Here is a 59,980-nt window from a genome sequence, read left to right on the forward strand (position 1 = left end):
GACACCACACAAAGCAAGCCAATCACTGCAATGCCCTTCTCTAAGATGGTGGTGGCCGCTGCCCATGTAATCGCGTTGTCCACAGTGTGCGTCCTTGCTCATTGTAAACAAGGTTTGGGATGAACATAGTGGGTATAGTCTAGTAATATCAAAATATAAATATAAAGATTATCACCCACAAATAGGACAAATGTTGAACAACTGCATTAAACATAGCAAACAGAACAAAAAGCAGTCACTGAGTCCAAAAGAAGATAAAAAATATCATTTATTGAACAAATTTATATTAAAAGACAGACTAGCTGCAAAGGTAAGGCTAAACGATGGAAATAGATGCATTCCAAAAAATGCCCAAGGAGGACTAGACCCGTGTGCAGGAGGACACTCATAGAACATGAATCGAGGTGTTGCTAAATATAGCAAACAATATATGTATATAGGTGGAAAACATATTAAATATTAAGACTACAGTGGCCATCCCTCTAATAATTTGTACAACATGGGTAAAACATACAGGTCCCAAAAAGGGAATACCCCCATGGCAAATGATGAAAGGGAAGAATCCACCTAGAGAGAAGTAAAGATGTAAAGTCTCAAAACATACCCTCAGAAGAGTGAGATGCTGCACAGGATCAGTCCGCCTACCCCAGATAATTTTTTATCTTCTTTTGGACTCAGTGACTGCTTTTTGTTCTTTCTGTTTGTCCTTGCTCATTGGCAGAGAAAAGGCGCCTGAAAGCATTATGGGAAACGCGACTTTGGCGCTCGGGTCGGTGACCACATGGCCGACCTCACGCTATGGTCGGGTTTCGATCGGCGAAAGTCGGCGACTTTTGAATTTGACCGACCCTTTTCGCTCAACTCTATTAAGGAGATAAATGTAAGGATTGTGTTTCCACTTTAAACACTAGTTTAGACAGTAGACATGGAAACACCATTTTTTTCAGTTCATGAATCAAGCAAAAAATTGGGTTTGTCTGACAACTTCTAACAAAGTATTTCACCCCAAACAGTCCTGTAATTCCAGATTTTCCCAACTATCATTAAACATTAAGACACACTGAAGTCTTTATTGATATGTAATGTTGTTAGCTCGGCTGTGAATTCTTAAGTGATTGTTTAAATTGCTCTTCTGTGTAAAAGATTTTCCACATTCCGGACATGTAAACGGCTTCTCTCCTGTGTGGATTCTCTGATGCTCTAATAAATGAGACTTATTGCTGAAGAACTTCCCACAATCCGTACAGTGGTAGGGTTTCTCGCCAGTGTGAGTTCGACGGTGTGTAACAACGTGTGATGTACTGGTGAACCTCTTTCCGCACTCTGGACAGGAATATGGCCGTTCTCCAGTGTGAATTCTCTGGTGTTTGATAAGGTTAGACTTGTTTGTGAAACATTTGCCACATAATGAACAAGGGAATGGCTTCTCACCAGTGTGAATGATCTTATGTTTGACAAGGTCAGAGCTGCTGGTAAAACATTTGCCACACTCGATACAGGAGTATGGTTTCTCTCCGGTATGGATTCTTTGGTGGGCCACAAGATTTGAGTTAGTTGTAAAAAACTTTCCACATGTTAAGCAAGCAAATGGCTTCTCCCGAATCTGTATCCTTTGGTGTTTGTTACAAGTGAAGCATTTCTCGCATTCTGAGAAGCTGTGCGTTAATTCTGCATCTTCAAGGAATTGATGATAAGACGTTGAGGCCACTTTCACAGCTTTTTTTTCTTGTCCTGTATACATGACTGTTGTGCCCTTTTCACCTGATCTTTTGCAGATGGAAGCGTACTCTCTAGGAGTATAGACATCTGTGTCCATAACATTTTCTTCATCAAATGATTTATCTTCCTCTTTAATATAGGTGATTATATAGTCTATGTGAGAATTGTCTGTAGGTGTACAGTCATCTGTGAGAATTCCTTCCTTGTCCGATACCAACTCTTCTTTTATACCAGTGGTTATGTACTGTGTCTGATCTGCTGGCACTGAAATGTTCAAGGAGCTTCCATCCTCATTGGACTCCAATTGCAAATTATTCGGGCAAACTCTCTGGGTCTTCCTGTAATTGACCTCGTCTCCCTCTTTCCTTGCACGGTGGCATTTCCCTTTACCTGTAAGAAATGAAAACACACATAAGGTTAATATTAAGTAAAGGTTATCTGGTAAGACTCAGACTTAGTCAATGAACCCATATGCAGGGATATCTACCATTGTCCTTATGTTGTGAATGTGGGTAGTCAAAGTATCCAGCACAAGAAAAGAACCCGTGGCTGTACACCAAAATCTAATTTCTTGCATGTCCTTCAACACTGACTGCACTAACAATGTAATATCTAGAAGTACCACCCCCAACCCAAAAGCACCTCACTCTATCATAAACAGGACAGAGGAGATAATGCAGTCTCACCAAATAATTTGAGGCAAGGGGAATATCCCTGATGTCTATGTCCTTCCAAATGTTCCAGCTGAGTAGTTGGGTCACCAGACACCTCTCCAGTCAGCAGTTGAATAATCTTGTTGGTGAGTTCAAGAATCTTCTTTCCATGTAGGTGCGAGTGAGGCAAAGTGATCGTAAATGGGTTCTTTAAGACCCTGCTGAATCCTTCTGAGATTTGGTCATTTCCTTTCCTCCTCACAATAACATAGTCCTATAGAAAAGGAAATATTATAAGCAGAAGATCGTTAACATCAGAGATAGCTTTGGCCTACAGCCCCTCATACCTACTCAGCCCTCCTCCTCCAAAACCAGCTTCTCCACCATTACAGAAGATCACCTTTCCTCTCTACTCTCAAGATCACATCTCACCACCTGTGCACTCGACCTGATCCTGTCCGAACTTTACCGCAGTCTTCATCCTAACCCTAACTCATCTCTTCAGCCTATCACAAACAACTGGTATTTGCCCTTCATGGTTCAAATAGGCCTCGATCACAGCCATCCTCAAAAAGCCCTCCCTTGACCATGCTCTCTGTCTAGCTATTACCCCATGTCACTTCTCCCCTATGCCTCAAAACTACTGCAGCAACATGTCCATCTTGAACTGTCCTCCCACCTCTCTTCCTGCTCCCTCTGACAGCTTACAATCTGACTTCTGACTGCATCATTCAACCAGAGCTGCACTTACTAAAATCACCAATGACCTACTAACCGCCAAATCAAAGTGACACTACTCAGTCCTCCTCCAGGATCTGTCATCTGCTTTTGACAGTCGACCTTTTCCTCTTACTATAGATTCTCTCATCTCCTGGCATCACAGATTTGGCCCTATCTGGGATCTCTTCATACCTAACAAACTGGACATTTCATGTCTCCTACTCATACATCACCTCCTCATCTCGCCCCCTATCTGTCTGTGTCCCTCAAGGTTCAGTTCTAGGACCCCTGCTATTCTCCATTTACACCTTCAGCCAGGGTCACCTCATAGAGTCCTACAGCATTCAGTATCATCTCTATACTGATGACATACAGATCTACCTCTCTGGACCCGATATCACCTTCTTACTAACCATAATCCCACAATGTCTGTCTTCTATTTCATCCTTCTCTGCTCGATTTCTAAAACTTAACATGGACAAAACAATTCATCATCTTTCCCCCATATCACTCAACCCTCACAACAGACTGATCCATTATCAATGGCTGCTCACTCTCCTTAGTTTCGCAAGCTTGCTGCCTCGGGGTAACGCTGGACTCTAATCTCTCCTTTAAACCACATATCTTAAGGCCCCGTCACACTAAACGATGTCCCAGCGATCCCACCAACGATCCGACATGATGGGATCGCTGGGACATCGTTAGACAGCCCCAGCGATGAGGACCAGCTGTCCGCTGGTTTCTAATGTAAACGTCGGGTACGCTGGTTTCTAATGTTAACGTCGGGTATCCAGGAGCCGCGCGACTCCTGGATACCCGCTGTTTACCTTGGAAACCGGCGTACACACTGTTTTCCAAGGTAAACATCGGGTATCTAGGAGCCGCGGGTTTACATGGATACCCAACGTTTACATTAGCAACCAGCGTCGCTGATCGCTGGTCTCTCGCTGCCACATGCAGCAATGCACGCTGGGCAGCGGGAGACCAGTGATCGAAAAACGGCCCAGGCTGCTCGAGCATGATCAGCGATAACCGGCAGGAGGGCCGGTCGCTGATCCCCGTCACACACAGTGATCTCGCTGTGTCACAAAATCAGCGATCTCGCTAGCGAAATCGCTTAGTGTGACGGGGCCTTAAGACCTTTCCACTTTGTGCCGACTCCAACTCAAAAATATCTCCTGGTTCCTTACTTTCCTTAATCAAGATTCTACAAAAACACTAGTGCATGCCCTCATCTCACGCCTCGACTACTGCAACCTCCTTTCTAACACTCTTGCCTCCCTACAATCTATCCAAAACCCTGCTGGCTGACTAATCCACCTGTCCCCTTGCTATTCCATGGCCTCTACTCTCTGTCAATCCCTTCACTGACTCCCCATTACCCAGAGACTCCAGTTAAAAACAATAACCATGGCATACAAAGGCATCCACAACTTGTCTCCTCCATACATCTGTGACCTAGTCTCCTGGTACTTACCTGCACGCAACCTCCGATCTTCATAAGATTTCCTTCTCTACTCCCCTCTTATCTCCTCTTCCCACAATCGCATACAAAATTTCTCCCATGCAATTCCCCCTACGGTGGAACTCTCTACCCCAACATATCAGACTCTCTCCTACCATGGAAACCTTAAAAAAAACCTTTTCCGATAAGCTTACAATTTGCAGTAGCCCTTGCTCCACCATACCGCTGCACAACCAGCACTACCCTTACCTTCTTTTTCCTCACCCATCCCATGTAGATTGTGAGCCCTCACAGGCAAGGTTCTCTCTCCTTCTGGTACCAGTTGGTGACTTGTATTGTTTAAGATTACTGTACTCATTTTTATTATGAATACCCCTTTTCACATGTAAAGCGCCATGGAATAAATGGTGCTATAATAAATAATAATAAAAATTAAGGTGCCATAATATGACAATATATTCTAATTCATCAGAAGAATACTCACCTCACCAGTGACGGTGTAGATTATTTCCAGCGTCAATCTAAGAATGCTTCCAGAAATCCAGTCCATACCCTCCTCCAGCATCACTGAGCCCACTGGGTCCCTCGTCAATGATTCCCTTTCTTCTGTCTCCACATCAGCGGACATCACGTTGCTGCATCTAAACTATTATTCTGCAAAAAAAAAATTTTATTCAGAAGACTCCAGTCTCCTTTACTAACATGTAGATAAGGATGGGGCTGCATGGAGGCATAAAATGCACAACCAAATACTGTGCAACTTGTCTATGTTTTGCCGTTGAGAGACTATTTTAATCTCTGATTTTGCTGTAAACAAAATAGCCAAGTCGCAGACAAGTTGCATATTGTGTGCGATTTACATATGTGTCACATGCGACTAGCGACCAGTGACAGAAAATCCAATACATTTGGAAACATACAGTATGTGAAACTGTCGCAACACGTCACAATAGGAAATGATTACATTCAATGTTGCAATGTGTCACTGTTACCAAAATATTCTCAGTCATTTGTATTATAATCCCCGGAGGATTTGCCAGCATTCCTAGTCTGTCTGGACCTTCCGAATATCATCCTGGCTAATTGGCCCACTCCAACTCTGAATCCATCTGGACCATAAGTCGACCAAGAAATCCCTCCACTCCTTCTGTATCTTTTACAGGAACAGGTTTTCCGGGAGGTCACCAGGGGTGCAAGAGTAATTTCCAGGCAAAGTCTCGGGGTCCAAGAGACACTACCTGATCTCAAGCCACCTAGGTTCCATGACCTTATCTAAATTTGTTAAGCGCTAAATATTGCTATTAAGGCTACTGCTGGCTCTGAATTATATGATTTTGTTGAGATAGATGCCAGTTGCTGTTGTATTTTTACACATTTCATTCCTATAGGAGCTATTCTCTTTAACATGTCTACCTCCTTTCCCCCCCACATAGGTTGGGAGCCTCTATCTTGTCCACTGGGGACTTGCATACTCCCTAAACACAAGTGCAACTTTTTAGTTTCTTCAACAGAGGCTATCCCCCTGCTTTTGTTTGCTATTTTCATACTATGGTTTACTCTTGCTCTAACCTTTTTCTTACATTTCCTATTGGACCAAGGAGACAAGACAACCTGGATATGCCTATCCTCAATTCCCTCAGTAGAACATCAGACAAAATACATATGGAGGACCTAAATATAGCTACATTCAACAAGAAAAAGCTCAACACCCCAGTAAAACCTGCACCTCCACCATTTTCACTGGCGTAATGTACATATTTGTTTTCAGGAAACAAATTTCAAAACTAACTATTCACCAATAAATCAAACACAAACACTATACAAGCTGGTATTTTGTGCATAATCCTATTTCACGCACTAAAAGAGTGGTGATTGCCATTCATAAATCCCTGGCACTCCAAATTATTGACTGTTTTGTAGACCCAGAAGCCAGGTATATCACTGCCTCTTTATCCATTAGTGGCCAAACCTTTACAATAAGTAACTCATATGTCCCTAATCAAGAACAAGTTAGTTTAATTACCATCCTTATCGACACAGACCTCCTGCTGATGCATGGACTACATTACCATGCGGGAACTCCACCCTAGATCTAACGCTGGACAACTCCTCAGGACGATCCTATTTTTCCAATGCAGTTATTAAATGTATTAGGAAGGAATTACCGCAACTCCAAGTACATGATACAAGGAGACTTCAACACCTCCCCAAAAAAGATTATAGCTTCTCCTGTCAAGATCAGGATTTGTACAGCCGAGTGGATATCTTTATTCAGCACAACGTCTTGCCCTGGCTCACTCATACTAATATCGGCAATATATTTTGGTCTGATCATGCACCGGTATATTGCTCCCTTAAGGTATCTACTCTCACTAAAACGATGTGGTCCTGGAGGCTTAACAAATATCTGCTTTTATACACACTATGTAACACTGATATATAGTCTTCCATAACTAATTTTATCTTAGACCACTCAGCTGATAACACAGCCCCCATTTTTAAATGGGAAGCTCTCAAGTGTGTCCTCAGGGGGGTGTTCATTATACCTGGTTCAAGGATCAAAAAAGACAGAGCCTAAGACATCAAAACAGCTCTTCAGAAAGTTACAAGTTTAGAACTGGCCCACAAAAACAGCTTCTTCTACTGCAAGTCTTAGTGATTTCCTTAAAGCTAGACTAGAAGCCAAACAGTTGCTTGATGCTTCCCATAGGCGTCATCTTCAGGTTGGTTGTAGTAAATTTTTTGAGTTTGTAAACAAACCTGGGAAGATGTTGTCCAAAGTTCTGGGATCTAAGAGAGCTCTGACATGTATTCCCTGTATTAAAAGTTCACATGATAAACTAGAACACACTACCCTGGAAATAGCAAACATGTTCCAAATCTATTACTCTAAGCTATATAAACTACCCCCTCCAACCCCAAAAGCAGGGCCCTCTAGTACCATGCTCTCTCCTTTTAAAGAAACTGACTTCAGAGGCAATTGAGAGTTTGGAAGGTTCTTTCCCTTCGTGTATCTTGGCCACAATCAGAGCGTTAACGGGCAATAAGAGCCTTGGACTAGGCGGCCTTACATCTGCATTTTACAAATCTTTTTCCGAACAATGAATTCCTCTGATGTTACAAGCTTTAATTCTAGCTCAAGACTCAAACCCTTTTACCCAGCAATCCAACACTAGGAAAGATCTGTGCTCCTGTTAGTAGTTATCGTCCAACTTCCCTCCTAAACGTCTAACTGAAACTTTACACTAAACGACTTGCAAACAGATTAAAGCCTCAACTCCCTGGCTAGATCCACCTAGGCCAGGTCGGTTTTGTCCCGGGCAGAGAAGCACGTGATAACACCCTCAGAACACTGGATATTAACTACGCACATACTTATAAAACTCCATTAATGATTCTGTTCTGAGATTTCAAAAAGGCCTTTGACAGAATCTCATGGTCGTTCCTTTCTCTAACTTTTTACCATATTTTTTAGGCCCAATATTTAAAGCTAAAATACTGGCTCTATATCAGCCCCACACCGCCAAATTAAAAATCAATAGTACATTATTGGATCCTTTCTGCATAAATAATGGCACCCGGCAAGGTTGTCCTCTATTCCCCCTGCTGTATATCACGATTATGGAACATCTCACTGAAGGTATACGTTCCCACACAGATATTAGAGGGATCAAGATTGCAGGTCATGAAAATAAATGTTCAGCTTTTGCTGATGACCTATTGGTCTCTCTCACCAATCCACATATATCTTTGACTTCATCGATGTCTGATTTGACGCGTTTTGGTAACTGATCTAACTTCAAAATAAATATGGACTCATTTGAAGCCCTAAATATCTCCCTACCCCAACATTTGGTAAACACTCTGAAAGACAACTTCCCATTTAATTGGCCCCCCGAATAATAATATTAAATATTATGGTACCCATATCGCCTCAGATTTTTCAAAACTGTTTGCTGTTAATTTTCAGTCATTTTTGTCCAAACTAGAATATCTTAATTCCTGGAACTGGGAAGAATTCTTGGGGTTTGGCAGAATAAAACCCCTTAAAATGACAGTGTTACCCAAATTATTATATCTTCTGCAAACCATTCTGGTATATATACCCTCCTCCTTCTGGACCAATATATAACGCAGTTAATTTGAAGAAATTTGTGCAGTCTCATCTGGTCCCGCACATGCTATTTGTTATTTATAAATTGTTAATGGATTCGGATTTGAAAAAACTCCCACTTTTTTTGCAGAGCATGGGAGACTGAACTTCAACAAACATTTACTTGAGGGCAATGGGACAAATGCTTCTATCATAAATCTATAATTGTTACTAAATCCCAAGAAAAAAGCTACAAAATAGTCTCTAGGTGGTATCGGGTCCCGATGCTCTGGGACTCGCAATGGGACAATGTGAATTTGAAATTCCTATTTTGCATCTGTGCTCTCTTAAGAACGCAACTGTAACATGAACTGATCTTAATGATGCTATCAAAGGAATAAAAGAATCCACACCATCTATAAACAAAGAGATGGGAGGGAACACTTTAGCTAATTTAAATATCTTGGTCCAGATGAATTACATCATATGGTATTGAAGGAGATAGCAGTGGAAATTGCAGAACCACAAGCCAGAATATTTGAATATACTGGATACCAAGAGAAGTTCCAAAAGATTGTAGAAGGGTAAATGTTGTCCCTATCTTCAAAAAAGGAAAGAAGTTTTAACCAGGAAGTTACAGGCCAGTTAGCCTTACTTCAATACGAGGAAAGATCTTTGAGCAAATTATTAAACAGCATGTATGTAAGAACTTGGATAAGAATACAGTCATTTACCAGAGCCAGCATGGGTTTGTAGCAAACAAATCATGCCAGACTAATCTAATTTTCTTCTATGATGGAATCACTGACTGGGTGGATCAGGGAAATATGGTAGATATAGCATATTTCGACTTGGCAAAGCACTTGATCAAATATTTTCTACTATCTTTATTGAAAAAATGACCAAGTATTGAATTTTTTTTTTTTTTTTTATATAGCGCTAACATATTCCGCAGCGCTTTACATTTTTGCACACATTTTTGCCTCACTGTCCCCGATGGGGCTCACAATCTAAATTCCCTATTAGTATGTCTTTAGAATGTGGGAGGAAACCGGAGTGCCCGGAGGAAACCCACGCAAACACGGGGAGAACATACAAACTCCTTGCAGATGTTGTCCTTGGTGGGATTCGAACCCAGGACCCACTGAGCCACCGTGCTGCCCCGAATTGAATTGACAAGGCTCAGTAATCATACACAAAGAATTGGATGCACATCAAATTGGAAGAGTGTTTCAAGTGGGGTACCACAAGACTGTCCTGGCCAGGGCTGTGGAGTCGGTAAGCCAAACCTCCGACTCCCTCATACATGGCTCATGTTTAAGATTAAGTGATACATTTACTGTAGTAAAATGGTAACATCAAGCTTGTAATCATTATTATGATACAATAATCATGCCATTTAGATAGAAAATAAAATATATTTATTGGAATACAACTTTAGAATAAAAAAACTTTTGCATATTTACAACTTATTATACACTATGCAGGAAGTGGAAAAAAATAGTTTAACAAAAACCTACTGAATAACATTTGTGCAGTCTATGAATTTGTTCTCAGAAATAATATCGCCTCCATCAGATCCTCCTTTATAGATGACCTCAAATCTGACCTAATTATTTTAAGGCTAGAGAGCAACCTCTCTACACTAACTTGGGTTGGTGGCAAAGCAGTAACCACATGGGCAACATTTCTAACAATATCAGGGTATAAAGGAATTGGCTTGTGCACAATCAGTTTTGATGAATGACTGAACTCTTCTACTTCTTTGAGAGCAAGTGAAAAATGTTGCTTAACCCCTTAGCGACAGAGCCAGTTTGCAGCTTAATGACCAGGCCAATTTTTACAATTCTGACCACTGTCCCTTTATGAGGTTATAACTCTGGAACGCTTTAATGGATCCTGCTGATTCTGAGATTGTTTTTTCGTGACATACTTCATGTTAGTGGTAAAATTTCTTCGATAAGTCTTGTGTTTATTTATGAAAAAAACAGAAATATGGCAAAAAATTTTAAAATTTTGCAATTTTAAAACATTAAATTTTTATGCCCTTAAATCAGAGAGATGTGTCACATAAATTTCTTAATAAATAACATTTCCCACATGTCTACTTTACATCAGCACAATTTTGGATGCAAAATTTTTTTTTGTTAGGAAGTTATAAGGGTTAAAAGTTGACCAGCGATTTCTCATTTTTACAACAAAATTTACAAAGCCATTTTTTTTTAGGGACCACATCATATTTAAAGTCATTTTGAGGGGTGTACATGACAGAAAATACCCAAAAGTGGCACCATTCTAAAAACTAGACCCCTCAAGGTGCTCAAAACCACATTCAAGAAGTTTATTAACCCTTTAAGTGCTTCACAGGAACGAAAGCAATGTGGATGGAAAAAATTAACATTTAACTTTTTTTTGGAAAAAAATTACTTCAGAACCAATTTTTTTTATTTTCACAAGTGTTAAAAGAGAAAATCAACCACAAAATTTGTTGTACAATATCTCCTGAATACGCCGATACCCCATATGTGGGGGTAAACCCATTTTTCAGCACACGGCAGAGCTCGCAACGGATGGAGCACCGTTTGACTTTTTCAACGCAGAATTGGCTGGAATTAAGATTGGATGCCATGTTGCGTTCGGAGAGCCCTTAATGTGCCTAAACAGTGGAAAACTCCAACAAGTGACCCCATTTTGGAAACTAGACCCATTAAGGAACTTATCTAGATGTGTGGTGAGCACTTTGAACCTTCAAGTGCTTCACAGAAGTTTATAACGTAGAGCCGTGAAAATAAGAAATCCATTTTTTTTTCCACAAAAATGATCTTTTCGCCCCCAAATTTTTATTTTTACAAGGGTAACAGGAGAAATCATACCCCCACAGTTATTATGCGATTTGTCCTGAGTACGCTGATACCCCATATGTGGGGAGGAACCACTGTTTGGGTGCATGGGAGAGCTTGGAAGGGAAGGAGTGCCATTTTGGAATGCAGACTTTGATGGAATGGTCTGCGGGCATCATGTTGCGTTTGCAGAGCCCCTGATGGGCCTAAACAGTGGAAACCCCCAACAAGTGACTCCATTTTGGAAACTAGACCCATGAAGGAGCTTATCTAGATGTGTGGTGAGCACTTTGAACCTTCAAGTGCTTCACAGAAGTTTATAACGTAGAGCCGTGAAAATAAGAAATCCATTTTTTTTTCCACAAAAATGATCTTTTCACCCCCAAATTTTTATTTTTACAAGGTTAACAGGAGAAATCATACCCCCACAGTTATTATGCGATTTGTCCTGAGTACGCTGATACCCCATATGTGGGGAGGAACCACTGTTTGGGTGCATGGGAGAGCTTGGAAGGGAAGGAGTGCCATTTTGGAATGCAGACTTTGATGGAATGGTCTGCAGGCATCATGTTGCGTTTGCAGAGCCCCTGATGGGCCTAAACAGTGGAAACCCCCAACAAGTGACTCCATTTTGGAAACTAGACCCATGAAGGAACTTATCTAGATGTGTGGTGAGCACTTTGAACCTTCAAGTGCTTCACAGAAGTTTATAACGTAGAGCCGTGAAAATAAGAAATCCATTTTTTTTTCCACAAAAATGATCTTTTCACCCCCAAATTTTTATTTTTACAAGGGTAACAGGAGAAATCATACCCCCACAGTTATTATGCGATTTGTCCTGAGTACACTGATACCCCATATGTGGGGGGAACAACTGTTTGGGCGCATGGGAGAGCTCGGAAGGGAAGGAGTGCCATTTTGGAATGCAGACTTTGATGGAATGGTCTGCGGGCATCATGTTGCGTTTGCAGAGCCCCTGATGGGCCTAAACAGTGGAAACCCCCCACAAGTGACCCCATTTTGGAAATTAGACCTCCTAAGGAACTTATCTAGATGTGTGGTGAGCACTTTGAACCCCCAAGCGCGTCACAGAAGTTTATAAACGCAGAGCCGTGAAAATAAAAAGTCTTTTTATTTCCACAAAAGTGATTTTTTAGACCCCAATTTTTAGACCCCCAAAGTTGGTAAATAGTGGAAACCCCTCAATTCTTGCTCCAACCCTAACCCCAACACACCCCTAACCCTAATCCCAACCCTAATCCCTAATCCTAACCCTAATCCTAGTTCGCCCTAACCCTAGCCCAACCCTAGCCCTAGCCCAACCCTAACCCTAGCCCTAGCCCTAGCCTAACCCTAACCCTAGCCTAACCCTAACCCTAGCCTAACCCTAGCCTAACCCTAACCTAACCCTAACCCTAACCTAACCCTAACCCTTATGGAAAACTGAAAAAAAAAATATTTTTTTTATTTCATTATGTGTGCCTATATAAGGGGGTGATAAACGGGGGGGTTATGTACTATTTTTATTATTTTGATCACTATGATCGTTTATCATAGTGATCAAAATAATGAATGGAATCTGCCAGCCGGAGCCAGCAGATTCCCGGCGGGCTCACTGCGCATGCGCCCGCCATTTTCAAGATGGCGGCGCCCATCGGATGACGCCGGCGGGCGCGAGACCACCGGGAGGGGACGGAGGACAAGGGAGAGGTACCGGGAGGGGACCGGGGGGATCGGGGACCCTATTTCTCTATCCTCTGATGTGCGATCACATCAGAGGAAAGAGAAATTAAATGTAAAATCGCTGCTTTTTTTTTTTGCGGTCGCCGTTATAGGGTTAATAACGGCGATCGCAAAAGCGGGGGTCGGTAAAAACCGACCGATTCATGTTCTCTGGGGTCTCGGCTACCCCTGGCAGCCGAGACCCCGGAGAAAATCCGACACTGGGGGGCGCTATTCACTTAAATCACAGCGCCGTGAATTAACGGCCCTGTGGTTTAAGTACCCTTAATTACCGCCGTTAAAAGGCGTATCGGCGGTCGTTAAGGGGTTAAATATGGTCAATCTGTTTTCTATGGGAGTGGAATCTTTTTCCCTGAGACAATGCTTTGCCTGCTCCATGTCATCCAAATACTTTTTAAAATCAAACTCCTCATCTGATGAGGATGAAGAAACGGCAGCAGCAGCACTGACAGGACCCGAGTCCTCTTGCTCTTGGCCATCCTGTAGCCCACTCATCCTAACTGCTACCTCAATCAGATCTTCTTTTCCTTTAGTAAGCTGTTGATAATCCAGCAATATACGATGACTCAAGTCCACATAAACAGTTGCCAGAAGATTTTTAATTTTCTAATAGCAGTGTCTCTCTCTATTTCATTGAAACAGCAATGCCATCTGCAATTAAACCTCTTCTTTGGGACAGGCAAAACAACAAGTTCTTCCACTACTTTATAAAAATGCCGGGAGTTAATTCCTCAGCTTGTAACTTTTATTTTTACTTTCTCTGGCAATGAGTCTCTCTGTCTCAATCTTTGCTATCTTGATTTGCTTTTTACAGAATTTAATTTTCTGTATTTATTTAATGCCTCACTACTACTTACTTGCTTTAATTCTCTATAAATGCTTTATTTTTGTCACTTATTGCTCCTCTTACAGCTCTATTTAACCATAGTGTTTTCTCATCCATCAGATTAATTGTACTTATGTTTGAAGCATTATCAGTTACAATAGCAAGAACCTGTTCTTTTTTGAGTTCACAATCTTGCAGAACTTTTTCCACTAAGGTCTGGAGAAACTGGTTGCTGTGATGAGCTTTTAGTATCTTTTACTGCCAGCATCTTAGCAGCAATTTTTTTGTTGTCACAAACATATCGAACGTTGATAGCAAAATAGTTCACTCTGAGACTTGTGCAGGCATCCATTTTAAGAAACACAAAGCATCTCGAGAGTCTTTTTAAGATCTTTCTTTTGGTTAGGGGCTTCTTCAAGCACTAATTTTCTAATACTTTCTCTTTCCAGAGAAACATCAAGTTTGTGGGCCATTTCTCCATTAACAGCTGTAAAAGCTGGTCGTGCAAATAATGATAATGGTACACTGTCCTTCACTACAAGCTTGATGAGCTGTCTTTTAAACACATCTGCTGTCATTGTTGCAGGAACTTTGTCACTTACAAAAGATCTTGTAACTGATGTTTGAGATGCTATTTCCTTCTCCTTTGCCTGGCGGTAAGTGCTGGTCTCTGGTTTCTTGGTGCTGCTGTGATCTTTTTCAATCACAGCTTTGTAAACTTCTGGGTGGCAGCATTGTAAATGTCTTTTTAGATTGGAAGCTCTTGAAGGAGCATTTTTATAACTGCCTGAGTATGCACTGATTTTGGCATCACAGCATTTGTTTTCATATGGGTCACTTATACACAAAATGTTTTTTTATCTTGAGCCACTGTGAAATGCTCAAAAACAGCTAACTTCGTAAGATGCTTCTTTGACATTTTGTAATTATGTAAATTCGCTGTCAAAATAATTTTGTCCACTAAAAAAATAAGGCATATTGAAATTCTTGCAAGAATAGGGAATCATGCACTGTATAATTTAGGAAAGAAATAAAACAATCTTTGCACAAATCAATAGGACATATGATAAGTATAAAGTTTGTAAAATATGTTGTTTACTCTGAACTTTCAATATCAGGCTTGTCTCAGGTACAGCTCACTAAATTCTTCACATCATATTTCTTCACAGTCTATGAAGAGGGGAGGAGGGAGGGAGCATGTTTGTGCTGAATCATATTCCATTACACACACAAAAATACAGTGGGTATGGAAAGTATTCAGACCCCTTAAAATTTTTCACTCATGGTTTCATTGCAGCCATTTGGTAAATTCAAAAAAGTTCATTTTTTTCTCATTAATACTCTGCACCCCATCTTGACTGAAAAAAAAAAAAAAAAAAGTAGAAATGTTTGCAAATTTATTCAAAAAGAAAAACTGAAATATCACATGGTCATAAGTATTCAGACCCTTTGCTCAGACACTCATATTTAAGTCACATGCTGTCCATTTCCTTGTGATCCTCCTTGAGATGGTTCTACTCCATCATTGGAGTCCAGGTGTGTTTAATTAAACTGATAGGACTTTATATGTAAAATCACACACCTGTCTATATAAGACCTCACAGCTCATAGTGCATGTCAGACCAAATGAGAATCATGAGGTCAAAGAACTGGCGAAGGAGCTCAGAGACAGAATTGTGGCAAGGCACACATCTGACCAAGGTTGCAAAAGAATTTTTGCAGTACTTAAGATTCCTAAGAGCACAGTGGCCTCCATAATCCTTAAATGGAAGAAGTCTGGGAGAGAAGAGCCTTGGTGAGAGAGGTAAAGAACCCCAAGATCACTGTGGCTGCGCTCCACAGATGCAGTAGGGAGATGGGAGAAAGTTCCACAAAGTCAACTATCACTGCAGTCCTCCTCCAGTCGGGCCTTTATGGCAGAGTGGCCTGACGGAAGCCTCTCCTCAGTGCCAGACATATGAAAGCCCGCATAGAGTATGCTAAAAAACACATGAAGGACTCCCAGACTATGAGAAATAAGATTCTCTGGTCTGATGAGACGAAGATAGAACTTTTTGGTTATAATTCTAAGCGGTATGGGTGGAGGAAACCAGGCACTGCTCATCACCTGCCCAATACAATCCCAACAGTGAAACATGGTGGTGGCAGCATCATGCTATGGGGGTGTTTTTCAGCTGCAGGGACAGGACGACTGGTTGCAATTGAAGGAAACATGAATGCAGTCAAGTACAGAGATATCCTGGAAGAAAACCTCTTCCAGAGTGCTCTGGACCTCAGACTTGGCCAAAGATTCACCTTCCAACATAACAATGACCCTAAGCACACAGCTAAAATATTAAAGGAGTGGCTTCAGATCAACTCTGTGACCATTCTTGACTGGCCCAGCCAGAGCCCTGATCTAAACCCAATTGAGCATCTCTGGAGAGACCTGAAAGTGACTGTACATCAACGTTCACCATCCAACATGACGGAACTGGAAGGGATCTGCAAGGAAGAATAATAATCTTTATTTATATAGCGCCAACATATTCCGCAGCGCTGTACAGTTTAACAGTTTCAAATACAAGAGTGGTTACTAACAACATTAACAATAATACAATAATTAAAGCAAAATAAAACGACACTGCTCGTGAGAGCTTACAATCTACAATGAGGTGGGGGAGATACGAAGTACAAATGTGTATTTACAATGATGGTCCAGCCATCTTGAGGGAGTGGGGGATAGTGATAGTGAATGGGCTACACATACATAAAATGACTTTGATTAGGGAACGTGATAGGCTTCTCTGAACAAATGTGTTTTGAGGGCGCGCCTAGAACTGTGCAAGTTGTGGCTGGGCCTAATTTCTTGGGGTAGAGCAGTCCAGAAGATTGGTGCAATGTGGGAGAAGTTTTGGAGTCGGGAGTGGGAGGTACGGATTAGTGCAGAGGTTAGTCGAAAGTCGTTTGCAGAGCGCAGCGATCGGCTAGGCCGATAGACAGAAATAAGGGAGGAGATGTAAGGGGGTGCCGCACTGTGGAGAGCTTTGTGGGTGAGAACAAGAAATTTGAATTGGATCCTATAATGAATGGGCAGCCAGTGTAACGACTGGCGAAGAGTGGACGCGTCCGAGTACTGATTAGCCAGATGGACGGCCCTGGCTGCTGCATTAAGAATGGACTGGAGAGGGGATAGTCGAGTGAGGGGGAGGCCAATTAATAGAGCGTTCCAGTAGTCCAGGAAACAGTGAGGGTTTTTGTTGTTTCCATGGTGAGAAAAGGGCGGATTCTAGAGATGTTCGTTAGGTGTAAGCGGCAACAGTGGGCAAGAGATTGTATATGGAAGGTGAAGGAGAGATTGGTGTCAAAAATGACACCCAGGCAGCGGGCCTGCTGCCGGGATGTAATTATGGTGCCACCCACTGAGAAGGAAAGGTCAGATTTAGGGAGGTTAGTAGATTGCGGGAGCAAAAGAAATTCAGTTTTGGAAAGGTTGAGTTTCAGATAGAGAGCAGACATGATGTTGGAGACTGCGGACAGACAGTCACTGGCATTCTGTAGTACAGCGGAGGTAAGGTCAGGGGATGACGTGTATAGTTGTGTGTCATCAGAGAAGAGAAGGGAGCCAAAGACTGAGCCCTAAGGTACCCCAACAGTGAGAGGAAGAGGCGATGAAGTCGAGCCAGTGAACAAAACACTGAAGGAGTGGTCAGAAAGATAGAAATAGACCCAGGAGAGAGCAGTAACCTTAATGCCTAGTGACTGGAGCCTAGAGAGTAGGAGATGGTGGTCAAGTGTCAAAAGCTGCAGAAAGGTCGAGAAGAGAGTGGTCACCGTTACATTTTATTGTCAGAAGGTCATTGGTCACTTTGATGAGTGCAGTTTCTGTCAAATGTAGGGGGCGGAATTCGGACTGTGAAGGGTCTAGGAGGGAGTGAGTGGAGAGGTAACAGGTAAGGCGAGAGTATACCAGGCACTCCAAGAGTTTAGAGATGAAGGGGAGATTGGAGACTGGTCTGTAGCTTGTGCAGGATGGGTTGAGAGCAGGTTTCTTTAATAATGGAGTAATGATAGAGTGTTTGAAGGAGGGGAAAATGCCAGAGGAGAGGGAGAGATTAAAGATTGTAGTTAGGTGAGTTGTGACGACTGGAGAGAGAGACAGGAGGAGATGTGAGGGAATGGGGTCAGTAGTGCATATAGTCGGACGAGAAGAGAGGAGCCTGAAGACTTCTTTTGTGAAGGGATCAAATGTGCAGAGTGAGCCAGGGGAAATGCAAGGGGGGATGGGAGTCACAGCACCTGGTGGCTGGGAGTGGATTTCCTGATGGATATCATCTATTTTCTCTATAAAGTGGGAGGCCAGGTCATCAGCACAAATGTCTGCGATAGGGGCTTGTGCTTAAGGCCTGAGGAGGGATTGAAAGGTGTCAAAAAGTTTCTTGGGGTTGTAGGATAGTGAGATCAGGGTGGTGCAGTAGGTCTGTTTGGCGAGGTGAAAGGCAGAGTTAGGGTGTGTGCACACGTTGCGGATTCTGCTGCAGAATTTTTTGCGCGGATTTGTCTGCGGATTTTATCTGCGGATTTGCCTGCGGTTTGACACCTGTCATGAAGCAGGTGTCAAACCGCTTAGGAATCCGCACAAAGAAGTGACATGCTGCGGATTTAAAACCGCAGCAAATCCATTCGGAAAATTCCACACCGTGGGCGCTGCGGTTTTCAATTTGCATTGACTTATCTGATACTGTACACCGTAGCAGAAACTGCTGCGGATCCGCAGGACCAATTCCGCTGCGGATCCGCAGCAGAATCCGCAACATGTGAACACACCCTTATAGGTTCTTAAAATAAATTTGAAGTGGATGAAGTCTTCTGGTGTGCGAGTTTCCCTCCATAAGCGTTCAGCACTCCTAGAGCATCACTGGAGAAATCGAGTTTGCGATGTGAGCCAGGGCTGTTTTACTCTGTGCTTGGAGGTTCTGAGGGTGAGGGGAGCTACTTGGTCAAGGGTGTTTCTGAGAGTGTAATTATAGTGGTGTACAGCCAGATCAGGACAGGAAAAAGATTTGATTGGGGAAAGTGATGAGTATATGGAGTCTGAAAATGTATGAGGGTTAATGGTTTGAAGATTTCTGAATGTGTGGTAGGTAAGAATGTCCTGGTGTGGGCGAGGATTTGTGAGCGTGAAGGAGACAATGTTGTCAGAGAGGGGAAGCGGTGGGTTATCAAGGTAGGAGATTGAACAGAGCCGGACAAAGATCAGGTCAATGATGTTACCGTCTTTGTGTATTTGAGAGGTTGAGAGCTGTGAGAGGCCGAGAGAAGTGGTTAGTGATAGAAGCTGGGATGAAGATGTGGAAGTGGGGCTGCTGAAGTCTTCCAGTATAAAAGGTTGCAAGAATGGCAGAGGATCCCCAAATCCAAGTGTGAAAAACTTGTTGCATCATTCCTAAGAAGAATCATGGCTGTACTTTCTCTAAAAGGTGCTTCTACTCAATACTGAGCAAAGGGTATGAATACTTATGGTTATGTGATATTTCAGTTTTTCTTTTTAATAAAATTTGCAAAAATTTCTACATTTCTGTTTTTTTTCCAGTCAAGATGGGGTGCAGAGTGTACATTAATGAGAAAAAAAAAGAACTTTTTTAAATTTACCAAATAACTGCAAAGAGTGAAAAATTTAAAGGGGTCTGAATACTTTCTGTACCCACTGCATACTGCATGAGCCCCCACAGCCTTTCCATAGACAGCATGAACCCCACACAGCCTTCCCATATACAGCATGAGCCCAACACAGCCTCGCTATATATATATATATACACTGCATGAACCCCACACAGCCTCCCTATATTCAGCATGAGCCCCACATGGCCTTCCAATATACAGCATGAGCCCCACAGCCTTCCCATATACTGCATGAGCCCCACAGCCTTCCCATATACTGCATGAGCCCCACACAGCCTCTCCGTATACGGCATGAGGCCCCACACAGCCTCCCTATATACACTGCATGAGCCCCTCACAGCCTTCCCATATACTGCATGAGGCTCCATAGCCTAGCCATGTGCAGCTCGTCTCCCCCATAGCCTCCCAATGCGCAGCAAGACGCCCCCATAGTCTCCCCATGTGCTACGTCACCCCATAGCCTCCCCATGTGCAGCATTTCACCTTCATTGCCTCCCCATGTGCAGCATGTCACCCTCATAGAATCCCCATGTGCTGCAAGTCACCCCCCATAGCCTCCCCATGTGCAGCATGTCACCCCCATTACCTTCCCATGATCTGCACGACAACCAACCCCATAGAATCCCCAAGTTCTGCACGACAACCCCATAGAATCCCCATGCGCTGCATGTCACCCCCATAGAATCCCCATGCGCTGCATGTCACCCCCATAGAATCCCCATGCGCTGCATGTCACCCCTATAGAATCCCCATGCGCTGCATGTCACCCCCATAGAATCCCCATGCGCTGAATGTCACCCCCATAGAATCCCCATGCGCTGCATGTCACCCCCATAGAATCCCCATGCGCTGCATGTCACCCCCATAGAATCCCCATGCGCTGCATGTCACCCCCATAGAATCCCCATGCGCTGCATGTCACCCCCATAGAATCCCCATGCGCTGTCTGTCACCCCCATAGAATCCCCATGCGCTGCATGTCACCCCCATAAAATCCCCATGCGCTGCATGTCACCCCCATAGAATCCCCATGCGCTGCATGTCACCCCCATAGAATCCCCATGCGCTGTCTGTCACCCCCATAGAATCCCCATGCGCTGTCTGTCACCCCCATAGAATCCCCATGCGCTGTCTGTCACCCCATAGAATCCCCATGCGCTGTCTGTCACCCCATAGAATCCCCATGCGCTGTCTGTCACCCCATAGAATCCCCATGCGCTGTCTGTCACCCCCATAGAATCCCCATGCGCTGCACATCACCCCCATAGAATCCCCATGCGCTGTCTGTCACCCCATAGAATCCCCATGCGCTGTCTGTCACCCCCATAGAATCCCCATGCGCTGCCTGTCACCCCCATAGAATCCCCATGCGCTGTCTGTCACCCCCATAGAATCCCCATGCGCTGTCTGTCACCCCATAGAATCCCCATGCGCTGTCTGTCACCCCATAGAATCCCCATGCGCTGTCTGTCACCCCATAGAATTTCCATGCGCTGTCTGTCACCCCCATAGAATCCCCATGCGCTGCACATCACCCCCATAGAATCCCCATGCGCTGTCTGTCACCCCATAGAATCCCCATGCGCTGTCTGTCACCCCCATAGAATCCCCATGCGCAGTCTGTCACCCCCATAGAATCCCCATGCGCTGTCTGTCACCCCCATAGAATCCCCATGCGCTGTCTGTCACCCCCATAGAATCCCCATGCGCTGTCTGTCACCCCCATAGAATCCCCATGCGCTGTCTGTCACCCCCATAGAATCCCCATGCGCTGTCTGTCACCCCCATAGAATCCCCATGCGCTGTCTGTCACCCCCATAGAATCCCCATGCGCTGTCTGTCACCCCCATAGAATCCCCATGCGCTGTCTGTCACCCCCATAGAATCCCCATGCGCTGTCTGTCACCCCCATAGAATCCCCATGCGCTGTCTGTCACCCCCATAGAATCCCCATGCGCTGTCTGTCACCCCCATAGAATCCCCATGCGCTGTCTGTCACCCCCATAGAATCCCCATGCGCTGTCTGTCACCCCCATAGAATCCCCATGCGCTGTCTGTCACCCCCATAGAATCCCCATGCGCTGTCTGTCACCCCCATAGAATCCCCATGCGCTGTCTGTCACCCCCATAGAATCCCCATGCGCTGTCTGTCACCCCCATAGAATCCCCTTGCGCTGTCTGTCACCCCCATAGAATCCCCATGCGCTGTCTGTCACCCCCATAGAATCCCCATGCGCTGTCTGTCACCCCCATAGAATCCCCATGCTGTCTGTCACCCCCATAGAATCCCCATGCTCTGTCTGTCACCCCCATAGAATCCCCATGTGCTGCACATCACCCCCATAGAATCCCCATGCGCTGTCTGTCACCCCCATATAATCCCCATGTGCTGCATGTCACCCCCATGGAATCCCCATGCGTTGTCTGTCACCCCCATAGAATCCTCATGCTCTGTCTGTCACCCCCATAGAATCCCCATGCGCTGTCTGTCACCCCCATAGAATCCCCATGCTCTGTCTGTCACCCCCATAGAATCCCCATGCGCTGTCTGTCACCCCCATAGAATCCCCATGCGCTGTCTGTCACCCCCATAGAATCCCCATGTGCTGCACATCACCCCCATAGAATCCCCATGCGCTGTCTGTCACCCCCATATAATCCCCATGTGCTGCATGTCACCCCCATGGAATCCCCATGCGTTGTCTGTCACCCCCATAGAATCCCCATGCGCTGTCTGTCACCCCCATAGAATCCCCATGCTGTCTGTCACCCCCATAGAATCCCCATGCTCTGTCTGTCACCCCCATAGAATCCCCATGCGCTGCATGTCACCCCCATAAAATCCCCATGCGCTGCATGTCACCCCCATAAAATCCCCATGCGCTGCATGTCACCCCCATAAAATCCCCATGCGCTGCATGTCACCCCCATGTGCTGCAAGTCACCCCCATAGAATCCCCATGTGCTGCATGTCACCCCCATAGAGAATCCCCATGCGCTGCATGTCACCCCCATAGAATCCCCATGTGCTGCATGTCACCCCCATAGAGAATCCCCATGTGCTGTCAGTCACCCCCATAGAATCCCCCATGTGCCACATGAAACCTCTGATTTCCAGCCCCATGGTTGTCTGAGACAGCCAGAGTGCCGGATGTGGCCTGTGGGCCGCACTTTGACCAGATTTAAGGGTAGCGTCACCTACTGAAGGATTCTATTTAAAAACAATACACCAAAGGGTAGAACCATCTGTGCAAAGGTTCTATGTAATAACAGTATACTGGAGGGTAGCGCCATCTACTGAAGAGTTCTATGTAATAACAGTATACTGGAGGGTAGCGCCACCTACTGAAGAGTTCTATGTAATAACAGTATACTGGAGGGTAGCGCCACCTACTGAAGAGTTCTATGTAATAACAGTATACTGGAGGGTAGCGCCACCTACTGAAGAGTTCTATGTAATAACAGTACACTGGAGGGTAGCGCCATCTACTGAAGAGTTCTATGTAATAACAGTATACTGGAGGGTAGCGCCACCAACTGAAGGGTTGTAAGTAGAATCTATACTCGAGTGTAGCGCCACCTGCTGAAGGGTGCTGTGCAGTAACTGTAATCTGGAGGGTAGCGCCACCTACTGAAGGGTTCTATGTAAGAACAGAGCTGGAGGGTAGCGCCACCTACTGAAGGGTTCTATGTAAGAACAGAGCTGGAGGGTAGCGCCACCTACTGAAGGCTTCTATGTAATAAGAGCTGGAGGGTAGCGCCACCTACTGAAGGGTTCTATGTAGTAATAGAGCTGGAGGGTAGCGCCACCTACTGAAGGGTTCTATGTAATAACAGGGATGGAGGGTAGCGCCACCTACTGAAGGGTTCTATGTAATAACAGGGCTGGAGGGTAGCGCCACCTACTGAAGGCTTCTATGTAATAACAGGGCTGGAGGGTAGCACCACCTACTGAAGGGTTCTATGTAATAACAGAGCTGCAGGGTAGCGCCACCTACTGAAGGGTTCTATGTAATAACAGAGCTGGAGGGTAGCGCCACCTACTGAAGGGTTCTATGTAATAACAGGGCTGGAGGGTAGCGCCACCTACTGAAGGGTTCTATGTAATAACAGGGCTGGAGGGTAGCACCACCTACTGAAGGGTTCTATGTAATAACAGGGCTGGAGGGTAGTGCCACCTACTGAAGGGTTCTATGTAATAACAGAGCTGGAGGGTAGCGCCACCTACTGAAGGGTTCTATGTAATAACAGAGCTGGAGGGTAGCCCCACCTACTGAAGGGTTCTATGTAATAACAGTGCTGGAGGGTAGCGCCACCTACTGAAGGGTTCTATGTAATAACAGAGCTGGAGGGTAGCGCCACCTACTGAAGGGTTCTATGTAATAACAGAGCTGGAGGGTAGCACCACCTACTGAAGGGTTCTATGTAATAACAGAGCTGGAGGGTAGCGCCACCTACTGAAGGGTTCTATGTAATAACAGAGCTGGAGGGTAGCACCACCTACTGAAGGGTTCTATGTAATAACAGGGCTGGAGGGTAGCACCACCTACTGAAGGGTTCTATGTAATAACAGGGCTGGAGGGTAGCGCCACCTACTGAAGGCTTCTATGTAATAACAGGGCTGGAGGGTAGCACCACCTACTGAAGGGTTCTATGTAATAACAGAGCTGCAGGGTAGCGCCACCTACTGAAGGGTTCTATGTAATAACAGAGCTGGAGGGTAGCGCCACCTACTGAAGGGTTCTATGTAATAACGGGGCTGGAGGGTAGCGCCACCTACTGAAGGGTTCTATGTAATAACAGGGCTGGAGGGTAGCACCACCTACTGAAGGGTTCTATGTAATAACAGGGCTGGAGGGTAGTTCCACCTACTGAAGGGTTCTATGTAATAACAGAGCTGGAGGGTAGCGCCACCTACTGAAGGGTTCTATGTAATAACAGAGCTGGAGGGTAGCCCCACCTACTGAAGGGTTCTATGTAATAACAGGGCTGGAGGGTAGCGCCACCTACTGAGGGGGTCTATGTAATAACAGGGCTGGAGGGTAGCACCACCTACTGAAGGGTTCTATGTAATAACAGGGCTGGAGGGTAGTGCCACCTACTGAAGGGTTCTATGTAATAACAGGGCTGGAGGGTAGCACCACCTACTGAAGGGTTCTATGTAATAACAGGGCTGGAGGGTAGTTCCACCTACTGAAGGGTTCTATGTAATAACAGAGCTGGAGGGTAGCGCCACCTACTGAAGGGTTCTATGTAATAACAGAGCTGGAGGGTAGCCCCACCTACTGAAGGGTTCTATGTAATAACAGGGCTGGAGGGTAGCGCCACCTACTGAGGGGGTCTAATTAAAGTGGTACGCCCATCTCCAAGATCCTATCCCAATATGTAGTAGGAGTAATAATATTAGCAAATATCTCCAATTAGAAATGAAGTATAGTTATTCTGATTCTCTGTCTCTTTCTTCATGTGCAGGCATTACAGGACCTTAGGTATCCATAGTTACGACCACTGATATAGTGACAGTTAGCTAGTTGCTTGTGGTCGGAACCATGGATACCTAAGGTCCTGCAATGCCTGCACATGAGGAAAGTGACCTAGTGAGTCAGAAGGAGCCACAGTGTAAGGCCCCTTTCACATGTCTGTGTCTCCAGTGTTTGGCATAGACACAGATACCACACATCCTCACTATATCCTATGATGATCCTCACAGCCCTATGTTTTAACCACAGGGAGACATGTCAGTGTTTTATCTGGCAGAACAGATGACAAGTGTCAATACAATCTATGGGTCTGTGAAAAACACGTGCAGCACACGGATGGTATCTGTGTGCTGTAGTGTTTATCATTGCACGGTATAGGAGAAGCATTTTATTCCTTAGCCATAACACGGATGACACATTGATGGTAATTAGTGATGACACCCGTGCCGTGTTTTTCACACAAGTGTGAATGAGCCCTAAGGGGAAAGCGCCACCTGCTGGTGACCTCTATGTAATCACAGGATAATAAAGACAGCGCCACTTGCTGGAGTGCGCTATGTAATTACAGTACACTAGAAGAGTACACTTGCAAATGTGTCACCGGGTCTCTGGGGTACACCTCATTATGGGGATCGTCTTTGTAGGGTGAACATTTAACCTCCCCCCAAACGGAACCTGCAGTTACCGTCATGGACTCCGCTATCTCCGACCGGCAGCTCCTCCTCTTCCCTCCTTGAGCGGCACAGACAAGGACCGGAAGTGCCCGTCTGGAAGTGGAATCTATGGAGCTCAGCTGTGCGTTCCACCTGACAATACCTTGCGCTGCACTGGCACTTCCGGCTGTACCCGGCGGCTGGGGTCCGGTTCTTTAGCGGTTCCTCGGCTCCCGCTATGGGAAGGAGGGCTTCCCGGCGGCTGTGGATATGAAGGCTACAGGGCACTCGTTACTGTCCCTCCGTGATAAAAAAAAAAAAAAAAAAAAAAGGAGGCAACACTCCGGTGACTGGAGTTCATATTTCCCCTGTTATCCAGTGATTAACTAGAGGGCGCCATAGACTCCTATGTATATATAGATTATACCCATGGCCGAGCTGAGCTTGTACATGGGGGTGGGGGGTTCCCAGCATCAGTGCTTACTTGATGTAATGGGGAAAGCACAAGTTACTGTGAAGTGAGGGCACCATGACAGCAATAATTATTGGGCTGGCCCCAGGGAGCATACTGAGATCCTTTACTCTCACACAGTAGTAACACCAAGGGTTATTCTCATGATCAATCTTCAGGAGCACTCTGTGTCCCAGCTTGATCGATCGTCAGGAGCACTCTGCTTCCCAGCTTGATGTATATTCAAGAGCACTCTGCTTCCCAGCTTGATCAGTCTTCAGGAGCACTCTGCTTCCCAGCTTGATGTATATTCAAGAGCACTCTGCTTCCCAGCTTGATCAGTCTTCAGGAGCACTCTGCTTCCCAGCTTGATGTATATTCAAGAGCACTCTGCTTCCCAGCTTGATCAGTCTTCAGGAGCACTCTGCTTCCCAGCTTGATGTATATTCAAGAGCACTCTGCTTCCCAGCTTGATCAGTCTTCAGGAGCACTCTGCTTCCCAGCTTGATGTATATTCAAGAGCACTCTGCTTCCCAGCTTGATCAGTCTTCAGGAGCACTCTGCTTCCCAGCTTGATGTATATTCAAGAGCACTCTGCTTCCCAGCTTGATCAGTCTTCAGGAGCACTCTGCTTCCCAGCTTGATGTATATTCAAGAGCACTCTGCTTCCCAGCTTGATCAGTCTTTAGGAGCACTCTGCTTCCCAGCTTGATCGCTCTTCAGGAGCACTCTGCTTCCCAGCTTGATCAGTCTTCAGGAGCACTCTGCTTCCCAGCTTGATGTATATTCAAGAGCACTCTGCTTCCCAGCTTGATCAGTCTTCAGGAGCACTCTGCTTCCCAGCTTGATGTATATTCAAGAGCACTCTGCTTCCCAGCTTGATCAGTCTTTAGGAGCACTCTGCTTCCCAGCTTGATCGCTCTTCAGGAGCACTCTGCTTCCCAGCTTGATGTATGTTCAAGAGCACTCTGTCCCAGCTTGATCAGTCTTCAGGAGCACTCTGCTTCCCAGCTTGATCGCTCTTCAGGAGCACGCTGCTTCCCAGCATGATGGATCTTCAAGAGAACTCTGCTTCCCAGCTTGATGGATCTTCAGGAGCACTCTTTTTTTTTTTTAAACCAGTTATTTTTATTTAGGTTTCAAAAGATTTTAAACAATAAACAGTGGATATCAATATACATGTAACAATTCACATATCTTGTAATAATACAATCAAAGCCATCCCCCCCTCCCCCAATACTCCTTATGCCGGGTATACTTGAGAGTCTTAGCAATCATATCACCGCCATCCAGGCGGATCATATTTTTTCGAAAGTTCTTTCACCATGCCTTCGCCTGTAAATGCTTTCCTCTAAATGCATTACCGTACGTGTCTGAGCAATAAATTCCCTCCTAGTGGGGGGTTCCGAATCCTTCCATTTTCGTGCTATTAGTTTGCGTGCCACATACAGCAACCTCGCTATTGCCACCTTGTAATGTTCTGAGACAGGTATCCCATCCACCTCCCCCAAAACACACAGCACTGGATTCCTGTCGAGCGTACATGCATAAGCTCTCTCAATTTTGTTGATAACGACCAGCCAGTATGCCCCCAGCCGCGGACACGACCATAACATATATAACAGTCCGGCCTGGTCTGTGCCACATCTAGAGTCTCCCCTCAAGCCCGCCTTGAATAGGACCAGCGGTGTTTTGTATGTTCTATGTATTACATATAATTGGGAGAGCCGTGCCTGCTCGCTTAGAGAGATCTTCGGGACATATTCAAGAATAGCCTCCCATTGTTCTGTTGTGAGGGTACCCACCTCCCTTTCCCATTTACTCTTAGCAGTGAGGTGATTGTCCCCCAGATAAGAGTGTAGTAGATCATGATATATGCTCGATATAACTCCCCTCGTCCCTCCCTTCATACACACAAAGTCTAGTACAATGTCGCCCTGAACCGTCATGGCTCCCAATCTACACTGTGCCCTCCAAGCATGTGGAGGCATATAGTATTGAAACCCCCATACCGAAGGCAAATCAAATTCCTCTCTCAATGTCTCAAAGGTCTTCAGGTCCGTTCCACTCTGCAGCTGGCACACATATCTCACTCCTTTCGCCTTCCAATTGCCGATTTGACGCAGCTTATTAAGTTCCGGCAGATGCTCATTGTCCCACACCGGTGAGTACCTAGTCAGCTCATCCACCCCTCTGATCCTTTTAATGGTGTCCCATACCTTCTGAATCATGCCTATGGTAGGATATGGTGCTCCCAGTTTCTTAAAGGCACCATCCTCTAGACCCTGGATAAGTGGGCGTCTCCCCGTCACATGTACCAGCACCCGGTGAGCTGCTCCTCCACAATCGAGCTCTCTCCACCCCCTGACATGCTGGCCCTGTACTGCCAAGAAATAGACCCATGGACTTGGTGCGGCCAGTCCTCCCTCTTCCTTCCCTTTTTGCAGAGTTCCAAATTTAATCCGTGCCTGCCTCCTGCCCCATATCAAGGATCTGAAGATAGAATCAATGCCCCGAAACCGTTTTTCTGGTAGCCATATCGGCGAATTGTGCAAAACGTACATTAGTTGTGGCATAAGGACCATCTTAATCAGGTTAGTTCTACCCGTTACCGTTAAAGCCAATTTGCACCATGCACCTATTTTTCCTTTAAATTTCTCTAGCAGAGGAACCAAATTCAGATCCGTGAATCGGGACAGTGGAAGAGCTACCCATATCCCTAGGTATCTAAACTGTGAAACTAGCTGGAGTTGTTTCCCCCTCTCATCTATCTCCTCCGCTTCTATTGCTCTATCCACAGCCATGACATAAGACTTGTGCCAATTTATCTCCAGTCCCGAAATGCTTCCAAATTGTTTAATTACATCCATCGTGCACCCCAGTGTTTCTCCCGCACTTTCCAAAAACAACAGGATGTCGTCGGCATACAATGATATTTTTTCTTCCAGCTTCCCAAATTTAAGTCCGACCACTCCCCTCTCAGCTCTGATCTTGGCCGCCAGGGGCTCCACTGCCACCGCGAACAATAGCGGGGACAGCGGACACCCCTGCCTTGTGCCCCTATGCAAGTCAAACATCCCGGACTGTTCTCCATTCACCTTAACTACCGCCTTTGGGGATGAGTACAATAAGTTCACCCAGGCCATGAACGCGGGGCCGAATCCCATCAGTTCCATGATTTTCCATAAGTATTGCCATTCCACGCTATCAAATGCTTTTCTAGCGTCCAATAACATCACTATTCCTGCCACCATTATCAGCAGGCAGTTGCATATTAAGAAATAATCTTCTTAAGTTAACAGCCGTGGAACGGTTAGGCATAAAGCCCGACTGGTCCTCGTGTATAATGGTATGCGCAACCCCGGTGAGCCGGGTGGCCAGGATCTTAGCGAGTATTTTGACATCCGTTGTCAACAACGAAATGGGCCTGTACGACTCCGCATCCATGGGATCTTTTCCCTCCTTCGGCAGAACTACTATCACCGCTTCCTCCATTGATCTCGGCAGTGCCCCCGTCACTAAAGCCTCATCAAACACAGATTTCAATTTCGGAGCCAGCAGTTCCACTAACTCCCTGTACACCTCCCCAGGTAGACCATCAGCTCCCGGTGATTTGTTATTGGGCATAGACAGTATTGCACATTCCACCTCCATCACACTCACAGGTTCTTCCAACCTCAACCTATCTTCCTCAGACAATTTAGGTAGTGAAATGCCTTCCAAAAAATTCTCCACATCCCCCTCTGTGTCCCGTGTTCTCGAAGTGTACAGTGCCATGTAATATGCCTTGATGACCTCAAGTATGTCCTTTGTGTCTGTCAGAGTCGCCCCTGTTTGATCTCTCAGTTTATACACCCTGGAAGACTCCCTCTGTGCCGCAGATATCACTGCCAACAAGTGACCCACTCTCTCTCCTTCTTCAAAGAATTGGGCTTGCTGAAATGCCCTTTTCCTCTCAGCTTGCATCATGTGCAGTTTATCAACTGCCTCCTGAGCCAATTTTAGTCTATTGTGAGCTTCACTCGTTGGCGCCAAAATCATGTCTGCCTCCGCTCTTGTCAGGTCATCCTTTATTTGTTGATCTGCCAATTTAGTTTTGGTCTTACACCTCGCAATCTCACTTATAAAAAGTCCCCTCGTAAACGCCTTCATGGCATCCCATACCGTTGTGGCCTCAGTACTCCTTTCGTTCATTTGGAAGAAGTGCTCTAGCTCTTTGGTTATACCACCCATATCCACCACTTTAAGCCACGTCGGGTGAAGACGCCAACCTCCCCTCTGACCCTGAGCAGATCTCACCAGAAGCGTGACCACCACAGGACCATGATCCGAGAGAGTCCTCTGTAGGTATTCCACCTCCCCCACCATCCCGTCCATAGCGGTATCCCCCAAAGCCAGGTCTATCCTCGACAGTGTTCCATGTGTTGCCGAATGACATGAAAAAGTCCTCTTACCCTCATTTCGTACTCTCCACAGATCTACCAGCCCAAGTTCTCCTACATACGTGCCAAAGGCAGTCATCCTGTCCTGTCCAGCTTCCGTACCTGCCGGTCGTACTTTATCCCAATAATCATTCATAGTGTTATTAACATCTCCCGTAATCAACAATGGAGTCTCCCCCTATCTGCCCGTCAGTTCCAGTACTGCTTGTAGTTTCTTTTTAGAGTAAGGTGGAGGGATATACAGTCATGGCCAAAAGTATTGACACCCCTGCAATTCTGTCAGATAATATTCAGTTTCTTCCTGAAAATGATTGCAAACACAAATTCTTTGGTATTATTATCTTCATTTAATTTGTCTTAAATGAAAAAACGCAAAAGAGAATGAAGCAAAAAGCAAAACATTGATCATTTCACACAAAACTCCAAAAATGGGCCGGACAAAAGTATTGGCACCCTCAGCCTAATACTTGGTTGCACAACCTTTAGCCAAAATAACTGCGACCGACCGCTTCCGGTAACCATCAATGAGTTTCTTACAATGCTCTGCTGGAATTTTAGACCATTCTTCTTTGGCAAACTACTCCAGGTCCCTGATATTTGAAGGGTGCCTTCTCCAAACTGCCATTTTTAGATCCCAAACGTGAGAGTGGAAACTCAAAGAACCTGAGCAACGTCTCAGTATTCCGCACTTCAACATGCGTCGTGTCCTCCATCATTGGCAGCCTCTCCGCCATATTGTCAACAGTATGCATAGACCCGAACCATTAGTCAAACAATTAACCGTAATACATAGATCCCAGTGGGGAGTTCTCCCCCTCCTCTGCGCTCCTATTTCGCAGAGTAAAGCAGCGCCACAACCCTGTCCAGTGATCAGTCTAGCAGGGTCATGTGGTCATATTGCCATTATCTTCTCTCAATTTGCTCCGGTTGCGCTCCAACCACGAAGCAGCCTCAACCGGTGACGGGAAAAAAAATGACCTTTCCAAAAGCTTCCACTCTTAATTTAGCAGGATAAATTGTAGAGTATTTCAAATGCAAAGAGCGGAGCTGTTTCTTCACTTCGCCATACCGCAGTCGTAACTTTTGCACCTCGGCTGAGTAATCCAGGTATATTTCGATTCGTTTGCCCTCCAGGTTAAGATCTGTCAACTTTCCAGCCTTTCGTAAGAAGATAGTGTCCCTGTCTCTGCAATTCAGGATTCTGGCTAGCATCGTGCGAGGTCCATCTCCCGGCACTGGGGGTCTCATGGATACGCGATGGGCACGCTCCACCGCAAACACTCTCGACAAGTTATCAGCACCAAACTTGTCCAGCAGCCAGGTTTCAATAAAGGCTGTGGGGTCATCACCCTCAGCTCTCTCAGGGATGCCCACAATGCGCAAATTGTTCCTACGTGACCGGTTTTCCAGGTCATAATTTTTATTGGCTACTACCGTGATCCTCTGAGTGTGCTGTTGTTGTGTCTTTTGCACTGAGGTTAAGTGATCTTCTGTTTCACCAACTCTGTCCTCCACCTCAGTTAATCTGGCTGTAACTTTCTCCATAGATGTTTTTATGCCCCCCATTTCCTCTTTCAGGCAATTCACCTGCTTTGTCAGAGCAGTTAAGGCAGTCTTGCAGTATAAGACAGCTTGGAATACATCCCGCAGGGTGGGCTCTGCTACATCTGCACTTTCAGCTGCCTGCACAGTGTCACCATCCCCCTCTTCCTGCTGCTCCAGCTCTGCATTCAGCACAGGCATCTCCTCATCGTCTTCCTCCTCATCTCTGTGCTTCTCACTCCCTCCATTTCCTTCTTCATCTGTCTCCATTCCCCTCACATACCTGTTCAGCCGGGCTGAGACTTCCAGCTTCTGTGCATAGGCTGTGTTTCTTCTTCCCGCCTCCTCTCTCTCAGCGCCATCTTGGACTGGGGCACTGCTGCAGGCTCCAGTATCTTTCTGCCTTTTGCGGCCCATGTCTGTATCTCTGAGTCTGGCAGAAGCTCGCCCCTGACTCCTGTGACCTTCAGACATCTGATCCTGGTAAAGGAATTAGCTAGTTCGGGCTCTGTGCAGGATAATTGAGGCTAATGGCGGCAGAGAAGCACAGCCACCCGACTTCTCACATCAAGAGCTAGGCCCCGCCCCCTTCAGGAGCACTCTACTTCCCAACTTGATCAATCTTCAGGAGCACTCTGCTTCCCAGCTTGGTCGATCTTCAGGAGCACTCTGCTTCCCAGCTTGGTCGATCTTCAGGAGCACTCTGCTTCCCAGCTTGATGGATCTTCAGGAGCACCCTGTGTCCCACCTTGATGGATCTTCAGGAACATTCTGCTTCCCAGCTTCGTCGGTCTTCAGGAGCACTCTGCCTCCCAGCTTTATGGATATTCAGAAGCACTCTACTTCCCAGCTTGATGGATCTTCAGGAGCACTCTGCTTCCCAGCTTGATGGATCTTCAGGAGCCCTTTGCTTCCCAGCTTGGTCGATCTTCAGGAGTACTCTGCTTCCCAGCTTGATGGATATTCAGGAGAAATCTGCTTCCCAGCTTGATGTATCTTCAGGAGCACTTTGCTTCCTATCTAGGTCGGTCTTCAGGAGCACTCTGCTTCCCAGCTGGATCTATATTCAGGAGCACTTTGCTTCCCAGCTGGATGGATCTTCAGGAGCACTCTGCTTCCCAGCTTGATGGATCTTCAGGAGCACTCTGTTTCCCAGCTTACAGTACATTCCTCATGACTTCCAGTCTGGACCAGAGGCTTGGCTGAACCATTGGCCCAAATGGTGTCTTCTAGCATGCTAGAAACAGAGGCTGCTTTCTGCATCAGAAGAGTGCAGGAGCATTGAGATTGGCCAGATCGCTAGAAAGAGCTTATACAGTGGGGAAAAAAAGTATTTAGTCAGTCAGCAATAGTGCAAGTTCCACCACTTAAAAAGATGAGATGCGTCTGTAATTTACATCATAGGTAGACCTCAACTATGGGAGACAAACTGAGAAAAAAAAATCCAGAAAATCACATTGTCTGTTTTTTTTTTCATTTTATTTGCATATTATGGTGGAAAATAAGTATTTGGTCAGAAACAAGCAATCAAGATTTCTGGCTCTCACAGACCTGTAACTTCTTCTTTAAGAGTCTCCTCTTTCCTCCACTCATTACCTGTAGTAATGGCACCTGTTTAAACTTGTTATCAGTATAAAAAGACACCTGTGCACACCCTCAAACAGTCTGACTCCAAACTCCACTATGGTGAAGACCAAAGAGCTGTCAAAGGACACCAGAAACAAAATTGTAGCCCTGCACCAGGCTGGGAAGACTGAATCTGCAATAGCCAACCAGCTTGGAGTGAAGAAATCAACTGTGGGAGCAATAATTAGAAAATGGAAGACATACAAGACCACTGATAATCTCCCTCGATCTGGTGCTCCACGCAAAATCCCACCCCGTGGGGTCAGAATGATCACAAGAACGGTGAGCAAAAATCCCAGAACCACGCGGGGGGACCTAGTGAATGAACTGCAGAGAGCTGGGACCAATGTAACAAGGCCTACCATAAGTAACACACTACGCCACCATGGACTCAGATCCTGCAGTGCCAGACGTGTCCCACTGCTTAAGCCTGTACATGTCCGGGCCCGTCTGAAGTTTGCTAGAGAGCATTTGGATGATCCAGAGGAGTTTTGGGAGAATGTCCTATGGTCTGATGAAACCAAACTGGAACTGTTTGGTAGAAACACAACTTGTCGTGTTTGGAGGAAAAAGAATACTGAGTTGCATCCATCAAACACCATACCTACTGTAAAGCATGGTGGTGGAAACATCATGCTTTGGGGCTCTTTCTCTGCAAAGGGGCCAGGACGACTGATCCGGGTACATGAAAGAATGAATGGGGCCATGTATCGTGAGATTTTGAGTGCAAACCTCCTTCCATCAGCAAGGGCATTGAAGATGAAACGTGGCTGGGTCTTTCAACATGACAATGATCCAAAGCACACCGCCAGGGCAACGAAGGAGTGGCTTCGTAAGAAGCATTTCAAGGTCCTGGAGTGGCCTAGCCAGTCTCCAGATGTCAACCCTATAGAAAACCTTTGGAGGGAGTTGAAAGTCCGTGTTGCCAAGCGAAAAGCCAAAAAGCCAAAAACATCACTGCTCTAGAGGAGATCTGCATGGAGGAATGGGCCAACATACCAACAACAGTGTGTGGCAACCTTGTGAAGACTTACAGAAAACGTTTGACCTCTGTCATTGCCAACAAAGGATATATCACAAAGTATTGAGATGAAATTTTGTTTCTGACCAAATACTTATTTTCCACCATAATATGCAAATACAATGAAAAAAAAAAAACAGACAATGTGATTTTCTGGATTTTTTTTTCTCAGTTTGTCTCCCATAGTTGAGGTCTACCTATGATGTAAATTACAGACGCCTCTCATCTTTTTAAGTGGTGGAACTTGCACTATTGCTGACTGACTAAATACTTTTTTTCCCCACTGTAACTAGATTGTGAGCCCTTGCAGGCAGGGTCTTCTCTCCTCCTGTACCAGTCTTGGCTTTTATTAGCTTAAGACTACTGTACTCATTTTTATTATGTATACCCCTTTTCACATTTAGCGTGCCATGGAATAAATGATGATATAATAATGAAAAATAAGTACTTCATTCTTTGCTTAGAAAACCAGCCACCTTTTTTAGACTGCAGCAATGGCTGGTAACCTAGGTAATGAGCAAAATTGAGAGGATTTTTAATAAGAGTTAAAGCAAAGCTGTCAGCAGGCTTGTGCACAGTAAGCTACAGACAGTGTCAGGTCGGCGCCGTTACACTGATTAAAATGATAGCTTGGTTGATTAATCTTTATTTTCAGTTGGTATGCTTGTGCCCCTGGGTGGTCTGTTGGGGGGGGTATCTATGTGGTGCTCTGTTCTCATATTCATCTGTATATCTTTCAACAGCCTGCCCCCTATTTTACATACTGCATATCATATTGTGGGTTTAAAAATAGTAATTTACATTCATCAAAATGGCAGCAGTGGCGCCTGCGCTGTAGCATGATTCATATGCCTAATATGCATATATTCATTTATGATTTAGTCCTGGGGGAAAAAAATTATGTTCATCAAAATGGCGCAGTAGCATCCATCACGTTCTGCTAGATACCACTGCGCAAGTGCAGGTGCCATTTTCCTGCAGCAACATTTTTTTTTACTCCAGCAAAATGGCAGCGGCTCATGCACAGTATCATCTATTGGCAAGCGATTCTCTTAACCTGCGCATGCATTTTTTTTGTTTTCCCCCAGATAGTATAGGTGTCACAATCCATTTTTGGATTCGTGGAAGCTCTGGTTCCACTATGTTTAAAATGTAGCTTTTTTCCTTTTCAGGCCAGCAGGGGTTAATGTCTGTTTCCCTTGCTGCAACTGCAGAGTTGCTAGGTCAGCTGATGTGGGGGGGTGACCACTCCCACCATCCTTTAAATAGTCACCTGATGCATCAGCTGACTGTCGGTGATAAAGCAATCTATCTTGACAAAGCCTGGAGTAAGGAGCTCTCTGGGTGCAGTAGTGAATCTGCTGGTTTCGTGGAGTTTGTTGTCTGGGTGCCTTTCTTCTGCTGTGTCATGCTTTGCAGCAGAGAAGGCTATCAAGCTAAGTTTGGTGTTTTCTCCTTGTTTTTCTCGTGTTTGTCACTGTCCCGTGTGTTGTACCATTTGCAGTAGTGAGGCTAGCGCCCTTGCCGGTCAGTGCACTAGCCAGGGCAGTGCTAGGTGACAGCGAGGAACAAGGTTCCTGATGGCAGTAGGGGGAAGGACCCACTTAGGGCATTAGGGGAGTGCAGAGACAGGCTCACGTGGTGACCAACCCTCATTCCCTATCTGTTGTGAGTTCATTTTCCCCTTCACCATTGAGGTCTGATGAACTCCCTCTTCTGGTGAAGGATGGTAGTGAGGCTGACTACCAAGCACCTGAGCTAGATGATGATGACTGGGTGACGGGAATTGCTGACTGGATATAAGGCAGCCGACACACTTCTGCCTTGCTGGTGATTTCTCTGAGGGTTTCTAGGAGACCAGTCTGATTCCTGCTCCTCAAAAGCTAAGTTTTCTGCTCTGCTTTTTGCATTTGTGTTTTGGTTTTGTTTTGCCTTGTTTTTCTGGATTTCTGCCATTCCCTGCTGGGGTGAGCTGAATTCCTTTTTGCTCTGTCTTCAGAAAATACCTGAGTACTGATATAGTCTTTTTGAAGCCTAGCGTCTTCAGGGCTTTTTTCCCTATCAGTCTGTTGGCTCTTGTTTTGATAGGGTTTTGGCGGATTGCAGACAGCAGCTTTTCTTTCCTGTCCTATTTCGTTAGCTTGGGCCCTGTTATGATGAGTCACCGAAGGAGGAAAAAACAAAATACTAGCTAAGTCCAGAAAAACCAGAGAGGTTGGCAGCTATCGGATTGCAGACCCCTGAACCTATCCACAACTAGCAGTAGCCGTGGGGGGTTCCTACGGTGCCCTAGACCCCTCGATCACAGCCGGAGAACTACATAGCCTAAAGACAGAAAGGGGAAAAACTAAACTGCCCCAGAGCAGACCCCAAAGCAATAGGCAGCCCCCAACATATAATGACGGTGAATCAAGATGAAAACACTAACACAGATAGAAAGATAGGTTGAGCAAATGATGAGGCCCAAGCTAACTAAATAGGACAGGATAGGAAAGCTGCTGTCTGCCATCCGCAAAAACCCTATCCACAATGAGCCAACCGACTGATAGGAAAAACAGGCCCTGAAGTCGCTAGGCTTCAAAAGACTATATCAGCACTCAGGTATATTCTGAAGACAGAGCAAAAGATCAACAGATCAGAGACAAAAATGGAATTCAGCTCACCCCCGGCCGGGGATGGCAGAACTCCCAAAAAACAAGGCAAAACAAAAACAAAACTGCAAAACTGAAGAGTACAAAGCAGAGCAGAAAAACTTAGCTTTGAGACGCAGGAATCAGACTGGTCTCCAAGAATCCAGCAGGGTCACCAGCAAGGCAGAAGGGCGTCGGCTGCCTTATATCCAGTCCTCAATTCCAGCCACCCAGTCATCATCTAGCTGCCCAGGTGTTTGGTAATCAGCCTCATTACCTTCCATCACCAGAGGAGTGAGTTCATCAGACCTCAATGGTGAAGGAAAAAATGAGCTCACAACAGGGCCCCATCATTTGCTCAGCCTATCTTTCTATCTGTGTGAGTGTTTTTCCATCTTGCTTCACCGTCATTATTTGTTGGGGGCTGCCTATTGCTTTGGGGTCTGCTCTTCGGCAGTTTAGATTTCCCTTTCTGTCTTTAGGCTATTTAGTTCTCCGGCTGTGTTCGAGGGGTCTAGGGCACCGTAGGAACCCCCCACGGCTACTGCTAGTTGTTGTTGATAGGTTCAGGGGTCTGCAATCTGATAGCTGCCAACTTCTCTGGTTTTCTGGACTTAGCTAGTATTTCTGTTTTTGCCTCCTACGGTGACTCATTCATAACAGAATCACCAGCCATACCACAGATCCTAGGGTACTCAATAGCAGGAAAGAATTGTAAAAAAAAAAAAAAAAAAAAAAAGTGTGTATATTTTTTCCTCTATATCTCTGAGGCCGTAGGGGGAATTTTTTTTTTCTCAAAGGAGATAAAGCAATTGTCTGATCGTGTGGAGCAGCTCGCTGCTGAAGTGCGGTGAATTTCCACCTACCTTGCTCATTCACATGCTGCTGAACCAAAGATCCCTACTCCTGATGTGTTTTTTGGGGATCGGTCTAAATTTTTGAATTTCAAAAATAATTGTAAATTATTTTTGCCTTGAAGCCTATCTCGTCAGGGAGCTCCGGGCAGCAGGTTAAAATTGTCATCTCTTTGCTGCGTGGCGATCCCCAGGATTGGGCGTTTTCTTTGAAACCAGATGATCCTATTCTGACTAATGTGAACACATTTTTTCAGGCCTTGGGGTTGTTGTATGACGAACCTAATGCTATTGATCAGGCTGAAAAGACCCTGCTGGCATTGAGCCAGGGTCGAGATTCTGCAGAATTGTACTGTCAAAAATTCCGAAAGTGGGCGGTCCTTACTACCTGGAATGATAATGCCTTGGCAGCTCTCTTTCGGAAGGGTTTGTCAGAAGCCGTAAAAGATACTATGGTGGGATTTCCTGTTCCCTCTGGTCTTGACAATTCTATGTCAGCCATTCAGGTTGATCGGCGTTTACCTGAACGCAGGACTGCACGAGGGGTGTTGCCACCTGTTGAACAAGTGTCTGAACCTATGCAATGTGATAGAGTTTTGTCTAGGGAGCAACGTCAGGAGTTCAAAAGGCGTAATAAGCTGTGTTTTTTTGTGGAGATGCCTCGCATATTATTTCTGTCTGTCCTAAACGAGAGAAACGTTGTGCACACACGTTTTCTGTGGGTGGTGTTCAACCTAAGTTTCTTCTGGCAATTACTCTGATCTGCCCCCTGTCCACATTTTCCGCCAAGGCTTTTGTGGATTCGGGAGCAGCCCTGAACCTAATGGACTTGGATTTTGCTAAACGTTGTGGATTTCCGATGACACCTCTGCGGACGCCTATCCCTTTGAGGGGGATTGATGCTACTCCTTTGACGAAAAATAAACCTCAGTTTTGGACCCAGGTGGTAATGCGGGTCGCCCCAGACCATCAAGAAAATTGCAGATTTTTGGTGTTGCATAATTTGCATGATACCATTGTTCTGGGGTTTCCCTGGTTGCAAATTCATAATCCAGTTTTGGATTGGAAATCGGTGTCTGTGGTGAGTTGGGGTTGTCGGTGTGCCCTTAGTGAGGCTCCGGTTTTTTCCACCTCTCCTCAGTCGCAAGATGTTCCTGACTATTTGGCAGACTTTTATGATGTATTTAGTGAGAATGAGTCTGCGTCTTTGCCTCCTCATAGGAGTTATGACTGTGCAATTGAACTGAGCCCGTGGTGTAAATTTCCCAAGGGTCGGCTCTTCAATTTATCTGTACCCGAGCACGAGGCTATGTGATCCTATATTAAGGAGGCATTGGAGAAGGGTCATATTAGACCATCCTCTTCACCCTTAGGTGCCGTTTTTTTTTTTCGTGGCAAAAAGGATGGTTCATTAAGGCCTTGTATTGATTATCGTGCCCTCAACAAAATTACTATTAAATATCAGTATCCGTTACTCCTGATTTCGGATCTATTCTCCAGAGTTAAAGGTGCTTGCTGGTTTACCAAGCTTGACCTAAGGGGGGCGTATAATCTTATCTGCATTAAGCATGGGGATGAATGGGAGACGGCGTTTAATACTCCGGAGGGACATGTCAAAGGATCGAAATGCCTGTTTGGGGTACAGAGGATTTCATTTTTGGGATTTATTTTGTCTCCGTCAACTATTGAAATGGACCCGGCCAAGGTACAGGCCATTTATGATTGGGTTCAGCCCACTTCTTTGAAGGCCCTCCAGAAGTTTTTGGGCTTTGCTAATTTTTATCGGAAATTTATAGCAAAATTTTCTAGTATTGCCAAGCCATTGACTGATCTGACTAAGAAGGGTGCTGATGTGTTGAATTGGTCTCCGGAGGCTGTTTCTTCCTTTCAGGAGCTGAAGCGAAGATTCACTTCTGCCCCGGTTTTGCGGCAACCTGATGTCTCACTCCCGTTCCAGGTAGAGGTGGACGCTTCTGAGATTGGTGCAGGAGCTGTTTTGTCCCAAAAGGATCCTGTAACATCTAAAATGAATCCCTGTGCTTTCTTTTCCCGAAAGTTCTCTCCATCTGAACGTAACTATGATGTGGGGAATCGGGAACTGTTAGCCATTAAATGGGCATTTGAGGAGTGGAGACATTGGTTGAAGGGAGCTAAACACCTAGTCGTGGTCCTCACTGACCACAAGAATTTGATTTACCTGGAGTCGGCCAAACGCTTGAACCCTAGACAGGCTAGGTGGGCCTTGTTTTTTACACGTTTTGATTTTGTGGTCTCTTTTCTTCCTGGCACTAAGAATGTCAAGGCAGACGCCCTCTCTAGGAGCTTCTTTGCTGATTCTCCTGTGGTGACCAAGCCTGCTACCATCTTAGGCGAAGGGGTAGTTCTTTCTGCCATCTCGCCCGATTTGAGACGTGCTCTGGAAGAGTTTCAGGAGGACAAACCTGAGCGTTGTCCCAGTGGAAAGTTGTATGTTCCTGACCAGTGGAAGAAGAGAGTGATGTCTGAAGTTCATTGATCTGCATTGGCTGGTCATCCAGGTATTTTTGGTACTAGCGATCTGGTGAGTCAGTCTTTTGGTGGCCCGCCTTGTCTCGTGATGTCAGGAATTTTGTGCAGTCCTGTGGGACTTGCTCCCGGTCTAAACCTTGTTCTCGCTCTAGTGGGTTGTTGATGCCTTTGCCGGTACCCAGGAGGCCATGGACCCATATTTCAATGGATTTCATCTCTGATATGCCTGTCTCTCAGAGAATGACTGCTATTTGGGTGATTTGTGATAGGTTCTCTAAGATGGTTCATCTTGTACCACTCCCTAAGTTGCCATCTTCCTCTGAGTTGGTGCCCCTGTTTTTGCAACAGGTGGTTCGCTTGCACGGGATTCCTGACAACATTGTATCTGACAGAGGAGTTCAGTTTGTGTCTAGATTTTGGAGGACTTTCTGCTCCAAGCTGGGAATTTAGTTGTCCTTCTCCTCTGCTTTTCACCCTCAGACCAATGGGCAGACAGAGAGAACAAACCAGACCTTGGAGTCGTACTTGAGATGTTTTATTTCCGCTGATCAGGATGATTGGGTTTCATTTTTGCCCTTTGGTCGAATTTGCTTTAAATAATAGAGCTAGTTCTGCCACTTTGATGTCACCTTTTTTTGTAACTTTGGGTTTCATCCTCGATTTTCTTCAGGGCAGGTGGAGCCTTCTGCCTGCCCAGGTGTTGACACTGTGGTGGAGAGAATGCACCAGATCTGGGACCAAGTGGTGGATAAGTTCTCTCTCCCAGGAAAAGGCCCATCAAAAAATATCGCTATGAAGGTGACTTCTCCTAAGTTTAAGCCTAGATTTATTGGACCTTACAAGATTTTGGAGATTATTAATCCGGTCTCTTTTCGGTTGGCTCTTCCTGTCACATTTAAAATTCATAATGTGTTTCATAAGTCCTTGTTGAAGAGGTTTGTTGAAGCAGTTGTTCCTGGGGTGGCACCTCCGGACCCTGTATTAGTTGAAGGTAACATGGAATATGAGGTAGAGAAGATACTGGATTCCCGTCTGGCTAGACGGAGACTCCAGTATTTGGTTAAGTGGAAGGGTTATGGTCAGGAGGATAATTCCTGGGTCTCTGCCTCTGATATTCATGCCAAAAGATTGGTGCGTGCCTTTCATCGGGCTCACCCTGATCGCCCTGGTGGCGTGGTTGAGGGTTCGGTGACCCCTCCTCAAGGGGGAGGTACTGTTGTGAGTTCATTTTCCCCTTCACCATTGAGGTCTGATGAACTCCCTCTTCTGGTGAAGGAAGGTAGTGAGGCTGATTACAAAGCACCTGAGCAGTATGATGATGACTGGGTGACTGGAGTTACTGACTGGATATAAGGCAGTCGAAGCCCTTCTGCCTTGCGGGTGATTTCTCTGGGGAATTCTTGGAGACCAGTCTGATTTCTGCTCCTCAAAAGCTAAGTTTTTCTGCTCTGCTTTTTGCATTTGTATTTTGGTTTTGTTTTGCCTTGTTTTTCTGATTTCTGCCTTTCCCTGCTGGGTGAGCTGAATTCCTTTTTGCTCTGTGTTCAGAATATACCTGAGTACTGACATAGTCTTTTTGAAGCCGAGCGTCTTCAGGGCTTTTTTCCTTATCAGTCTGTTGGCTCTTGTTTTTGAGAGGGTTTTGGCGGATTGCAGACAGCAGCTTTTCTATCCTGTATATAGTTAGCTTGGGCCCCATCATTTGCTCAGCCTATCTTTCTATCTGTGTGTTTTTTCATCTTGCTTCACCGTCATTATATGTTGGGGGCTGCCTATTGCTTTGGGGTCTGCTCTGGTGCAGTTTAGATTTCCCTTTCTGTCTTTAGGCTATGTAGTTCTCCAGCTGTGATCGAGGGGTCTAGGGCACCGTAGGAACCCCCCACGGCTACTGCTAGTTGTTGTTGTTAGGTTCAGGGGTCTGCAATCCGATCCGATAGCTGCCAACTTTTCTGGTTTTCTGGACTTAGCTAGTATTTCTGTTTTTTCCTCCTACGGTGACTCATTCATAACACTTCTAGTTAAACTTCTTCTTTTACCCAACAAATGGAAGATCCTGGACACCACTTGGAGCAATAAGTATAAATCCTTTACTACAATCCAAAAACAGAGAATAAAAAAATTAAAAACACACAATAAAATAATATAAATGCAGAGATTACAAGAATGAAAAGCCGGATTACTTACCGGTAATGCTCTTTTAATGAGTCCACGACAGCACCCACTTGGAGAGAGGGATCCGCCCATAGGAACAGGAAACCTACAGAGATAAAAGAGGGCGGTCCGCCTCTCCTCAGTTGGATTTCAGAGTACCCGGAGGACCGCCAATTATTAGGCCATTATATTATTCTATATGCTCATTGTATTTCTATACCTAAGATGGTGTATATATATATATATATATATATATATATATATATATATATATATATATATTGTTAACTTCTAGGGAGGGTTAGTGAACGGGTGCTGTCGTGGACTCATTAAAAGAGCATTACCGGTGAGGGGCGTGGCCTGGTGCGGATGTGAGAGGACGTGAGGCTGAGGAGCTCCACTGTCATTCTGAAGAATAATCCTTAATAGGCCGACATAACAGAGACCCGTGCACACTTACTGCTGTGGTGGGTGCCCGAGGGCCGAGTGGAGACACCGGGAGTGAAGAAGAGTGCGGAAATGGGGAGGAGGAGGCAGAAAGACGTCGGGGAGGACGGCAGTGTGGCTGCACAAGATGGCGCCGGGAGAGTGGAGGAGGCACAGAGACTGACTGAGAACTATGGCAGAAGGTCACAAATTATCCAGAAGCTGCAGCGCTTTGCAAGGGAAGATGAGGGGGGCACCGGAGAAGGTACTGTGCTGGAGGGAGAGAGAATGAGCAACGAAGCTGCAGGAGAGGCTGAAAGCAGGGAGGAGGGGGGAGGGGGAGTCACTGTCTCTGAGTGTGCATCTGGAGAGGAGGATAGTGAAGCTGACGAGGAGGGCCCTGAAGGGGAACCAACTTTAAAAGATGTCTTTCTGGTGGTATTGTTCTGTAAAAAAACACTGACTAAGTTGAGCAGCCGGGTTGATAATATTAAGGAAGAAATTATTGGAATTAAAGAGGCACTAAACAAGGCGGATGCTAGGATGGGTGCTGTGGAAGAGAGAGTGAGCACCACTGAGGACACTGTAAATAAAATGCAGAAAACTCAGAACCAGCACACGCAAAAGATTTCAGAAGTGCACTTAAAACAAGATGATCTAGAAAATAGATCTAGGAGAAACAATCTTAGATTTGTGGGATTCCCGGAAAAAGTAGAGGGTAACGACCCCACTGACTTTACTGAGCAATGGATCCTATCTAAAATTGGCAGAGACACACTCTCCAGGGTGTTTGCGGTAGAGAGAGCACACCGCGTTCCCCTGCGACCCCTCCCTCCGGGTAGTGCCCCCCGTACAATGTTGGCCAGGATACTTAACTGCAGAGATAGAGAGACTATCCTCCGGGAGGCTAGGAAGAAGGAGGACCTCATATTTAATGGAAGCCGTATTGAAATATATCCGGACTATTCAGCAGAGGTTCAGAAAATGCGGATGAAATTTGGCGAGGTCAAGAAAGGACTGAGAGTGCTGGGAGTGAAGTACTCTATGTTATATCCCGCCAAACTGAGAGTAGCAGCTTTGGGGTCTGTTCAGTTTTTTCCAACCCCAGAGGAGGCAGTCAAGTGGATGGAAATCAACCACTCCAAACTAAGGGCTGAGAAAGAAGGAAAAGGCTGAAGAAGAAGAATTTTTCGGACATTTTTTCTCTATTTTTGAATCTGTGCCCCGCGACGCCTGGGTACTCAGATCTATTTTTGAGTCGTAGATCCTGGGTTTTGTTTTTTTTTTATGTTTATTGAATTATCCATGTTAGAAAAAGTTATGTGGCCTATTGGGCATGTTTGTATGTGACGGTGGGAGCGATGTACGCCCAAGTGAAGGAGGTTCAGTGGCTATTCGAGGGCTCACAGTAGCTAGGTGCCAGTTGCACCCTCTCTCGTTGGAGAGAGAGAATCTGTTATACGGGGAAGGAGGGGAGAGGGAGGGCTATGTTATGGGAGAGTTTTCATACTGCAATGTGATAAAGGGACTACAAGAGACCGACTACAACTGATGTTCATAGGACATAATGAGTGGTGATACAAGAATTCTAAGTTGGAATGTGAGGGGGGTTTCAGATCCAAGTAAAAGAGCGGCAGTCATGGCAGAAATTAGAAAGCACAATCCAGCTATTACGTGTTTACTAGAAACTCACTTGATTAAAGGAAAAGAAAAATGGCTAGAGAAAAAATGGATTACCCGGGCCTATCACTCTATGTATTCGGCCTACGCGAGGGGAGTCTCTGTACTGATATATTCTCATGCTCACTACGAGGAAATTGAATCTTACGTAGATAGGGATGGGCAGTTTGTTTCCCTGAGATGCCGAATTTCTGGTGTATGTGTGATTATAGTGGCACTTTATATTCCACCCCCATATTCGAAAAAGAAACTACAACAGATTTTTGAGTGGACGGGGAGGGGAGGGGAATGTCCGGTGTTAATATTAGGGGACGTTAACAATGTCATGAACGAGTATTGGGATCGTGTGGGAATCGGGGGAATTAACCCCAGGAAGGATAGGATGACTCCATTCGGGACATATGTTAGTGAGATGGGTATGATAGACTTATGGAGAGTGCGGAATGAGGGGAACAAATGCTTTTCGTGTTATTCGTCCTCGTATCATGCCTTATCGCGCATAGACTTAGCATTAGGTAACAGGGGCATGGACGGAATAGTTGGGACGGTGGAATATTTACAGAGAGTTATCTCCGACCATAAGGCAATTGAAGTTAGTTTGAGACTGGGAGTGGGAAAAAGGAGGAGAGTAGGGGGACAATACATCCGGAATGGCTCAAATGTCTTAATATGGAAATTATTAAAAAAGATCTTATTGAATTCTTCCAATTAAATGAAGGTTCTGCTGACTCACTTATAGTGTGGGATACCATGAAAGCATATTTAAGGGGACTATTCATACGAGATATTTCGAGACGTAAGACACAAACGAGACAGGTAAACCAAGAGACTACAGACAGATTGAGCAGGGCAGAGGAGGAAATGATACGTAGGCCCAGTATCGCCACTAAAAAGGCATTAAAAGAAGCACAAGAAGAAGTAAATAAGTTATATTTACAAGGGATAGACAAGAAAAGGGCATTCCAGAGAGCACTGTTCTATGACGAAGGGGAAAAGGTGGGACACTTACTGTCAGTGATATCTGCGGCGCAGAAAGGGTCCACACAGATATATAAAATTGTCAAGGAGGATGGGGTAACTCATAAAGCCACCTCTGGGATATTGGAATGTTTCCGGGAATACTATGTAAAATTATATACCTCAGAATTGGGGGTTAGAGAACAAGAAATGGATAGATACTTACAAGAGATAGAGATACCTAAGTTAGATGATACTGATAAACAGAATCTGGAAGAATTATTTACTGTAGAGGAAGTGGAGAAGGCTATTCTGTCATTGGCAAATAATAGGTCACCTGGCTCTGACGGTATCCCGGGAGAAGCATATAAGGAACTAATAGAGGTCGTAGCACCTAAACTTAAGGAGGTATTTGAAGATGCAGCGGAGAGAGGGGCTTTGCCGAGGTCTATGAGGGAGGCCGTAATTGTGGTTATTCCTAAGGAGGGGAAAGATGCCTCATCCGTTGAATCCTATAGACCCATCTCGTTATTGACGTCAGACGTTAAAATATTAGCTAAAATGTTGGCGATAAGAATGTCTGGGGTTGTTCAAAAATTGATACATCCAGACCAATCGGGTTTTTTACAAAATAGATCTACCGCCATTAACCTACGTAGACTCTTTCTTAATATACAACTCCCGGCAGATAATGAAGGGGAAAGGGTGGTGGCCTCGCTGGATGCACGAAAGGCATTTGATAGGGTAGAGTGGAATTATCTATGGGCAGTATTGAAGTTAATGGGATTCGGATATAGATTTATTTCCTGGATTAAATTATTATACGTGGATCCAAAGGGGTACATTAGGATTAACGGGGAGACCTCGGAGTCGTTTGGGTTGTTCAGAGGAACTCGTCAGGGATGCCCCTTATCGCCGTTGCTATTTGCGGTGGCGATGGAGCCATTAGCGATTAAAATTCGTAACTCCACAGAAATACAGGGCTTCAGATATGGGAATCTGGAGGAAAAGATTGCCCTATATGCAGATGACATACTCCTTTTTCTGCAAGATGGGGGAGATTCGTTGACTAAGGTTATGGCCCTTATAGAAAGATTTGGATCCTTTTCCGGATTGAGAATTGGGACAAATCATGTATCATGGGGATTGACCGGGAATTGGGATGTCCACATATAGGTGGGGTGGATGGACAGCTGAAAGTAGTTAATGAATTTAAATACCTCGGAATATGGGTATCAATGCCTATATCTAGATTTCTCGAATTAAACCTGGATCCTTTATTAGTTAAACTTAAAGCCAAGATGACAGCATGGTGTAAACTAGTATTGTCAATAGTAGGGAGGACGAACCTACTTAAAATGATAATGATGCCTCAGTTGGTGTATATTCTCCATAATACCCCGGTGTGGATCCCAAAGAGAAGATTTTATAAAATTAATACTATTTTTAGGGAACTAATTTGGGGGAAAAAACAAGCAAAACTTAAACTGGAAGTGCTCCAAAGGGGGAAGGAGGAAGGAGGGCTGGCGGCACCAAACCCATGGATATACTTTATAGCAACGCAAGGGCAGCACTTCAGAGGTTGGCAAGAGGAGGGAAATTTAAATGTTATGGGAAAAATTTTGGCCCAACTGACCAATAAAAAAATATTAATACAGAGTCTGGAGGCGGGATGCTTTGTGAGTCATGGAAAAGGACTACCTACTTTTAGGTTAATGCATAAAATATGGCAAAATATTAAGAGTCTCAGAGGAATTGGGGAATTGACGACATACACGCCTATTTGGGATAATGCAAGCCTATCAGAACTGTGTAAATTGAAGGATTTTGGTGATTGGGAGAGGAAAGGATTGCAATATATGTGGCAGTTACTGGAGGGGACGGAAATCAAGCCATTTTCTGTATTAAAAGAGGAGTTTGGGCTCTCGAGCAGCGGGGAGTTTCGATACCTCGTTCTCAGGCATGCATTCCAGGCACAGAAACATATGACACATATGACGGTACAAAAAGATGTGTTGGATTATGTGTGCGCGTCTGGGGGTACGAGGGGAGTTATTTCCACCATTTACCGGGACCTATTGTACTCCCACATGATTAGGTTTCCCCTAAAGGCAAAAGCTAAATGGGAGAGGGAAGTGGGACAGATAGAAGATGAAATATGGGACACTATATTAGAATATATACCCAAACTTTCATTGAGTGAACCGGGTAGGATATCGCAGCTGTACATCATACATAGAACGTATAAAACCCCGGAACTTATGGAAAAAATGGGCCTGAGGGACAATGCGGAATGTCCAAGATGTAGAGTTGAGCCCGCAGGAATGTTACACATGCTCTGGTCCTGCCCAAGACTCTCTTCATATTGGGGGGAGGTTATTGAACAAATTGAGAAGATATACCAATGTGGAGTGGGAAGGGACCCCATAACGTGTGTGTTGGGGTATGTGGAGGAAGTGTCTGTGGGAAATGCATATAAGCCAATTATAGCAAAACTTTTATATGTTGCCCGTAAACTGATCGCACAAAAATGGATCGATGCCGAGCCCCCGACGGTTGGGGAATTTATTGTACGAGTGAACAATGTAGTTCGGTTAGAAGAAAGAGTTTATAGACGACGACACAAAGAGGTGCATTTTAAAAAACTTTGGTCTAAGTGGTTGCAGTAGAGTCAACCTTATTGAGAATGTCTTATGGCAATTAGGCTGGGGGGGCGAGGGAGGAGGGAGGAGGGGGGGCTTTCTTATGAGGGGGGTAACTCGAATGTTGTATATTTTTTTTTTGCATATGTTCTGGATTTTGCATAGGCTTTTGCCTGCATGTAATGTAAACGGCATTTGAATATAATAAAAAATCTTTGGTTAAAAAAAAAAAGAGCATTACCGGTAAGTAATCCGGCTTTTTACTCTTCGCCACGACAGCACCCACTTGGAGAGACTTTCAGAGACCTTCACCTGGGAGGGACCACCGTGCCGAGGACCGATCTACCAAAGGTTAGGTCGGATGAGCATGATAACTCCAGTCTATAGTGATTATAAAAGGTAGAGGGTGTTGACCAAGTAGCAGCCTTACATATAGACTCGATTGCGACATCTCCCCTCTCTGCCCAAGAAGAAGCCATTGCTCTGGTGGAGTGTGCCTTGATACCTTCCGGGGGATCTTCATTGCTTGCGGAGTATGCCAGGCTGATCGCATCTCTGATCCATCGTGACAGGGTACCCCTTGTGACCTCATATCCCTTCTTTTGGCCCTGGAAGGAAATAAATAGAGCCCTACTCTTCCTCCAGCTGCTAGATCTCTCGATATATTGTAATACTGCTCTTCTAACATCTAGCGTATGAAATTTCTCTTCCTCTGGAGTAGAAGGGTTACTAAAAAATGAGGGGAGGTGGATTTCTTGTGATCTATGGAACTTCCCTGCTACCTTTGGTAAGTATGAGGGGTCTGGTTTTAATATTAGCTGATCCTGGAATGTTAATAGGAAAGGGGGTTCTATCGATAGTGCTTGTATGTCGCTAACCCTTCTGGCTGAGGTTAGTGCAACTAGCAGTACTGTTTTGAGAGATAGGTGTTTAAGGGATATTGAGTCTAATGGTTCAAACGGAGCACGTGTAAGGGCCTCCAGCACCAAATTCAAGTCCCAAGGGGGGACCCTAGGTATGTGTACCGGTTCGCTCCGCTCACAGGCCGAGATAAATCTGGTAATCCATTTATTCCCTGCCACATTATAACTATAGAGGGCCCCTAGAGCCGACACCTGGACTTTTAGAGTGTTAACAGATAGTCCTAAATTTTTTCCCTTTTGTAGAAATTCTAGGAGTGCTGTTATTGGAATTTCTCTGGAATCAGGGGCTGTGTGAAACTCTAGGAATTTTCTCCACACCCTGGTGTAAATTTTTGTTGTAGATAATTTCCGACTTTGTAGGAGAGTGTTGACTAGCCCTTCCGAAAAACCTCTTGCCCTCAACATTTCCCTTTCAAGTTCCAAGCCGTCAAGTGGAGATTGTCCACATGAGGATGGAAGAATGGCCCCTGCGAGAGTAGCCTGGGGGTTGAAGGAAGCACCCAAGGGTCGGTCACTGACATCGCCCGCAGGCATGAAAACCACGGTCTTCTGGGCCAGAATGGTGCTATTAAGATTATTCGTGCCTTCTCTGCCCTGATCTTCCTGATCACCTGCGGTAGTAGTATGATTGGGGGAAAGGCATATGCCAGTTTGAACCGCCATGGGGCCTGGAGGGCATCCAGGATTTCTGGGCTGTCTGTTACATTCAGAGAGGCGAATCTTCGCACTTGTTTGTTTTTCCTGGTGGCGAAGAGATCTATCTGGGGAAGGCCCCATAGTGACACGATGTTTGTGAATATTTGCCGGCTCAGGCACCACTCTCCTTGTCGCAGTGTGTGGCGGCTTAGAAAATCCGCTTCCGCATTGTCTTCTCCTCTTATGTGGAGGGCTGAGAGAGATGAAAAATGCTTTTCGGCTAAGGACAAGATCTTCCTTGCGGAAGACATTAATGCGACTGATCGAGTCCCGCCTTGCCTGTTCAGATATGCGACCACTGTGGTGTTGTCTGACAGGATTCTCACGTTCTCTCCTTGTAACTGTGGGATAAAATGATATAATGCATGACCCACTGCTTTTAACTCTTTCAAGTTTGATGAATCGTGCTCTTCCCTTATATCCCATAAGCCTTGGGTGAAGGTGCTTCCCATGTGTGCTCCCCATCCTGTGGGGCTGGCGTCAGTAGTAATTATACGGGAGGGTGTTACTACCCATGGTACTCCTCCCGATAAGTTATTATCGTCTAGCCACCATGTTAGGGAGGTTAGGACTATCTGAGATAAAGTGATTTTTTTACTTAAATTCCCCTGGTCCTGAATCTCCTCCAAGAGGATTTGATGCTGTAAATCTCTTGTATGGAATTGGGCCCACCGAACCGCCGGGATGCAGGAAGTAAGGGACCCCAGGAGGGACATTGCATCCCTTAACGACATGTGTGGTTCGTTTATCGCTAATCTGACCTTCGTTTTAATTGTTGTAATCTTTACCTGTGGTAGCAGACATTTTTGGCTTATGGAGTCTAGCTGAAGACCCAGGAAGGACTGAACTGATTGTGGTTCGATTCTGGATTTCTTGACATTTATTACGCAACCAAGAGCCTGTAGGGATAAGATTGCATCAGCCACTCGTTCATTACATTGTTTAGTTGAGTTACCTATTATCAAAAAATCATCCAAATAGGGTACTATCAGCGTGTCCTTTTGGCGTAAGAAAGCCATCACTTCCAGCATCACCTTTGTAAAGACTCTTGGAGCGATGGAAAGGCCGAATGGCATGGCTGTGAACTGAAGGTGTTTTATGGTGCCCTCGAGGAAGACCGCCACTCTGAGGTATTTCTGAAATCTGTAATGGATGGGAAGATGATAATAGGCATCTTTCAGATCCAGGCCTGCCATCATACAATTGGGAAAAAGGAGCTTAATTGCGGATCTAATAGACTCCATCTTAAATTTATGATTTGTTATAAAAGTATTCAGTTTCTTCAGGTTAATTATCGTCCTGAAGGAGCCATCGGGTTTAGGTATCAGAAAGAGAGGGGAGTAAAATCCTCTCCCTTCCTGTCCTTTTGGCACCTGGACCAAGACTTTTTTGTCCAGAAGACTGAAAATTTCAGTCTCTAAGGCCCGCTGTTGGACTGGGGAGTTAAGGGATGTTACAATGACTGAGTTACAGGGCACATGATGAAACTTTAATTTTAGTCCTTCTCTAATAATGCCCAGGACCCAAGGGCTGGTCGTAATTTTCTCCCATTCCTGAAGGAAAATTTTTAGTCTCCCTCCTACTGGAGGGACTGGTTCTTTAGGTCCGATCTCTGCGGAAGGAGGATCCCCTAAACATAGCACCTTTTCCTTTCCCTTCTTTCGTGGCCCAGCGGTTCTGATTTTCTGCTGTTCTTCCCCTACCAAATGGTCGTCTTCTGAATGCTCTCCTATAAAATGGGAGAGAGGGGTTAGGGAACCCTTTTTTCCTTTCTTTTGCTTTAGCAAGGATTTCGTCCAACGCTTTTCCAAACAAAAACTCACCCTCACAAGGTATGGCACAGAGCTTTGCCTTGGATTGGGTGTCACTTCTCCAGCTTTTAAGCCATAGGCTTCGTCTGGCGTTATTAAGCAAGCCTGCTGTTCTGGCTGCCATGCGTAGTGAATCGGCTGATGCGTCTGCTATGTATGCCGCAGCGCCACGAATCAGTGGTATGGCTGCTCGTAGCTTGTCTCTGGAGACTTTTTGTTCCACTTGTTGGTCTAGCTGATCAATCCAGACCAGCATAGAGCGAGCTGTGCACGTACTGGCTATTGCCGGCTTAAACGTGCCCGTGGCTGCCTCCCATGCTCTCTTTAGTGAGGCCTCCGCTTTCCGGTCCAGTGGGTCTTTTAGAATCCCTGCGTCTTCTACTGGTAAGGCCGACTGCTTTGAGCAATTCCTGGTCGCTAAAGGGATACCTTCTTTTTGAAGCCGAGGGAAGATAACCTCTCTGATCCTGCTTCTCCCATTCCTTTTTGACTAAGGCCTTTATTGCCGGTATAACGGGAAAAACCCTCTTCCTCCTATCTGTCAATCCCGCAAACATAATCTCTTGGGTCGTTTGCGGCTCCTTAGTGTCTGTGCAACCCATGGTGTTTCTTACAGATTTCACCAAGTTGTCCATGTTCTCTAACGGAAAACATGAACGACCCTCCATATCAGAGGAAGAGGATGATGTAGACGTATTGGAGCTGTCAGAGACTACTGCTTCGTCTTCATCTGTATCTAAGCTAACTGCCGTTGGTTTGTTAGCCTTAGATTTCTTAGATATGCCGCTAGACTGGGTTAGGGCTTGTAGTTCCTCCCTTATTATAGCCCTAATATCTGTGGCTGATGTTGAAGTCTGTTTTGTATTTTCAGAAATGCATTTTTTGCACAGCCTCTTTGTATAAGAGTCCGGTAAAGGACGTGTACAGAGGGCACATTCCTTGTTTTTTGATTTTTCCTTCCTTTTAGCCTATGGTGGACATAGCAGAGGAGAGAGAGAGAGGGAGAGCGAGAGAGAGAGAGAGAGAGAGAGGGGTTCTTTAACAGCTTGATAGGCAGAGAGTCGTCCACTCACCCAGAGAAGCTGTAGGTACCGGTTCAGGAGGCTGAGAAGGGGTTCTTTTGGCATGACTTCTGTGGCTCCTATCCAAGGAGCCTCGCTGTTCCGCTGCCGCTGTATCACCTGCCTGGGGTTGCGTGTCCTGTCTTGGGGAAGACATGTCTGCACGCGCTATCACTATCCCCCTCGGTTTTTTATGCCACCCTTCAGTACCTGGTACCTCCCCCTCCCAGGTGCACCTGCTTCCGGTGCATTCATTTAGCCTGCGCCCGGCCTGGAAACACCGTCCGGCGCCGCTATATTAAATCACGTCCCTTTTTTTTTTTTTTTTTTCCGGAGGGGGCGGGGAGTGCTCCTCTGTTGGTATCGCGCGGCTGTGAAAGACCGCGCATGCGCTGTACGCTGAGGAACCTCCGGTAACCCGGAAGTTCCTCCTTACCTCTTCCCAGCGCTGTACCTGCGTCCTCGCTGTACCTGTGTTTCAGAACGCCAGAGATAGCCTCTCTATCTCAGCTCTGCACTCCCACACGGACCGGGATGGTTGTCTCCAAGATCCCGGTGACGTGTATCCATATAAGAAAACCCCCGGTCGGCTCCACCCGGTACCGGTGTTTCTTTTTCGCTGCCACCGTCTCAGACGAGGGGGGAGCCGGATTCCAGCACTCCCCCGACGCTGCTTCTGGACCGGAACCCCTGCCACGGACACTGCACAGGCGGTTCCTTGGCCCAGGTATGTCTTCTGTAGAGATCCTGTGGTTCCGATAGGAACAGGAAACCAACTGAGGAGGAGAGGCGGACCGCCCTCTTTTATCTCTGTAGGTTTCCTGTTCCTATGGGCGGATCCCTCTCTCCAAGTGGGTGCTGTCGTGGCGAAGAGTAAAACAAAACTTATTTTTTTGTTTCGTCCTTCAGGGGACATTGTTCCCAAATCCACAATCCATCTAGACTCTAGTTTTGCCAAGGTCCGTTTTTACATTTCCTCCTCTAATATCGAAATGGACATATCTATGCCCCTGACGTGGAAGTCACGAGGATCCGAATCATGGTATAAATTTTCCAATACAGCATGCCACTCACAATTAAAAGTGGAGATAAATCTTGTTTTATAATTTTCATTTTTTTCTTCTTTAGATGGAATGAGAAGCTTTTCCAGTGGAGTTGCTTTGGCCCCGTTGTATCCATTCTTTATTGCTCTATGACTGTATCCTCAGTCCATGAACCTGTCCCTGAGATCCCTGGCATGTTACGATGAAGGTTGAATATGTATGGGCAGGTGAGGAATGTAACACCGAATTGACAGATACAGCAATATCCAAAAAATCAATTTCTTCTTTTGTTAGGTTTATGGGCAAGTCTGATGAAATAAGGATCATCACTGAGTCCACACATGAATGTGTTCAATTCCATCGCAAAACCTTGATGTAACAAAACCAGCAATGCAAATGGTCAGCGGCACATGCCCCATCACAACGAAAAAACCCTTTCTCCTAGTATCCGAGAAAGAACTTTTAGCACAATGGGGCACATGCTACACCCATGGCAGTGCCGTGTTTCTGTAAATATAAACAGTCTTTCAACGTAAAAAAGTTTTAAAATAAATTCCAATTACTCCAATATTAGGTTGGTTAGAAGTCCGTCCAGATTACTCATTTCTAAGAAGAAACGCACTGCCCGGATTCCATCTTCATGCCCAATAGATGTGTATAAGGACTTAATCTGTGCGGTCACCAACCACATCTCTGGTTCCAAAGTAATGCCGTCAATCCTCACCAGGACATCCGAAGAGTCTCTGACATAGGAGGAGGTTGGGATTAGGGTTAGGAGTGTGTTGGGGTTAGGAATGGAACGAGTATTGGGGAGGTTCCACTGTTTAGGTACATCAAGGGGTCTCCAAATGCGACATGGCGCCATCATTGATTCCAGCCATTTTTGCGTTCAAAAAGTCAAACGGTGCTCCCTCCCTTCTGAGCCCTGCCATGTGCCTAAACAGTGGTTTTCCCCCACATACAGGGTATTGTGGTCCATTTTTCTCCTGATACCCTTATGAAAATAAAAAAAAGAATGGTTCCAAAGTAAAGCAGAAATCCAATAAATAACCCTTACAAGGAAATCAAATTGAAGCCAATTTAATGAATTCTGCACAGATGAACTTCTTCTCTAGACTTTCTATGAACGCAGAGAAAAGTCAAGTAGATTTGTAGCCTACATAGCCAAGAGTTAGAAATAACCTGTGATAATATCAGAAATAGTGACCCAATCAAGAACAACCGCTACCAATCCAAAGAGAAATACACAATACCAGTCATAACTTCTAATACAAAAATGGTGGGGGGAACAAGAGGCGCAATAGTGCCCTATCACTAGTGACACTTGAAGTATGAGCGGTATAATACAGTTCCACTCACCTATTCCAGTTGTGTAACCCACAACTGGCTTGAGAGCATATCACAGAATCAGCTGCTGCAGGACCTCCACCAACCACTCGCACGTGGAAAAACCTTCAAAAAGTTGTGGGAAGCAGGGTGTGTTGCAGTCCGCGCTGCCGAGATTCAGAAATCACCTGGGATGCAAGATGTTGTAGCAGTGTACTCCTTTATTTCCTCCTACGCGTTTCGGCCAAAAAATTCCGCCAAAAATGCTGGCCCCTCCCCCAGTGATGACCATTATGACATCACATGTAAACAGAACACACCCATAATTGCTAATGTAAGGGGCTATAAATTCCCTGCTCCTATGGCTGATGTAATATCCCTGAGGAAGGTGCCAGGAAGGGCGCCGAAACGCGTAGGAGGAAATAAAGGAGTACACTGCTACAACATCTTGCATCCCAGGTGATTTGTGAATCTCGGCAGCACGGACTGCAACACACCCTGCTTCCCACAACTTTCTGAAAGTCATAACTTCTAGGATGATCTACCTATTTTATACTCACAGGTTTCTGATTTTGACATAGAACACTAACTGAACTGAATATGCGCGTATCTGCTTTGGACAGGAATTTTCTTGACCAAACCTTCATTACTGAAGACATTTTGGAAGCTATTGCTACTTTTCAACTCTAACATTGCTGTAAAAGAGAAATAGCTCAATAGTGCATTATCCGGTGTGCAGATAACAATTGCAAGTAATACACTCACCAAATGGAGTTTTCTAACAGGCAATGGAGGATTTGCTGCTGCAGAACCACAGATCCACAAGGGACCAACATAGAAGATTCAGAATATTGGTGTTTTTTTTTTCCTGAGGAAGGAGTTCTGTGAGACTCTGAAACGTGTAGAAGACCACTGTATTAATAATCCGAGTTTTTAGTGATTCGCAACGCGGATTGTCTGACCACATTTTTCTTATTCTGAATCTACTTTTCAACTCTCTAATCTCCAGGTAACAATGGAATTCCCATCAAATTCTACAAATACACAAATTATCTGCCCCAGTTCTCCTCCATGTGTATAACTTAACTTTCATGATATGGATACTAATGAATTCTATGTTTGGTGGGACAAAAATTTTCCTTTGTAGACCAGGCAAGGATCCCAAGTGATGCATATAGACTAATTTCCCAACAACACACATCAAAATTCTCGCTACATTGTTAGCTAGAAGACTAAACTCAGTTATCTTCCTTAGTTCATTCTGATCAAATGGGTTTCATGTCCGGCAAGACCACCACACTTAACTTACACAAGCTTTTCACAAATTTACAAGCTTTTTACAGGGAAGTGGGCTCTACAGAGGTCTTATCCTTAGAAATCACAAAGGCTTTCAAATTCAGTGAGTGGAGATTCCCATTCTGTACCCTCTCCAAATTAACAAAAACTACAAAAGACAAAATGAAAAAACCCCAGCTATAATTAAATAAGTAAAAAGCAAAAGTGCATTTAAATCATACAGAGTTCTTAGTAAAACTGTATTTGATCAAACATAGCATAAAAGCCGTCCCACCATTGACAAGGTGTGGCCTCCCTCTCCTGAGCTGGAAATTGTATTTAAAGGCTTCCCCTGACTGGTGTCCAGTGGTTGGGACCCGATCCTTGTCTGCCCTTATTCACATAGACGTCAACTTTGACACATGATGGGCGTGGCTATGGAGTGAGAGAGAAAGGACGCTGGACGGGAGAGCTCCTTACCATCCTGTATAATCCTGCAGGCTGGGACCTTTTTCAAAGGCATATTCGGGGCTGCTTGGCCCCCTCTGGATACCGGGATCCCCCCTGGGCCCCCGCAGGAGGACAGCGAGCGGCCGGTGTGTGAGCGGCTGGAGGAGCTGGAGCGGGCGGCTGTTCCCCACGAGGCGGCGGCCATCTTGGGCGCGCGGCTCAGCTGCTGTGAGCTGCGTGTCGACCCCTACTGCAACATCGCTGCTAGTGCAGTGAAGAAGCCGGCTAGCTGGATAAGGGAGGACACGGTGAGCAGAGGAGCTTTGGGGGACGGGGGTGGACGGCGGGGCCCGCAGGGAGAGGCGGCCATATAGGACACGCGCTCTGTCAAAAGGAGCGCGGTGTCCAGTCTCCAGTGTGGCAGCATCGCGGGGGCAGTGACCTGTATCCTAAAGATCTGAGAGGAGTGCGGTGAGTGCCCTGAAAGATGGGCCCTGCATAATTTCCTCTCTCTACTCTGAATCGCTGTCCTGCTGGTGCCATTACAGTGGGGGAATCTGTTCCCTTTCCCATTGCTGCTGTCTCTCTGGGAGTAGGTGTCCCTCCCCCTCCCCCCCTGCAATAGGAGCCTTGGTAACATTCTTTGTCTACACGATCTCTGCCCCCAGGTTATAACTGATAAGCGTGGCCCCTGCTGTATACATATAAGTGCAACAGGAGGATTTCTGGACTGTATAATTTCAGCTACACTGGGATATTTCGCGGTTCTTAATCATGAATCGGTCTAAGGGATTGACAGCAGCAGAAAAGTTGAAAGAATTTGTCAGACCTGACCCCTCTGAGAGCGCACGCTATTTATGGAACACCTCCTCACAATCTCAGCGTAAAAATCGTCCCTCAGGGGGTGGAGAAGAGATTGAACAGGAAGAAATGACCCTTAAACAGGCATCTGAACAGTTGATGCAGGTTATCTCCCTCACCAGGACATCCCTGACGGAGAAAATAGAGGATGTCTACACTGAGGTGGGGAGACTCCGTCACGATATGCAGGCCATGAGGGGGCGCATCACGGATGTGGAGACAAGAGTGTCCCAGGTAGAAGACACCATTACGCCTATGGAGGCTAAGCTAACTAAGGTAGCGGGATCTATGAACGCCTGGAGGCAAAAAGCAGATGACCTAGAAAACAGAATGCATCGGAACTACATCCGTGTCATCGGTCTGCCTGAACGCTCTGAAGGTCAGCACCCTGAGCAATTTCTAGAAGGCTGGCTTAAAACCTCTCTGGGAGATGAATTCTCCTCGGTGTTCGCTGTTGAGAGAGTCTACAGAGTTCCCACCAAACCTCTACCTCCGGGGGCCCCGTCTAGACCCTTCCTGGCACGTCTCCTCAACTGCAAGGATAGAGACACCATCCTGCGCCTCGCACGACAAAAGAGCCCCATCAAGTTCAACGACGCCGTGATTTCAATCTTCCCGGATTTCTCCGTGGAACTTCAGAAGCATTGTGCGCAATTTATTGACATCAAGAAGAAGTTCAGGGAAAAGAACATTGTATATTCCATGATTTATCCAGCTCGGCTTCGGGTTGTCCACGGAGGTTCCTCCGTGTTTTTCACGGATCCGGCGGAGGCTGCCAAGTGGCTGCGGTCCCATAGAGGATCCCCTGCAAAGGAGTCCTAGAGTATCTATTTTCATCTGGATCCCTTCATTGCGGGCTTAATCGGAGCTCTCCTGGCGGACACCCAGAGATCTATAATACCGGACACTGTGTTCAGTGATGGTATCCCCTTGTTTTTTGATAGAGGAGCGGGACTTTGCTCCTATTTTACTAGGTTTATATTTTGTTGCCTTTTTTTCCAAAAGCTTTAGTTTTAGTTTTCAGTGTTACTTAGGTAGAGGTTGCAGCCAATGGAAGTCCTACTATTTGTGTGATGTCTCTGAGTTCTACTTAGGCACCGATACGCAACATGCCCAGATAAGTGGAGATGGGTTCTGAATTAATCTGCATGACGTGGAATGTGAGGGGTATTAAAGCCCCCTGGAAAAGATTAACGTATTTTCACAAATTAGGCACTATCATCCTCATATTGTGGCTCTGGTCGAGACCCACTTGACCAGGAATACGGCACGGAGTGTACAAAAGCCATGGGTTCAATGGTCTATACACGCATTTCACACCAGTTACTCTAGGGGGGGTCTCATTATTAATACACAAAGATGTTAGATGGGAGGTCCGGGAGGCCCGGAGAGACTGAAGGGCGCTTCATATTTGTGTATGCACTGATCAATTCTAGGAAAAATGTTATTCTGTGTGTCTATAATCCCCCTCCAGCTGGTACGTCGATTCTCCAGAAAGCATTGAGTTTTGCTTTAAACTACCCAGACGCAGATGTTATTTGTATGGGGGATTTTAATTTGGTTATGAATAATTGACTCGATTGATTGAGACTGGATGACGGGACACAGGGTGGGACCCCAGCAGTGGCTACATCCGATTATCACAGTTTATAGAAGGTAGTGGATGGTTGGACCTATGGAGAACACGTCACCCAGAAACAAGAGAGTATACTTGCCATTCTTCCACTAGGCGTTCCTTATCTCGCATAGAT

The 59,980-nt window shown here is 45.5% G+C and overlaps 1 protein-coding gene across 1 annotated transcript; it reads right to left on the reverse strand.

The window, feature by feature from the left end:
- Positions 1 to 250: 250 nt before the first annotated feature.
- On the reverse strand, positions 251 to 26,158 carry LOC141100134 (oocyte zinc finger protein XlCOF7.1-like). Its single transcript, XM_073588397.1, has 4 exons — positions 25,886 to 26,158; positions 5,042 to 5,211; positions 2,406 to 2,646; positions 251 to 2,109 (listed from the first exon to the last, which is right to left on the reverse strand). Exons 2-4 carry the CDS (start codon positions 5,183 to 5,185, stop codon positions 1,070 to 1,072), a joined length of 1,425 nt encoding a protein of 474 aa, XP_073444498.1. The 5' UTR covers positions 5,186 to 5,211; positions 25,886 to 26,158; the 3' UTR covers positions 251 to 1,069.
- Positions 26,159 to 59,980: the final 33,822 nt, after the last annotated feature.

The sequence above is a fragment of the Dendrobates tinctorius genome, unplaced genomic scaffold, assembly GCF_039654945.1.
Source record: "Dendrobates tinctorius isolate UK_male_01 unplaced genomic scaffold, ASM3965494v1 ptg000103l, whole genome shotgun sequence".
NCBI lineage: Eukaryota > Metazoa > Chordata > Amphibia > Anura > Dendrobatidae > Dendrobates > Dendrobates tinctorius.

Bases quoted from the DNA above. Each gene is read 5' to 3' on its own strand.
- LOC141100134 (XM_073588397.1), bottom strand. From the start codon at position 5,185: ATGTCCGCTGATGTGGAGACAGAAGAAAGGGAATCATTGACGAGGGAC. The intron at 2,647-5,041 runs GTGAGTATTCTT...CCTTTTCTATAG, and splicing joins TCTACACCGTCACTGGTGAG to GACTATGTTATTGTGAGGAG. The intron at 2,110-2,405 runs GTGAGACTGCAT...CATTTCTTACAG, and splicing joins CCCTTGCCTCAAATTATTTG to GTAAAGGGAAATGCCACCGT.